General features: G+C 48.2%; 1 protein-coding gene across 1 annotated transcript; it reads right to left on the bottom strand.

The window, feature by feature from the left end:
• Nucleotides 1–31,697: 31,697 nt before the first annotated feature.
• LOC137353316 (probable G-protein coupled receptor 139) lies at nt 31,698–48,923 on the bottom strand. Its single transcript, XM_068019453.1, has 2 exons — nt 48,659–48,923; nt 31,698–32,587 (listed from the first exon to the last, which is right to left on the bottom strand). Exons 1-2 carry the CDS (start codon nt 48,921–48,923, stop codon nt 31,698–31,700), a joined length of 1,155 nt encoding a protein of 384 aa, XP_067875554.1.
• Nucleotides 48,924–72,089: the final 23,166 nt, after the last annotated feature.

Here is a 72,089-nt window from a genome sequence, read left to right as displayed (position 1 = left end):
TGTGTCTGTATCACTGACCCCGAGGAGAGCAGACTGACCCCACTGTGTCTGTATCTGTGACCCCGGGGAGTGCAGACTGACCCCAATGTGTCTGTATCACTGACCCCGGGGAGAGCAGCCTGATCTCACTGTGTCTGTATTACTGACCCTGGCGTAAAGCAGACTGACCCCAATGTGTCTGTATCACTGACCCTGGGGTAAATTAGACTGACGCCACTGTGTCTGTATCACTGAAACTGGCGTAAAGCAGGCTGACCCCACTGTGTCTGTGTCACTGACCCCGGGGAGAGCAGACTGACCCCACTGTGTCTATATCACTGATCCTGGCGTAAAGCAGACTGACCCCAATGTGTCTGTATCACTGACCCCGGGGTAAAGCAGACTGACCTCACTGTGTCTGTGTCACTGACCCTGGCGGAAAGCAGACTGACCCCACTGTGTCTATTTCACTGACTACGGGGTAAATCAGACTGACCCCAATGTGTCTGTATCTCTGACCCCGGGGAGAGCAGACTGACCCCAATGAGTCTGTATCACTGACCCCGGGGAGAGCAGCCTGATCGCACTGTGTCTGTATTACTGACCCTGGCGTAAAGCAGACTGACCCCAATGTGTCTGTTTCACTGACCCTGGGGTAAAGTAGACTGACGCCACTGTGTCTGTATCACTGAAACTGGCGTAAAGCAGGCTGACCCCACAGTGTCTGTATCACTGACCCCGGGGAGAGCAGACTGACCCCACTGTGTCTATATCACTGACCCTGGCGTAAAGCAGACTGACCCCACTGTGTCTGAATCACTGACCCCGGGGTAAAGCAGACTGACCTCACTGTGTCTGTATCACTGACCCTGGCGTAAAGCAGACTGACCGCACTGTGTCTATTTCACTGACTACGGGGTAAAGCAGACTGACCCCAATGTGTCTGTATCACTGACTATGGGGTAAAGCAGACTGACCCCACTGTGTCTGTATCACTGACCCCGGGGAGAGTAGACTGACCCCAATGTGTCTGTAGCAGTGACCCCGGGGAGAGCAGACTGACCCCACTGTGTCTGTATCACTGTATCACTGACCACGGGGAAAAGCAGACTGACCCCAATGTGTCTGTCTCACTGACCCCGGGGAGAGTAGACTGACCCCAATGTGTCTGTATCAGTGACCCCGGGGAGAGCAGACTGACCCCACTGTGTCTGTATCGCTGTATCACTGACCCTGGGGAGAGCAGACTGACCCCAGTGTGTCTGTATCTCTGTATCACTGACCCTGGGGAGAGCAGACTGACCCCAATGTGTCTGTATCACTGACCCCGGGGTAAAGCAGACTGACCTGACTGTGTCTGTATCACTGACCCCGGTGAGAGCAGACTGACCCCAATGTGTCTGTATCACTGACCCCGGGGAGAGTAGACTGACCCCAATGTGTCTGTATCACTGACCCCGGGGAGAGCAGACAGACCCCAATGTGTCTGTATCACTGACCCCGGGGAGAGTAGAATCACCCCAATTTGTCTGTATCACTGACCCCGGGGTAAAGCAGACTCTCCTCACTGTGTCTGTATCACTGACCCCGGGGAGAGCAGACTGACCCCAATGTGTCTGTATCACTGACCCCGGGGAGAGTAGACTGACCCCACTGTGTCTGGTTCACTGACCCTGGGGAGAGCAGAGAGACCCCACTGTGTCTGTATCACTGACCCTGGCGTAAAGCAGACTGATCCCAATGTGTCTGTATCACTGACCCCGGGGAGAGCAGACTGACCTCACTGTGTCTGTATCACTGACCCCGAGGAGAGCAGACTGACCCCACTGTGTCTGTATCTCTGACCCCGGGGAGTGCAGACTGACCCCAATGTGTCTGTATCACTGACCCCGGGGAGAGCAGCCTGATCTCACTGTGTCTGTATTACTGACCCTGGGATAAATTAGACTGACGCCACTGTGTCTGTATCACTGAAACTGGCGTAAAGCAGGCTGACCCCACTGTGTCTGTGTCACTGACCCCGGGGAGAGCAGACTGACCCCACTGTGTCTATATCACTGATCCTGGCGTAAAGCAGACTGACCCCACTGTGTCTGAATCACTGACCACGGGGTAAAGCAGACTGACCCCAATGTGTCTGTATCACTGACCTCGGGGTAAAGCAGACTGACCTCACTGTGTCTGTGTCACTGACCCTGGCGTAAAGCAGACTGACCCCACTGTGTCTATTTCACTGACTACGGGGTAAAGCAGACTGACCCCAATGTGTCTGTATCACTGACTACGGGGTAAAGCAGACTGACCCCACTGTGTCTGTATCACTGACCCCGGGGAGAGTAGACTGACCCCAATGTGTCTGTGTCAGTGACCCCGGGGAGAGCAGACTGACCCCACTGTGTCTGTATCACTGTATCACTGACCACGGGGTAAAGCAGACTGACCCCAATGTGTCTGTCTCACTGACCCCGGGGAGAGTAGACTGACACCAATGTGTCTGTATCAGTGACCCCGGGGAGAGCAGACTGACCCCACTGTGTCTGTATCACTGTATCACTGACCCTGGGGAGAGCAGACTGACCCCAATGTGTCTGTATCTCTGTATCACTGACCCTGGGGAGAGCAGACTGACCCCAATGTGTCTGTATCAGTGACCCCGGGGAGAGCAGACTGACCCCACTGTGTCTGTATCACTGACCCCGGGGAGAGTAGACTGACCCCAATGTGTCTGTATCACTGACCCCGGGGTAAAGCAGACTGACCTCACTGTCTGTATCACTGACCCCGGTGAGAGCAGACTGACCCCAATGTGTCTGTATCACTGACCCCGGGGAGAGTAGACAGACCCCAATGTGTCTGTATCACTGACCCCGGGGTAAAGCAGACTGACCTCACTGTGTCTGTATCACTGACCCCGGGTGAGAGCAGACTGACCACAATGTGTCTGTATCACTGACCCCGGGGAGAGTAGACTGACCTCACTGTGTCTGGTTCACTGACCCTGGGGAGAGCAGACTGACCCTACTGTGTCTGTATCACTGACCCCGGGGAGAGCAGACTGACCTCACTGTGTCTGTATCACTGACCCCGGGGAGAGTAGACTGACACCAATGTGTCTGTATCACTGACCCCGGGAGAGTAGACTGTCCCCAATGTGTCCTTAACTCTGTATCACTGACCCTGGGGATGGCAGACTGACCCCAATGTGTCTGTCTCACAGACCCCGGGGAGAGTAGACTGACCCCAATGTGTCTGTATCATTGACCCCGGGGAGAGCAGACTGACCTCACTGTGTCTGTATCACTGACCCCGGGGAGAGTAGACTGACCCCAATGTGTCTGTATCAGTGACCCCGGGGAGAGTAGACTGACACCAATGTGTCTGTATCACTGACCCCGGGAGAGTAGACTGTCCCCAATGTGTCCTTAACTCTGTATCACTGACCCTGGGGATGGCAGACTGACCCCAATGTGTCTGTCTCACAGACCCCGGGGAGAGTAGACTGACCCCAATGTGTCTGTATCATTGACCCCGGGGAGAGCAGACTGACCTCACTGTGTCTGTATCACTGACCCCGGGGAGAGTAGACTGACCCCAATGTGTCTGTATCAGTGACCCCGGGGTGAGCAGACTGACCCCACTGTGTCTGTATCAGTGACACCGGGGAGAGTAGACTGACCCCACTGTGTCTGTATCACTGACCCCGGGGAGAGTAGACTGACCCCAATGTGTCTGTATCACTGACCCCGGGGTAAAGCAGACTGACCTCACTGTGTCTGTATCACTGACCCCGGGGAGAGTAGACTGACCCCAATGTGTCTGTATCACTGACCCCGGGGAGAGCAGACAGACCCCAATGTGTCTGTATCACTGACCCCGGGGAGAGTAGACTGACCCCAATGTGTCTGGTTCACTGACCCCGGGGAGAGCAGACTGACCCCACAGTGTCTGTATCACTGACCCCGGGGTAAAGCAGACTGACCACACTGTGTCTGTATCACTGACTACGAGGTAAAGCAGACTGACCCCAATGCGTCTGTATCACTGACCCCGGGTTAAGCAGACTAACCCCACTGTGTCTGTATCACTGACCCTGGCGTAAAGCAGACTGACCCCACTGTGTCTGTATCACTGACCTCGAGCAGAGCAGACTGACCCCACTGAGTCTGTAGCACTGACCCTGGCGGAAAGCAGACTGACCCCAATGTCTCTGTATCATTGACCCTGGGGAGAGCAGACTGACCCGAATGTGTCTGTATCACTGACCCCGGGGAGAGCAGACTGACCCCAATGTGTCTGTATCATTGACCCCGGGGAGAGCAGAATGACCTCACTGTGTCTGTATCACTGACTACGGGGAAAAGCAGACTGACCCCAATGAGTCTGTATCACTGACCCCGGGGTAAATCAGACTGACCCCACTGTGTCTGTATCACTGACCCTGGCGTAAAGCAGACTGACCTCACTGTGTCTGCATCACTGAACCTGGGGAGTGCAGACTGACCCCACTGTGTCTGTATCACTGACCCTGGGGAGTGCAGACTGACACCACTGTGTCTGTATCACAGACCCTGGGGAGTGCAGACTGACCCCAATATGTCTGTATCACTGACCCCGGGGTAAAGCAGACTGACCTCACTGTGTCTGTATCACTGACCCCAGGGAGAGCAGACTGACCCCACTGTGTCTGTATCACTGACCCTGGGGAGAGCAGACTGACCCCACTGTGTCTGTATCACTGACCCTGGCGTAAAGCAGACTGACCTCACTGTGTCTGTATCACTGACCCTGGGGAGAGCAGACGGACCCCAATGTGTCTGTATCACTGACCCTGGGGACAGCAGAATGACCCCAATGTGTCTGTAGCAGTGACCCCGGGGAGAGCAGACTGACCCCACTGTGTCTGTATCACTGACCCCGGGGAGAGCAGACTGACCTCACTGTGTCTGTATCACTGACCCCGGGGAGAGTAGACTGACCTCACTGTGTCTGTATCACTGACCCCGGGGAGAGTAGACTGACCCCAATGTGTCTGTATCACTGACCCCGGGGAGAGTAGACTGACCCCAATGTGTCTGTATCTCTGTAACACTGACACTGGGGATGGCAGACTGACCCCAATGTGTCTGTATCACTGACCCCGGGGAGAGTAGACTGACCCCAATGTGTCTGTATCTCTGTATCACTCACCCTGGGGAGAGCATACTGACCCCAATGTGTCTGTATCAGTGACCCCGGGGAGAGCAGACAGACCCCAATGTGTCTGTATCACTGACCCCGGGGAGAGTAGACTGACCCCAATGTGTCTGTATCACTGACCACGGGGGAAAGCAGACTGACCTCACTGTGTCTGTATCACTGACCCCGGGGAGAGCAGACTGACCCCAATGTGTCTGTATCACTGACCCCGGGGAGAGCAGACTGACCCCAATGTGTCTGGTTCACTGACCCTGGGGAGAGCAGACTGACCCCACTGTGTCTGTATCACTGACCCTGGCGGAAAGCAGACTGACCCCAATGTGTCTGTATCACTGACCCCGGGGTAAAGCAGACTGACCTCACTGTGTCTGTTTCACTGACCCTGGCGGAAAGCAGACTGACCCCACTGTGTCTATTTCACTGACTATGGGGTAAAGCAGACTGACCCCACTGTGTCTGTATCACTGACCCTGGCGTAAAGCAGACTGACCCCAATGTGACTGTATCACTGACCACGGGGTAAAGCAGACTGACCCCAATGTGTCTGTATCACTGACGCCGCGGAGAGCAGACTGACCCCACTGTGTCTGTATCACTGACCCCGGGGAGAGTAGACTGACCTCACTGTGTCTGTATCACTGACCCCGGGGAGAGTACAGTGACCCCAATGTGTCTGTATCACTGACCCCGGGGAGAGCAGACTGACCCCACTGTGTCTGTATCACTGTATCACTGACCCTGGGGAGAGCAGACTGACCCCAATGTGTCTGTATCTCTGTATCACTGACCCTGGGGAGAGCAGACTGACCCCAATGTGTCTGTATCACTGACCCCGGGGTAAAGCAGACTGACCTCACTGTGTCAAAGATAAGAACAAAGAACAAAGATAATTACAGCACAGGAACAGGCCCTTCGGCCCTCCAAGCCTGCGCCGATCCAGATCCTCTCTCTAAACATGTCGCCTATTTTCTAAGCTTCTGTATCTCTTTTCTTCCTGCCCATTCATGTATCTGTCCAGATACATCTTAAAAGACTCCATCGTGCCCGCATCTACCACCTCCGCTGGCAATGCGTTCCAGGTGCCCACCACCCTCTGCGTAAAGAACTTTCCACGCATATCCCCCCTAAACTTTTCCCCTTTCACTTTGAACTCGTGTCCTTTAGTAATTGAAACCCCCACTCTGGGAAAAAGCTCCTTGCTATCCACCCTGTCTATACCTCTCATGATTTTGTACACCTCAATCAGGTCCCCCCTCAACCTCCGTCTTTCTAATGAAAATAATCCTAATCTGCTCAACCTCTCTTCATAGCTAGCGCCCTCCATACCAGGCAACATCCTGGTGAACCTCCTCTGCACCCTCTCCAAAGCATCCACATCCTTTTGATAATGTGGCGACCAGAACTGTACGCAGTATTCCAAATGTGGCCGAACCAAAGTCCTATACAACTGTAACATGACCTGCCAACTCTTGTACTCAATGCCCCGTCCGATGAAGGAAAGCATGCCGTATGCCTTCTTGACCACTCTATTTACCTGCGTTGCCACCTTCAGGGAACAGTGGACCTGAACACCCAAATCTCTCTGGACATCAATTTTCCCCAGGACTTTTCCATTTACTGTATACTTCACTCTTGAATTGGATCTTCCAAAATGCATCACCTCGCATTTGCCCTGATTGAACTCCATCTGCCATTTCTCTGCCCAACTCTCCAATCTATCTATATTCTGCTGTATTCTCTGACAGTCCCCTTCACTATCTGCTACTCCACCAATCTTAGTGTCGTCTGCAAATTTGCTAATCAGTCCACCTATACTTTCCTCCAAATCATTAATGTATATCACAAACAACAGTGGTCCCAGCACGGATCCCTGTGGAACACCACTGGTCACACGTCTCCATTTTGAGAAACTCCCTTCCACTGCTACTCTCTGTCTCCTGTTGCCCAGCCAGTTCTTTATCCATCTAGCTAGTACACCTTGGACCCCAAGCGCCTTCACTTTCTCCATCAGCCTGCCATGGGGAACCTTATCAAACGCCTTACTGAAGTCCATGTATATGACATCGACAGCCCTTCCGTCATCAATCAACTTTGTCACTTCCTCAAAGAATTCTATTAAGTTGGTAAGACATGACCTTCCCTGCACAAAACCATGTTGCCTATCACTGATGAGCCCATTTTCTTCCAAATGGGAATAGATCCTATCCCTCAGTATCTTCTCCAGCAGCTTCCCTACCACTGACGTCAGGCTCACCGGTCTATAATTACCTGGATTATCCCTGCTACCCTTCTTAAACAAGGGGACAACATTAACAATTCTCCAGTCCTCCGGGACCTCACCCGTGTTTAAGGATGCTGCAAAGATATCTGTTAAGGCCCCAGCTATTTCCTCTCTCGCTTCCTTCAGTAACCTGGGATAGATCCCATCCGGACCTGGGGACTTGTCCACCTTAATGCCCTTTAGAATACCCAACACTTCCTCCCTCCTTATGCCGACTTGACCTAGAGTAATCAAACATCTGTTCCTAACCTCAACATCCGTCATGTCCCTCTCCTCGGTGAATACCGATGCAAAGTACTCGTTTAGAATCTCACCCATTTTCTCTGAGTCCAAGCATAACATTCCTCCTTTGTCCTTTAGTGGGCCAATCCTTTCTCTAGATACCCTCTTTCTCCTTATATATGAATAAAAGGCTTTGGGATTTTCCTTAACCCTGTTTGCTAAAGATATTTCATGACCCCTTTTAGCCCTCTTAATTCCTCGTTTCAGATTGGTCCTACATTCCCGATATTCTTTCAAAGCTTCGTCTTTCATCAGCCGCCTAGACCTTATGTATGCTTCCTTTTTCCTCTTAGCTAGTCTCACAATTTCACCTGTCATCCATGGTTCCCTAATCTTGCCATTTCTATCCCTCATTTTCACAGGAACATGTCTCTCCTGCACGCTAATCAACCTCTCTTTAAAAGCCTCCCACATATCACATGTGGATTTACCTTCAAACAGCTGCTCCCAATCTACATTTCCCAGCTCCTGCCGAATTTTGGTATAGTTGGCCTTCCCCCAATTTAGCACTCTTCCTTTTGGACCACTCTCGTCTTTGTCCATGAGTATTTTAAAGCTTACGGAATTGTGATCACTATTCCCAAAGTAGTCCCCTACTGAAACTTCAACAACCTGGCCGGGCTCATTCCCCAACACCAGGTCCAGTATGGCCCCTTCCCGAGTTGGACTATTTACATACTGCTCTAGAAAACCCTCCTGGATGCTCCTTACAAATTCTGCTCCATCTGGACCTCTAACATTAAGCGAATCCCAGTCAATGTTGGGAAAATTAAAATCTCCTATCACCACCACCCTGTTGCTCCTACATCTTTCCATAATCTGTTTACATATTTGTACCTCTATCTCACGCTCGCTGTTGGGAGGCCTGTAGTACAGCCCCAACATTGTTACCGCACCCTTCCTATTTCTGAGTTCTGTCCATATTGCCTCACTGCTCGAGTCCTCCATAGTGCCCTCCTTCAGCACAGCTGTGATATCCTCTTTGACCAGTAATGCAACTCCTCCACCCCTTTTACCTCCCTCTCTATCCTGCCTGAAGCATCGATATCCTGGGATATTTAGTTGCCAATCATGCCCTTCCCTCAACCAAGTCTCAGTAATAGCAATAACATCATACTCCCAGGTACTAATCCAAGCCCTAAATTCATCTGCCTTACCAACTACACTTCTTGCATTAAAACAAATGCACCTCAGACCACCAGTCCCTTTATATTCATCATCTGCTCCCTGCCTGCTCTTCCCCTTAGTCACACTGACTTCATTATCTAGTTTCTTACAGGCTTTTGTTACTACCTCCTCACTGTCAACTGACCTCAATTGGTTCCCATCCCCCTGCCACATTAGTTTAAACCCTCCCCAACAGCGTTAGCAAAAGCACCTCCAAGGACATTGGTTCCAGTCCGGCCCAGGTGTAGACCGTCCAATTTGTAATAGTCCCACCTCCCCCAGAACCGGTCCCAATGTCCCAAAAACCTGAACCCCTCCTTCCTGCACCATCTCTCAAGCCACGCATTCATCCTGACTATTCTTTCATTTTTACTCTAACTATCACGTGGCACTGGTAGTAATCCTGAGATTACTACCTCGGAAGTCCTACTTTTTAACTTGGCTCCTAACTCCCTAAACTCTGCTTGTCGGACCTCATCCTGTTTTTTACCTATATCATTCGTGCCTATGTGCACAATGACAACTGGCTGTTCACCCTCCCCCTTTAGAATGTTCTGTAGCCGATCTGAGACGTCCCTGACCCGTGCACCTGGGAGGCAACATACCATTCGGGAGTCTCGTTTTCGACCACAGAACCGCCTATCTGTGGTCCTTACAATCGAATCCCCTACGACTATAGCCCTTCCACTCTTTTTCCCGCCCTTCTGAGCAGCAGAGCCAGCCACGGTGCCATGGACCTGGCTACTGCTGCCTTCCCCTGGTGAGCCATCTCCCTCAACAGTATCCAAAACGGTATACTTGTTTTGGAGGGAGATGACCGCAGGGGACTCCTGCGCTGCCTTCCTGCTCTTTCTCTGCCTTTTGGTCACCCATTCCCTTTCTCCCTCAGCAATCCTAATCTGCGGTGTGACCAATTCACTAAACGTGCTATCCACGACCTCCTCAGCATCGCGCATGCTCCAAAGTGAGTCCATCCGCAGCTCGAGAGCCGTCATGCGGTCTAACAAGAGCTGCAGCTGGACACACTTCCCGCACGTGAAGGAGTCAGGGTCATCAGCCGTGTCCCTGAGCTCCCACATTGAGCAAGAGGAGCATGATACGGGTCTGAGATCTCCTGCCATTTTTAATCTTAAGTTTAAACTTAGTTAAATGAAAAAGGAACGAAAAGTTTTTACCAATCACAATAAAACCAGAGAAATCGAAAAAGCCTTAACTTATAAACACCCCACCGAGTCCTTTTTTTTTTTGGTTAGAGGAGGAGGGCGGGTGGGAGACAGTACAAGTGTGGTGTCTCGGGTTCAGAAACCGCCCAAATATATAGTGTTTTACTTACCCAGCAGCCCCCTGGCCTCCGCCGAAAAACAAAAGGAAATTAAATTTACTTTCAAACTAACTTTCCCAGCTGCTCACTCGCTCACACTCTGCTCCCGAAAAAGCTGCTGCACTGAAAGGAAAGTTATTTTAAACCGCCCAAATATATAGTGTTTTACATACCCAGCAGCCCCCTGGCCTCCGCCGAAAAACAAAAGGAAATTAAATTTACTTTCAAACTAACTTTCACAGCTGCTCACTCGCTCACACGCTGCTCCCGAAAAAGCTGCTGCACTGAAAGGAAAGTTATTTTAAACCGCCCAAATATATTTTCTTTCTTTTTTTTCTTTTGGGCCTCCTTATCTCGAGAGACAATGGATACGCGCCTGGAGGTGGTCAGTGGTTTGTGAAGCAGCGCCTGGAGTGGCTAGAAAGGCCAATTCTGGAGTGACAGGCTCTTCCACAGGTGCTGCAGAGAAATTTGTTTGTTGGGGCTGTTGCACAGTTGGCTCTCCCCTTGCGCCTCTGTCTTTTTTCCTGCCAACTACTAAGTCTCTTCGACTCGCCACAATTTAGCCCTGTCTTTATGGCTGCCCGCCAGCTCTGGCGAATGCTGGCAACTGACTCCCACGACTTGTGATCAATGTCACACGATTTCATGTCGCGTTTGCAGACGTCTTTATAACGGAGACATGGACGGCCGGTGGGTCTGATACCAGTGGCAAGCTCGCTGTACAATGTGTCTTTGGGGATCCTGCCATCTTCCATGCGGCTCACATGGCCAAGCCATCTCAAGCGCCGCTGACTCAGTAGTGTGTATAAGCTGGGGGTGTTGGCCGCTTCAAGGACTTCTGTGTTGGAGATATAGTCCTGCCACCTGATGCCAAGTATTCTCCGAAGGCAGCGAAGATGGAATGAATTGAGACGTCGCTCTTGGCTGGCATACGTTGTCCAGGCCTCGCTGCCGCAGAGCAAGGTACTGAGGACACAGGCCTGATACACTCGGACTTTTGTGTTATTTTAAACCGCCCAAATATATAGTGTTTTACTTACCCAGCAGCCCCCTGGCCTCCGCCGAAAAACAAAAGGAAATTAAATTTACTTCCAAACTAACTTTCCCAGCTGCTCACTCGCTCACACGCTGCTCCCGAAAAAGCTGCTGCACTGAAAGGCAGACTGACCTCACTGTGTCTGTATCACTGACCCCGGTGAGAGCAGACTGACCCCAATGTGTCTGTATCACTGACCCCGGGGAGAGTAGACTGACCCCAATGTGTCTGTATCATTGACCCCGGGGAGAGCAGACAGACCCCAATGTGTCTGTATCACTGACCCCGGGGAGAGTAGAATGACCCCAATGTGTCTGTATCACTGACCCCGGGGTAAAGCAGACTGACCTCACTGTGACTGTATCACTGACCCCGGGGAGAGCAGACTGACCCCAATGTGTCTGTATCACTGACCCCGGGGAGAGTAGACTGACCCCACTGTGTCTGGTTCACTGACCCTGGGGAGAGCAGACTGACCCCACTGTGTCTGTATCACTGACCCTGGCGTAAAGCAGACTGACCCCAATGTGTCTGTATCACTGACCCCGGGGAGAGCAGATTGACCTCACTGTGTCTGTATCACTGACCCCGGGGAGAGCAGATTGACCTCACTGTGTCTGTATCACTGACCCCGAGGAGAGCAGACTGACCCCAATGTCTGTATCACTGACCCCGGGGAGAGCAGCCTGATCTCACTGTGTCTGTATTACTGACCCTGGCATAAAGCAGACTGACCCCAATGTGTCTGTATCACTGACCCTGGGGTAAATTAGTCTGACGCCACTGTGTCTGTATCACTGAAACTGGCGTAAAGCAGGCTGACCCCACTGTGTCTGTGTCACTGACCCCGGGGAGAGCAGACTGACCCCACTGTGTCTATATCACTGATCCTGGCGTAAAGCAGACTGACCCCTCTGTGTCTGTATCACTGACCCTGGCATAAAGCAGACTGACCCCAATGTGTCTGTATCACTGACCCCGGGGTAAAGCAGACTGACCTCACTGTGTCTGTGTCACTGACCCTGGCGTAAAGCAGACTGACCCCACTGTGTCTATTTCACTGACTACGGGGTAAAGCAGACTGACCCCAATGTGTCTGTATCACTGACTACGGGGTAAAGCAGACTGACCCCACTGTGTCTGTATCACTGACCCCGGGGAGAGTAGACTGACCCCAATGTGTCTGTGTCAGTGACCCCGGGGAGAGCAGACTGACCCCACTGTGTCTGTATCACTGTGTCACTGACCACGGGGTAAAGCAGACTGACCACAATGTGTCTGTCTCACTGACCCCGGGGAGAGTAGACTGACCCCAATGTGGCTGTATCAGTGACCCCGGGGAGAGCAGACTGACCCCACTGAGTCTGTATCACTGTATCACTGACCCTGGGGAGAGCAGACTGACCCCAATGTGTCTGTATCTCTGTATCACTGACCCTGGGGAGAACAGACTGACCCCAATGTGTCTGTATCAGTGACCCCGGGGAGAGCAGACTGACCCCACTGTGTCTGTATCACTGACCCCGGGGAGAGTAGACTGACCCCAATGTGACTGTATCACTGACCCCGGGGTAAAGCAGACTGACCTCACTGTCTGTATCACTGACCCCGGTGAGAGCAGACTGACCCCAATGTGTCTGTATCACTGACCCCGGGGAGAGTAGACTGACCCCAATGTGTCTGTATCACTGACCCCGGGGAGAGCAGACAGACCCCAATGTGTCTGTATCACTGACCCCGGGGTAAAGCAGACTGACCTCACTGTGTCTGTATCACTGACCCCGGGTGAGAGCAGACTGACCACAATGTGTCTGTATCACTGACCCCGGGGAGAGTAGACTGACCACACTGTGTCTGGTTCACTGACCCTGGGGAGAGCAGACTGACCCCACTGTGTCTGTATCACTGACCCTGGCGTAAAGCAGACTGACCTCACTGTGTCTGTATCACTGACCCTGACGTAAAGCAGACTGACCCCACTGTGTCTATTTTACTGACTACGGGGTAAAGCAGACTGACCTCCATGTGTCTGTATCACTGACTACGGGGTAAAGCAGACTGACCCCACTGTGCCTGTATCACTGACCCTGGCGTAAAGCAGACTGACCCCAATGTGACTGTATCACTGACCACGGGGTAAAGCAGACTGACCCCACTGTGTCTGTATCACTGACCCTGGCGTAAAGCAGACTGACCCCAATGTGACTGTATCACTGACCACGGGGTAAAGCAGACTGACCCCAATGTGTCTGTATCACTGACCCCGGGGAGAGCAGACTGACCCCACTGTGTCTGTATCACTGACCCTGGCGTAAAGCAGACTGACCTCACTGTGTCTGTATCACTGACCCTGGGGAGAGGAGACTGACCTCACTGTGTCTGTATCACTGACCCCAGGGAGAGTAGACTGACCTCACTGTGTCTGTATCACTGACCCCGGGGACAGCAGAATGACACGAATGTGTCTGTATCAGTGACCCCGGGGAGAGCAGACTGACCCCACTGTGTCTGTATCACTGACCCCGGGGAGAGCAGACTGACCTCACTGTGTCTGTATCACTGACCCCGGGGAGAGTAGACTGACCTCACTGTGTCTGTATCACTGACCCCGGGGAGAGTAGACTGACACCAATGTGTCTGTATCACTGACCCCGGGGAGAGTAGACTGTCCCCAATGTGTCCTTAACTCTGTATCACTGACCCTGGGGATGGCAGACTGACCCCAATGTGTCTGTCTCACAGACCCCGGGGAGAGTAGACTGACCCCAATGTGTCTGTATCATTGACCCCGGGGAGAGCAGACTGACCTCACTGTGTCTGTATCACTGACCCCGGGGAGAGTAGACTGACCCCAATGTGTCTGCATCAGTGACCCCGGGGTGAGCAGACTGACCCCACTGTGTCTGTATCAGTGACACCGGGGAGAGTAGACTCACCCCACTGTGTCTGTATCACTGACCCCGGGGAGAGTAGACTGACCCCAATGTGTCTGTATCACTGACCCCGGGGTAAAGCAGACTGACCTCACTGTGTCTGTATCACTGACCCCGGGGAGAGTAGACTGACCCCAATGTGTCTGTATCACTGACCCCGGGGAGAGCAGACAGACCCCAATGTGTCTGTATCACTGACCCCGGGGTTAGTAGACTGACCCCAATGTGTCTGTTTCACTGACCCCGGGGTAAAGCAGACTGACCTCACTGTGTCTGTATCACTGACCCCGGGGAGAGTAGACTGACCCCACTGTGTCTGGTTCACTGACCCCGGGTAAAGCAGACTGACCACACTGTGTCTGTATCACAGACTACGAGGTAAAGCAGACTGACCCCAATGCGTCTGTATCACTGACCCCGGGTTAAGCAGACTAACCCCACTGTGTCTGTATCACTGACCCTGGCGTAAAGCAGACTGACCCCACTGTGTCTGCATCACTGACCTCGAGCAGAGCAGACTGACCCCACTGAGTCTGTAGCACTGACCCTGGCGGAAAGCAGACTGACCCCAATGTCTCTGTATTATTGACCCAGGGGAGAGCAGACTGACCCGAATGTGTCTGTATCACTGACCCCGGGGAGAGCAGACTGACCCCAATGTGTCTGTATCACTGACCCCGGGGAGAGCAGAATGACCTCACTGTGTCTGTATCACTGACTACGGGGTAAAGCAGACTGACCCCAATGAGTCTGTATCACTGACCCCGGGGTAAATCAGACTGACCCCACTGTGTCTGTATCACTGACCCTGGCGTAAAGCAGACTGACCCCACTGTGTCTGTATCACTGACCTCGAGCAGAGCAGACTGACCCCACTGAGTCTGTATCACTGACCCTGGCGAAAAGCAGACTGACCCCAATGAGTCTCTTTCACTGACCCCGGGGTAAAGCAGACTGACCCCACTGTGTCTGTATTACTGACCCTGGCGTAAAGCAGACTGACCCCAATGTTTCTGTATCACAGACCCCGGGGAGAGCAGACTGACCCCAAGGTGTCTGTATCACTGACACAGAGGAGAGCAGACTGACCCCACTGTGTCTGTATCTCTGACCCCGGGGAGAGCAGACTGACCCCAATGTGTCTGTATCGCTGTATCACTGACCCTGGGGAGAGCAGACTGTCCCCACTGTGTCTGTATCACTGACCCTGGCGTAAAGGAGACTGACCTCACTGTGTCTGCATCACTGAACCTGGGGAGTGCAGACTGACCCCACTGTGTCTGTATCACTGACCCTGGGGAGTGCAGACTGACACCACTGTGTCTGTATCACAGACCCTGGGGAGTGCAGACTGACCCCAATATGTCTGTATCACTGACCCCGGGGTAAAGCAGACTGACCTCACTGTGTCTGTATCACTGACCCCAGGGAGAGCAGACTGACCCCACTGTGTCTGTATCACTGACCCTGGGGAGAGCAGACTGACCCCACTGTGTCTGTATCACTGACCCTGGCGTAAAGCAGACTGACCTCACTGTGTCTGTATCACTGACCCTGGGGAGAGCAGACGGACCCCAATGTGTCTGTATCACTGACACTGGGGACAGCAGAATGACCCCAATGTGTCTGTAGCAGTGACCCCGGGGAGAGCAGACTGACCCCACAGTGTCTGTATCACTGACCCCGGGAGAGCAGACTGACCTCACTGTGTCTGTATCACTGACCCCGGGGAGAGTAGACTGACCTCACTGTGTCTGTATCACTGACCCCGGGGAGAGTAGACTGACCCCAATGTGTCTGTATCACTGACCCCGGGGAGAGTAGACTGACCCCAATGTGTCTGTATCTCTGTATCACTCACCCTGGGGAGAGCAGACTGACCCCAATGTGTCTGTATCTCTGTAACACTGACACTGGGGATGGCAGACTGACCCCAATGTGTCTGTATCACTGACCCCGGGGAGAGTAGACTGACCCCAATGTGTCTGTATCTCTGTATCACTCACCCTGGGGAGAGCAGACTGACCCCAATGTGTCTGTATCAGTGACCCCGGGGAGAGCAGACTGACCCCACTGTGTCTGTATCACTGACCCCGGGAGAGCAGACTGACCTCACTGTGTCTGTATCACTGACCCCGGGGAGAGTGGACTGACCTCACTGTGTCTGTATCACTGACCCCGGGGAGAGTAGACTGACCCCAATGTGTCTGTATCACTGACCCCGGGGAGAGTAGACTGACCCCAATGTGTCTGGTTCACTGACCCTGGGGAGAGCAGACTGACCCCACTGTGTCTGTATCACTGACCCTGGCGTAAAGCAGACTGACCCCAATGTGTCTGTATCACTGACCCCGGGGTAAAGCAGACTGACCTCACTGTGTCTGTATCACTGACCCTGGCGGAAAGCAGACTGACCCCACTGTGTCTATTTCACTGACTATGGGGTAAAGCAGACTGACCCCACTGTGTCTGTATCACTGACCCTGGCGTAAAGCAGACTGACCCCAATGTGACTGTATCACTGACCACGGGGTAAAGCAGACTGACCCCAATGTGTCTGTATCACTGACGCCGTGGAGAGCTGACTGACCCCACTGTGTCTGTATCACTGACCCCGGGGAGAGTAGACTGACCTCACTGTGTCTGTATCACTGACCCCGGGGAGAGTACACTGACCCCAATGTGTCTGTATCACTGACCCCGGGGAGAGTAGACTGACCCCAATGTGTCTGTAACTCTGTATCACTGACCCTGGGGATGGCAGACTGACCCCAATGCGTCTGTCTCACTGACCCCGGGGAGATTAGACTGACCCCAATGTGTCTGTATCACTGACCCCGGGGAGAGCAGACTGACCTCACTGTGTCTGTATCACTGACCCCGGGGAGAGTAGACTGACCCCAATGTGTCTGTATCAGTGACCCCGGGGTGAGCAGACTGACCCCACTGTGTCTGTATCAGTGACACGGGGAGAGTAGACTGACCCCACTGTGTCTGTATCACTGACGCCGGGGAGAGCAGACTGACCCCAATGTGTCTGTATCACTGACCCCGGGGTAAAGCAGACTGACCTCACTGTGTCTGTATCACTGACTACAGGGTAAAGCAGACTGACCCCAATAAGTCTGTATCACTGACCCCGGGGTAAAGCAGACTGACCACTCTGAGTCTGTATCACTGACCCTGGCGTAAAGCAGACTGACCCCACTGTGTCTGTATCACTGACCTCGAGCAGAGCAGACTGACCCCACTGAGTCTGTATCACTGACCCTGGCGAAAAGCAGACTGACCCCAATGAGTCTCTATCACTGACCCCGGGGTAAAGCAGACTGACCCCACTGTGTCTGTATTGCTGACCCTGGCGTAAAGCAGACTGACCCCAATGTTTCTGTATCACTGACCCCGGGGAGAGCAGACTGACCCCAATGTGTCTGTATCACTGACAAAGAGGAGAGCAGACTGACCCCACTTTGTCTGTATCTCTGACCCCGGGGAGAGCAGACTGACCCCAATGTGTCTGTATCTCTGTATCACTGACCCTGGGGAGAGCAGACTGACCCCACTGTGTCTGTATCACTGACCCTGGCGTAAAGCAGACTGACCTCACTGTGTCTGCATCACTGAACCTGGGGAGTGCAGACTGACCCCACTGTGTCTGTATCACTGACCCCGGGGAGAGCAGACTGACCTCACTGTGTCTGTATCACTGACCCCGGGGAGAGTAGACTGACCCCAATGTATCTGTATCACTAACCCCGGGGAGAGTAGACTGACCCCAATGTGTCTGTATCTCTGTAACACTGACAATGGGGATGGCAGACTGACCCCAATGTGTCTGTATCACTGACCCCGGGGAGCGTAGACTGACCCCAATGTGTCTGTATCTCTGTATCACTGACCCTGGGGAGAGCAGACTGACCCCAATGTGTCTGTATCAGTGACCCCGGGGAGAGCAGACTGGCCCCACTGTGTCTGTATCACTGACCCCGGGGAGAGTAGACTGACCCCAATGTGTCTGTATCACTGACCCCGGGGTAAAGCAGACTGACCTCACTGTGTCTGGTTCACTGACCCCGGGGAGAGTAGACTGACCCCAATGTGTCTGTATCACTGACCTCGGGGAGAGTAGACTGACCCCAATGTGTCTGGTTCACTGACCCTGGGGAGAGCCGACTGACCCCACTGTGTCTGTATCACTGACCCCGGGGTAAAGCAGACTGACCACACTGTGTCTGTATCACTGACGACGGGGTAAAGCAGACTGACCCCAATGAGTCTGTATCACTGACCCTGGGATAAAGCAGACTGACCCCACTGTGTCTGTATCACTGACCCTGGCGTAAAGCAGACTGACCCCACTGTGTCTGTATCACTGACCCTTGGGAGAGCAGACTGACCCCAATGTGTCTGTATCACTGACCCTGGGGAGTGCACACTGACCCCACTGAGTCTGTATCACTGACCCTGGCGTAAAGCAGACTGACCCCAATGCGTCTGGATCACTGACCCCGGGGAGAGCAGACTGACCCCAATGTGTCTGTATCACTGACCCTGAGGAGAGCAGACTGACCCCAATGTGTCTGTATCACTGACCCCGGGGAGAGCAGACTGACCCCAATGTGTCTGTATCACTGACCCCGAGGAGAGCAGCCTGACCCCAATGTGTCTGTATCACTGATCCCGGGGAGAGCAGACTGACCTCACTGTGTCTGTATCACTGACTACAGGGTCAAGCAGACTGAGCCCAATGAGTCTGTATCACTGACCCCGGGGTAAAGCAGACTGACCCCACTGTGTCTGTATCACTGACCCTGGCGTAAAGCAGACAGACCCCACTGTGTCTGCATCACTGACCTCGAGCAGAGCAGACTGACCCCACTGAGTCTGTATCACTGACCCTGGCGTAAAGCAGACTGACCCCAATGAATCTGTATCACTGACCCCGGGGTAAAGCAGACTGACCCCACTGTGTCTGTTTTTCTGACCCTGGCGTAAAGCAGACTGACCCCAATGTGTCTGTATCTCTGACCCCGGGGAGAGCAGACTGACCCCAATGTGTCTGTATCACTGACCCGGGGGAGAGCAGACTGACCTCACTGTGTCTGTATTACTGACCCTGGCATAAAGCAGACTGACCGCAATGTGTCTGTATCACTGACCCTGGGGTAAAGTAGACTGACGCCACTGTGTCTGTATCACTGAAACTGGCGTAAAGCAGGCTGACCCCAATGTGTCTGTATGACTGACCCCGGGGAGAGCAGACTGACCCCACTGTGTCTATATCACTGACCACGGGGTAAAGCAGACTGACCCCACTGTGTCTGTATCACTGACCCCGGGGAGAGCAGACTGACCCCACTGTGTCTGTATCACTGACCCTGGCATAAAGCAGACTGACCCCAATGTGTCTGTATCACTGACCCCGGGGTAAAGCAGACTGACCCCAATGTGTCTGTATCACTGACCCCGGGGTAAAGCAGACTGACCTCACTGTGTCTGTATCACTGACCCTGGCGTAAAGCAGATTGACCCCACTGTGTCTATATCACTGACTACGGGGTAAAGCAGACTGACCCCAATGTGTCTGTATCACTGACGACGGGGTAAAGCAGACTGACCCCACTGTGTCTGTATCACTGACCCTGGCGTAAAGCAGACTGACCCCAATGTGTCTGTATCACTGACCACGGGGTAAAGCAGACTGACCCCAATGTGTCTGTATCACTGACCCCGGGGAGAGCAGACTGACCCCACAGTGTCTGTATCACTGACCCCGGGGAGAGTAGACTGACCTCACTGTGTCTGTATCACTGACCCCGGGGAGAGTAGACTGACCCCAATGTGTCTGTATCACTGACCACGGGGTAAAGCAGACTGACCCCAATGTGTCTGTATCACTGACCCCGGGGAGAGCAGACTGACCTCACTGTGTCTGTATCACTGACCCCGGGGAGAGCAGACTGACCGCAATGTGTCTGTATCACTGACCCCGGGGAGAGTAGACTGACCCCAATGTGTCTGTATCTCTGTCACACTGACACTGTGGATGGCAGACTGACCCCAATGTGTCTGTATCACTGACCCCGGGGAGAATAGACTGACCCCAATGTGTCTGTATCTCTGTAACACTGACACTGTGGATGGCAGACTGACCCCAATGTGTCTGTATCAGTGACCCTGGGGAGAGCAGACTGGCCCCACTGTGTCTGTATCACTGACCCCGGGGAGAGTAGACTGACCTCACTGTGTCTTGTTCACTGACCCCGGGGAGAGCAGACTGACCCCAATGTGTCTGTATCACTGACCTCGGGGAGAGTAGACTGACCCCAATGTGTCTGTATCACTGACCCCGGGGTAAAGCAGACTGACCTCACTGTGTCTGTATCACTGACCCTGGCGTAAAGCAGATTGACCCCACTGTGTCTATATCACTGACTACGGGGTAAAGCAGACTGACCCCAATGAGTCTGTATCACTGACTACGGGGTAAAGCAGACTGACCCCACTGTGTCTGTATCACTGACCCTGGCGTAAAGCAGACTGACCCCAATGTGTCTGTATCACTGACCACGGGGTAAAGCAGACTGACCCCAATGTGTCTGTATCACTGACCCCGGGGAGAGCAGACTGACCCCACAGTGTCTGTATTACTGACCCCGGGGAGAGTAGACTGACCTTACTGTGTCTGTATCACTGACCCCGGGGAGAGTAGACTGACCCCAATGTGTCTGTATCACTGACCACGGGGTAAAGCAGACTGACCCCAATGTGTCTGTATCACTGACCCCGGGGAGAGCAGACTGACCTCACTGTGTCTGTATCACTGACCCCGGGGAGAGTAGACTGACCGCAATGTGTCTGTATTACTGACCCCGGGGAGAGTAGACTGACCCCAATGTGTCTGTATCTCTGTAACACTGACACTGTGGATGGGAGACTGACCCCAATGTGTCTGCATCACTGACCCCGGGGAGAATAGACTGACCCCAATGTGTCTGTATCTCTGTAACACTGACACTGTGGATGGCAGACTGACCCCAATGTGTCTGTATCAGTGACCCTGGGGAGAGCAGACTGGCCCCACTGTGTCTGTATCACTGACCCCGGGGAGAGTAGACTGACCTCACTGTGTCTTGTTCACTGACCCCGGGGAGAGCAGACTGACCCCAATGTGTCTGTATCACTGACCTCGGGGAGAGTAGACTGACCCCAATGTGTCTGGTTCACTGACCTCGGGGTAAAGCAGACTGACCACACTGTGTCTGTATCACTGACTACGGGGTAAAGCAGACTGACCCCAATGAGTCTGCATCACTGACCCCGGGGTAAAGCAGACTGACCCCACTGTGTCTGTATCACTGACCCAGGCGTAAAGCAGACTGACCCCACTGTGTCTGTATCACTGACCCTTGGGAGAGCAGACTGACCCCAATGTGTCTGTATCACTGACCCTGGGGAGTGCAGACTGACGCCACTGAGTCTGTATCACTGACCCTGGCGTAAAGCAGACTGACCCCAATGTGTCTGTATCACTGACCCTGGGGAGAGCAGACTGACCCCAATGTGTCTGTATCACTGACCCTGGGGAGTGCAGACTGACCCCACTGTGTCTGTTTCACAGATCCTGGGGAGTGCAGACTGACCCCACTGTGTCTATATCACTGACCCTGGGGTAAAGTAGACTGATGCCACTGTGTCTGTATCACTGAAACTGGCGTAAAGCAGGCTGACCCCACTGTGTCTGTATCACTGACCCCGGGGAGAGCAGACTGACCCCACTGTGTCTATATCACTGACCACGGGGTAAAGCAGACTGACCTCACTGTGTCTGCATCACTGAACCTGGGGAGTGCAGACTGACCCCACTGTGTCTGTATCACTGACCCTGGGGAGTGCAGACTGACACCACTGTGTCTGTATCACAGACCCTGGGGAGTGCAGACTGACACCACTGTGTCTGTATCACAGACCACGGGGTAAAGCAGACTGACCCCACTGTGTCTGTATCACTGACCCTGGTGTAAAGCAGACTGACCTCACTGTGTCTGTATCACTGACCCTGGGGAGAGCAGACGGACCCCAATGTGTCTGTATCACCGACCCTGGGGACAGCAGAATGACCCCAATGTGTCTGGAGCAGTGACCCCGGGGAGAGCAGACTGACCCCACTGTGTCTGTATCACTGACCCCGGGGAGAGCAGACTGACCTCACTCTGTCTGTATCACTGACCCCGGGGAGAGTAGACTGACCTCACTGTGTCTGTATCACTGACCCCGGGGAGAGTAGACTGACCCCAATGTATCTGTATCACTAACCCCGGGGAGAGTAGACTGACCCCAATGTGTCTGTATCTCTGTAACACTGACACTGGGGATGGCAGACTGACCCCAATGTGTCTGTATCACTGACCCCGGGGAGCGTAGACTGACCCCAATGTGTCTGTATCTCTGTATCACTGACCCTGTGGAGAGCAGACTGACCCCAATGTGTCTGTATCAGTGACCCCGGGGAGAGCAGACTGGCCCCACTGTGTCTGTTTCACTGACCCCGGGGAGAGTAGACTGACCCCAATGTGTCTGTATCACTGACCCCGGGGTAAAGCAGACTGACCTCACTGTGTCTGGTTCACTGACCCCGGGGAGAGCAGACTGACCCCAATGTGTCTGTATCACTGACCTCGGGGAGAGTAGACTGACCCCAATGTGTCTGGTTCACTGACCCCGGGGAGAGCAGACTGACCCCACTGTGTCTGTATCACTGACCCCGGGGTAAAGCAGACTGACCACACTGTGTCTGTATCACTGACTACGGGGTAAAGCAGACTGACCCCAATGAGTCTGTATCACTGACCCCGGGATAAAGCAGACTGACCCCACTGTGTCTGTATCACTGACCCTGGCGTAAAGCAGACTGACCCCACTGTGTCTGTATCACTGACCCTGGCGGAAAGCAGACTGACCCCAATGTGTCTGGATCACTGACCCCGGGGAGAGCAGACTGACCCCAATGTGTCTGTATCACTGACCCTGAGGAGAGCAGACTGACCCCAATGTGTCTGTATCACTGACCCCGAGGAGAGCAGCCTGACCCCAATGTGTCTGTATCACTGACTACAGGGTAAAGCAGACTGACCCCAATGAGTCTGTATGACTGACCCCGGGAAAAGCAGACTGACCCCACTGTGTCTGTATCACTGACCCTGGCGTAAAGCAGACTGACCCCACTGTGTCTGCATCACTGACCTCGAGCAGAGCAGACTGACCCCACTGTGTCTGTTTTTCTGACCCTGGCGTAAAGCAGACTGACCCCAATGTGTCTGTATCTCTGACCCCGGGGAGAGCAGACTGACCCCAATGTGTCTGTATCACTGACCCGGGGGAGAGCAGACTGACCTCACTGTGTCTGTATTACTGACCCTGGCATAAAGCAGACTGACCGCAATGTGTCTGTATCACTGACCCTGGGGTAAAGTAGACTGACGCCACTGTGTCTGTATCACTGAAACTGGCGTAAAGCAGGCTGACCCCACTGTGTCTGTATGACTGACCCCGGGGAGAGCAGACTGACCCCACTGTGTCTATATCACTGACCACGGGGTAAAGCAGACTGACCCCACTGTGTCTGTATCACTGACCCCGGGGAGAGCAGACTGACCCCACTGTGTCTGTATCACTGACCCTGGCATAAAGCAGACTGACCCCAATGTGTCTGTATCACTGACCCCGGGGTAAAGCAGACTGACCTCACTGTGTCTGTATCACTGACCCTGGCGTAAAGCAGATTGACCCCACTGTGTCTATATCACTGACTACGGGGTAAAGCAGACTGACCCCAATGTGTCTGTATCACTGACTACGGGGTAAAGCAGACAGACCCCACTGTGTCTGTATCACTGACCCTGGCGTAAAGCAGACTGACCCCAATGTGTCTGTATCACTGACCACGGGGTAAAGCAGACTGACCCCAATGTGTCTGTATCACTGACCCCGGGGAGAGCAGACTGACCCCACAGTGTCTGTATCACTGACCCCGGGGAGAGTAGACTGACCTCACTGTGTCTGTATCACTGACCCCGGGGAGAGTAGACTGACCCCAATGTGTCTGTATCACTGACCACGGGGTAAAGCAGACTGACCCCAATGTGTCTGTATCACTGACCCCGGGGAGAGCAGACTGACCTCACTGTGTCTGTATCACTGACCCCGGGGAGAGTAGACTGACCGCAATGTGTCTGTATCACTGACCCCGGGGAGAGCAGACTGACCTCACTGTGTCTGTATCACTGACCCCGGGGAGAGTAGACTGACCGCAATGTGTCTGTATCACTGACCCCGGGGAGAGTAGACTGCCCCCAATGTGTCTGTATCAGTGACCCTGGGGAGAGCAGACTGGCCCCACTGTGTCTGTATCACTGACCCCGGGGAGAGTAGACTGACCTCACTGTGTCTTGTTCACTGACCCCGGGGAGAGCAGACTGACCCCAATGTGTCTGTATCACTGACCTCGGGGAGAGTAGACTGACCCCAATGTGTCTGGTTCACTGACCCCGGGGAGAGCAGACTGACCCCACTGTGTCTGTATCACTGACCCCGGAGTAAAGCAGACTGACCACACTGTGTCTGTATCACTGACTACGGGGTAAAGCAGACTGACCCCGATGAGTCTGTATCACTGACCCCGGGGTAAAGCAGACTGACCCCACTGTGTCTGTATCACTGACCCTGGCGTAAAGCAGACTGACCCCACTGTGTCTGTATCACTGACCCTTGGGAGAGCAGACTGACCCCAATGTGTCTGTATCACTAACCCTGGGGAGTGCAGACTGACCCCACTGAGTCTGTATCACTGACCCTGGCGTAAAGCAGACTGACCCCAATGTGTCTGTATCACTGACCCCGGGGAGAGCAGACTGACCCCAATGTGTCTGTATCACTGACCCTGGGGAGTGCAGACTGACCCCACTGTGTCTGTTTCACAGATCCTGGGGAGTGCAGACTGACCCCACTGTGTCTATATCACTGACCCTGGGGTAAAGTAGACTGACGCCACTGTGTCTGTATCACTGAAACTGGCGTAAAGCAGGCTGACCCCACTGTGTCTGTATCACTGACCCCGGGGAGAGCAGACTGACCCCACTGTGTCTATATCACTGACCACGGGGTAAAGCAGACTGACCCCACTGTGTCTGTGTCACTGACCACGGGGAGAGCAGACTGACCCCACTGTGTCTGTATCACTGACCCTGGCATAAAGCAGACTGACCCCAATGTGTCTGTATCACTGACCCCGGGGTAAAGCAGACTGACCTCACTGTGTCTGTATCACTGACCCTGGCGTGAAGCAGACTGACCCCACTGTGTCTGTATCACTGACTACGGGGTAAAGCAGACTGACCCCACTGTGTCTGTATCACTGACCCTGGCGTAAAGCAGACTGACCCCAATGTGTCTGTGTCACTGACCACGGGGTAAAGCAGACTGACCCCAATGTGTCTGTATCACCGACCCCAGGGTGAGCAGACTGACCCTACAGTGTCTGTATCACTGACTACAGCGTAAAGCAGACTGACCTCACTGTGTCTGTATCACTGACCCCGGGGAGAGCAGACTGACCCCACTGTGTCTGTATCACTGACCCCGGGGAGAGCAGACTGACCCCAATGTGTCTGCATCACTGACCCTGGGGAGTGCAGACTGACCCCACTGTGTCTGTTTCACAGATCCTGGGGAGTGCAGACTTACCCCACTGTGTCTGTATCACTGACACCGGGGAGAGCAGACTGACCTCACTGTGTCTGTTTCACTGACCCTGGGGAGTGCAGACTGACCCCACTGTGTCTTTTTCACAGATCCTGGGGAGTGCAGACTGACCCCACTGTGTCTGTTTCACAGATCCTGGGGAGTGCAGACTGACCCCACTGTGTCTGTTTCACAGATCCTGGGGAGTGCAGACTGACCCCAATGTGTCTGTATCACTGACCACGGGGTAAAGCAGACTGACCCCAATGTGTCTGTATCACTGACCCCGGGGAGAGCAGACTGACCCCAATGTGTCTATATCACTGACCCTGGGGAGTGCAGACTGACCCCACTGTGTCTGTTTCACAGATCCTGGGGAGTGCAGACTGACCCCACTGTGTCTATATCACTGACCACGGGGTAAAGCAGACTGACCCCACTGTGTCTGTGTCACTGACCCTGGCATAAAGCAGACTGACCCCAATGTGTCTGTATCACTGACCCCGGGGTAAAGCAGACTGACCTCACTGTGTCTGTATCACTGACCCCGGGGAGAGCAGACTGACCCCACTGTGTCTATATCACTGACCACGGGGAGAGCAGACTGACCCCACTGTGTCTGTATCACTGACCCTGGCATAAAGCAGACTGACCCCAATGTGTCTGTATCACTGATCCCGGGGTAAAGCAGACTGACCTCACTGTGTCTGTATCACTGACCCTGGCGTAAAGCAGACTGACCCCACTGTGTCTGTATCACTGACTACGGGGTAAAGCAGACTGACCCCAATGTGTCTGTATCACTGACTTCGGGGTAAAGCAGACTGACCCCACTGTGTCTGTATCACTGACCCTGGCGTAAAGCAGACTGACCCCAATGTGTCTGTGTCACTGACCACGGGGTAAAGCAGACTGACCCCAATGTGTCTGTATCACCGACCCCGGGGTGAGCAGACTGACCCCACAGTGTCTGTATCACTGACTACAGCGTAAAGCAGACTGACCTCACTGTGTCTGTATCACTGACCCCGGGGAGAGCAGACTGACCTCACTGTGTCTGTATCACTGACCCCGGGGTAAAGCAGACTGACCCCAATGTGTCTGTATCACTGACCCCGGGGAGAGCAGACTGACCTCACTGTGTCTGTATCACTGACCCCGGGGAGAGTAGACTGACCCCACTGTGTCTGTTTCACAGATCCTGGGGAGTGCAGACTTACCCCACTGTGTCTGTATCACTGACACCGGGGAGAGCAGACTGACCTCACTGTGTCTGTTTCACTGACCCTGGGGAGTGCAGACTGACCCCACTGTGTCTTTTTCACAGATCCTGGGGAGTGCAGACTGACCCCACTGTGTCTGTTTCACAGATCCTGGGGAGTGCAGACTGACCCCACTGTGTCTGTTTCACAGATCCTGGGGAGTGCAGACTGACCCCAATGTGTCTGTATCACTGACCACGGGGTAAAGCAGACTGACCTCAATGTGTCTGTATCACTGACCCCGGGGAGAGCAGACTGACCCCAATGTGTCTGTATCACTGACCCTGGGGAGTGCAGACTGACCCCACTGTGTCTGTTTCACAGATCCTGGGGAGTGCAGACTGACCCCACTGTGTCTATATCACTGACCACGGGGTAAAGCAGACTGACCCCACTGTGTCTGTGTCACTGACCCTGGCATAAAGCAGACTGACCCCAATGTGTCTGTATCACTGACCCCGGGGTAAAGCAGACTGACCTCACTGTGTCTGTATCACTGACCCCGGGGAGAGCAGACTGACCCCACTGTGTCTATATCACTGACCACGGGGAGAGCAGACTGACCCCACTGTGTCTGTATCACTGACCCTGGCATAAAGCAGACTGACCCCAATGTGTCTGTATCACTGACCCCGGGGTAAAGCAGACTGACCTCACTGTGTCTGTATCACTGACCCTGGCGTAAAGCAGACTGACCCCACTGTGTCTGTATCACTGACTACGGGGTAAAGCAGACTGACCCCAATGTGTCTGTATCACTGACTTCGGGGTAAAGCAGACTGACCCCACTGTGTCTGTATCACTGACCCTGGCGTAAAGCAGACTGACCCCAATGTGTCTGTGTCACTGACCACGGGGTAAAGCAGACTGACCCCAATGTGTCTGTATCACCGACCCCGGGGTGAGCAGACTGACCCCACAGTGTCTGTATCACTGACTACAGCGTAAAGCAGACTGACCTCACTGTGTCTGTATCACTGACCCCGGGGAGAGCAGACTGACCCCTCTGTGTCTGTATCACTGACCCTGGGGAGAGCAGACTGACCCCAATGTGTCTGCATCACTGACCCTGGGGAGTGCAGACTGACCCCACTGTGTCTGTTTCACAGATCCTGGGGAGTGCAGACTGACCCCACTGTGTCTGCATCACTGACCCTGGGGAGTGCAGACTGACCTCACTGTGTCTGTTTCACTGACCCTGGGGAGTGCAGACTGACCCCACTGTGTCTGTTTCACAGATCCTGGGGAGTGCAGACTGACCCCAATGTGTCTTTATCACTGACCAAGGGGTAAAGCAGACTGACCCCAATGTGTCTGTATCACTGACCCCGGGGAGAGCAGACTGACCTCACTGTGTCTGTATCACTGACCCCGGGGAGAGTAGACTGACCCCAATGTGTCTGATTCACTGACCCCGGGGAGAGCAGACTGACCCCAATGTGTCTGTATCACTGACCCTGGGGAGTGCAGACTGACCCCACTGTGTCTGTTTCACAGATCCTGGGGAGTGCAGACTGACCCCACTGTGTCTATATCACTGACCCTGGGGTAAAGTAGACTGACGCCACTGTGTCTGTATCACTGAAACTGGCGTAAAGCAGGCTGACCCCACTGTGTCTGTATCACTGACCCCGGGGAGAGCAGACTGACCCCACTGTGTCTATATCACTGACCACGGGGTAAAGCAGACTGACCCCACTGTGTCTGTGTCACTGACCACGGGGAGAGCAGACTGACCCCACTGTGTCTGTATCACTGACCCTGGCATAAAGCAGACTGACCCCAATGTGTCTGTATCACTGACCCCGGGGTAAAGCAGACTGACCTCACTGTGTCTGTATCACTGACCCTGGCGTAAAGCAGACTGACCCCACTGTGTCTGTATCACTGACTACGGGGTAAAGCAGACTGACCCCAATGTGTCTGTATCACTGACTTCGGGGTAAAGCAGACTGACCCCACTGTGTCTGTATCACTGACCCTGGCGTAAAGCAGACTGACCCCAATGTGTCTGTGTCACTGACCACGGGGTAAAGCTGACTGACCCCAATGTGTCTGTATCACCGACCCCGGGGTGAGCAGACTGACCCCACAGTGTCTGTATCACTGACTACAGCGTAAAGCAGACTGACCTCACTGTGTCTGTATCACTGACCCCGGGGAGAGCAGACTGACCCCACTGTGTCTGTATCACTGACCCCGGGGAGAGCAGACTGACCCCAATGTGTCTGCATCACTGACCCTGGGGAGTGCAGACTGACCCCACTGTGTCTGTTTCACAGATCCTGGGGAGTGCAGACTGACCCCACTGTGTCTGTTTCACAGATCCTGGGGAGTGCAGACTTACCCCACTGTGTCTGTATCACTGACACCGGGGAGAGCAGACTGACCCCACTGTGTCTGCATCACTGACCCTGAGGAGTGCAGACTGACCTCACTGTGTCTGTTTCACTGACCCTGGGGAGTGCAGACTGACCCCACTGTGTCTTTTTCACAGATCCTGGGGAGTGCAGACTGACCCCACTGTGTCTGTTTCACAGATCCTGGGGAGTGCAGACTGACCCCACTGTGTCTGTTTCACAGATCCTGGGGAGTGCAGACTGACCCCAATGTGTCTGTATCACTGACCACGGGGTAAAGCAGACTGACCCCAATGTGTCTGTATCACTGACCCCGGGGAGAGCAGACTGACCTCACTGTGACTGTATCACTGACCCCGGGGAGAGTAGACTGACCGCAATGTGTCTGTATCACTGACCCCGGGGAGAGTAGACTGACCCCAATGTGTCTGTATCTCTGTAACACTGACACTGTGGATGGCAGACTGACCCCAATGTGTCTGTATCAGTGACCCTGGGGAGAGCAGACTGGCCCCACTGTGTCTGTATCACTGACCCCGGGGAGAGTAGACTGACCTCACTGTGTCTTGTTCACTGACCCCGGGGAGAGCAGACTGACCCCAATGTGTCTGTATCACTGACCTCGGGGAGAGTAGACTGACCCCAATGTGTCTGGTTCACTGACCCCGGGGAGAGCAGACTGACCCCACTGTGTCTGTATCACTGACCCCGGGGTAAAGCAGACTGACCACACTGTGTCTGTATCACTGACTACGGGCGAAATCAGACTGACCCCAATGAGTCTGTATCACTGACCCCGGGGTAAAGCAGACTGACCCCACTGTGTCTGTATCACTGACCCTGGTGTAAAGCAGACTGACCCCACTGTGTCTGTATCACTGACCCTTGGGAGAGCAGACTGACCCCAATGTGTCTGTATCACTGACCCTGGGGAGTGCAGACTGACCCCACTGAGTCTGTATCACTGACCCTGGCGTAAAGCAGACTGACCCCAATGTGTCTGTATCACTGACCCTGGGGAGTGCAGACTGACCCCACTGTGTCTGTTTCACAGATCCTGGGGAGTGCAGACTGACCCCACTGTGTCTATATCTCTGATCCTGTGGTAAAGTGGACTGACGCCACTGTGTCTGTATCACTGAAACTGGCGTAAAGCAGGCTGACCCCACTGTGTCTGTATCACTGACCCCGGGGAGAGCAGACTGACCCCACTGTGTCTCTATCACTGACCACGGGGTAAAGCAGACTGACCCCACTGTGTCTGTGTCACTGACCACGGGTGAGCAGACTGACCCCACTGTGTCTGTATCACTGACCCTGGCATAAAGCAGACTGACCCCAATGTGTCTGTATCACTGACCCCTGGGTAAAGCAGACTGACCTCACTGTGTCTGTATCACTGACCCTGGCGTAAAGCAAACTGACCCCACTGTGTCTGTATCACTGACTACGGGGTAAAGCAGACTGACCCCAATGTGTCTGTATCACTGACTCCGGGGTAAAGCAGACTGACCCCACTGTGTCTGTATCACTGACCCTGGCGTAAAGCAGACTGACCCCAATGTGTCTGTATCACTGACCACGGGGTAAAGCAGACTGACCCCAATGTGTCTGTATCACCGACCCCGGGGTGAGCAGACTGACCCCACAGTGTCTGTATCACTGACCCCGGGGAGAGCAGACTGACCCCAATGTGTCTGCATCACTGACCCTGGGGAGTGCAGACTGACCCCACTGTGTCTGCATCACTGACCCTGGGGAGTGCAGACTGACCTCACTGTGTCTGTTTCACTGACCCTGGGGAGTGCAGACTGACCCCACTGTGTCTTTTTCACAGATCCTGGGGAGTGCAGACTGACCCCACTGTGTCTGTTTCACAGATCCTGGGGAGTGCAGACTGACCCCACTGTGTCTGTTTCACAGATCCTGGGGAGTGCAGACTGACCCCACTGTGTCTGTTTCACAGATCCTGGGGAGTGCAGACTGACCTCACTGTGTCTGCATCACTGATCCTGGGGAATGCAGACTGACCCCACTGTGTCTGTTTCACAGATCCTGGGGAAAGCAGATCAACATTGCTGTATCGTTGGTTTGAACAATATTCTGATTGAGATCTGAAGCAAGTTGTTCTTCACTTCTCATCGTTTCATTAATTTAACTATTCGTGTAAAGGGATATTTAAGCTGCTCTCTGAACTTAGTCTGGGTCACAGCATAAATACAAGTGTTTGTGCAGCAACTCAGGAGTTGCAGCATGAATGCCATCTCTTGGACAAAACGATGTAGAAATACAGAATCATAGCCAAAATTCCACATTCGTTTCCATATAGAATACACCAAAAACACTGCCCATAATAGAATGAAGTTTCCTGAGATTAGGAGCAGTAAAATCATGGATTTCCTTCGACTGTCCATCTCTGGGTCTCTCAGACTCTCTCCACGACTGTGAGATCGGAATCTTCTGCGGTTTCTGTTGCTAACTACAATGTGTCTGATGGTGACAGCATTGAGCAGCAAAATCAGAACAAATGGGACCGCTGGTGTTACAATGTGATGAAGAAACTCGATTGTTGTCCAGACCTGAGATTCCAGAGCATCCATTGTTACAAAACAAAACCAGGGGACGTTCTCCAGCAGATACAAACTTGTTGACATAAAATACCAGAAGGTGTTCTTTAAACAGCTCAGCACCGTCACTGTTCCCAGAACCACAGCTGCAGTTTTCTTGGTGCAATATTTACTTTTCAACTTCTGGCAACAAATGGCCACAAATCGATCAAAGGTGAAAGTGACGGTGAACCAGACAGAACAGTCTATTGCTGCATAAAGCATGACGGCGTGGATGTTACACACAGGGACGTAATACAGGAAAAAAAACTGTTCCCAATAAACAATCACAATCTGCCTTAGTATCAAGTCGAGGATAATGACCATTAGATCTGCCGCTGCCATGGCCACTAGATAACGAGTGACACATTTGGAGAGACCACACTTTCCCCGAGACAGGATCACAATTGTCAGCAAGTTAACTGTGAGGAAGGGAAATAAAAAGGGAAATTATACATCAGGCTTGAGCAAAGTTACCAGTTTAATTGAAGACTTATTGAGATTTATGGGATGTGTTCCTGCATCCGGTGATGGAGCTGAAAGTACAAATGGGAAGGTCTGTGATACGATGGAGGGCAGGAGAGATTAAATGACATAAGGATGATATTAAAATTGTTGAACTCAATGATGATCATAATCCTCCCCTTCTTCCTTTCCCTGTCTGGCTTCAAATCTGTTCCATCTTTAAGCCCTCACAGTTCTGATGAGGTGTCAGCAATCTGAAACATTAACTCTCATTCTCTTTCTACCAACCCTGACAGACCTGCAGAATATTTTTAGCATTTTCTGTTTTTCTTTTAGGCTTGCAGCATCCACAGCACTTTGCTGTTGTATAGAAAGTTAAATGTTGGACTGACTGAAAGTCTCACCTGTGACAAGCAGCACACAATTCAATCATTCCAAAATAATAATTGGAAATGAGTCGACTGAAAAATCAATGAAACAAAGAACAAAGAACAGTACAGCACAGGAACAGGCCATTCGGTCCTCCAAGCCTGCGCTGATCATGATGCCTGTCTAAACGAAAACCTTCTGTGCTTCCGGGGTCTGTATCCCTCTATTCCCATTCTATTCATGTATTTGTCAAGATGCCTCTTAAACGTCGCTATCGTACCTGCTTCCACCACCTCCCCTGGCAGCAAGTTCCAGGCACTCACCACCCTCTGTGTAAAAAACTTGCCTCGCACATCCCGCACAGTGGCGCAGTGGTTAGCACCGCAGCCTCACAGCTCCAGGGACCCGGGTTCGATTCTGGGTACTGCCTGTGCGGAGTTTGCAAGTTCTCCCTGTGTCTGCGTGGGTTTCCTCCGGGTGCTCCGGTTTCCTCCCACATGCCAAAGACTTGCAGGTTGCTAGGTTAATTGGCCATTATAAATTGCCCCTAGTATAGGTAGGTGGTAGGGAAATATATAGGGACAGGTGGGGATGTGATAGGAATATGGGATTAGTGTAGGATTAGTATAAATGGGTGGTTGATGGTCGGCACAGACTCGGTGGGCTGAAGGGCCTGTTTCAGTGCTGTATCTCTAAACTAAACTAAACTTTGCCCCTCGCACCTTAAACCTATGTCCCCCAGTAACTGACTCTTCCACCCTGGGAAAAAGCTTCTGACTATCCACTCTGTCCATGCCACTCATAACTTTGTAAACCTCCACCTCCGTCGTTCCACTGAAAAAAATCCGAGTTTATCCAACCTCTCCTCATAGCTAATACCCTCCAGACCAGGCAACATCCTGGCAAACATCTTCTGTACTCTCTCCAAAGCCTCCACATCCTTCTGGTAGTGTGGTAACCAGAAATGTACACAATATTTCAAGTGTGGCCGAACTAAGGTTCTGCACAGCTGCAGAATGACTTGCCAATTTTTATACTCTAAGCCCCGACCGATGAAGGCAAGCATGCCGTATGCCTTCTTGACGACCTTATCCACCTGTGTTGCCACTTTCAGTGATCTGTGGACCTGTACGCCCAGATCTCTCTGCCTGTCAACCCTCCTAAGGATTCTGCCATTTACTGTATACTTCCCACCTGTATTAGACCTTCCAAAATGCATTACCTCGCATTTGTCCGGATTAAACTCCATCTGCCATTTCTCCGCCCAAGTCTTCAACGGATCTATATCCTTTGATAATCCTCATCACTATCCGCAACCCCACCAACCTTTGTGTCGTCCGCAAACTTACTAATCAGACCAGCTACATTTTCCTCCAAATCATTTATATATACTACAAACAGCAAAGGTCCCAGCACTGATCCCTGCGGAACACCACTAGTCACATCCCTCCATTCAGAAAAGCACCCTTCCACTGATACCCTCTGTCTTCTATGATCAAGCTAGTTCTGTATCCATCTTGCCAGCTCATCTCTGATCCTGTGTGACTTCGCCTTTTGTACCAGTCTGCCATGAGACAAATAATCCCAAGTGTCACTATGTTAACTGTTAACAAGGTGAATTATCAAGGAAATTGCACATCAGGTTGGGAGTAAAAAGAACAGTTTGAAGAAGTTCAGGGTGACATTTGTCCAACTATTCCCACATTCAGCGATGGATCTAATCATTGTACCTTTGACAAGGCTTCTGGCTGGATTCAGAGTTTAAAGTAAACAAAGAACAAAGAACAGTCCAGCACAGGAACAGGCCATTCGGCCCACCAAGCCTGCACCGATCTTGATGCCTGTCTAAACAAAACCCTTCTGCACTTCCGGGGTCCATATCCCTCTATTCCCATCCTATTCATGTATTTGTCAAGATGCCTCTTAAACATCGCTATCGTACCTGCTTCCACCACCTCCCCCGGCAGCTAGTTCCAGGCACTTACCACCCTCTGTGTAAAAAACTTGCCTCGCACATCCCCTCTAAACTTTGTCCCTCGCACCTTAAACCTATGTCCCCTAGTAACTGACTTTTCCAACCTGGGAAAAAGCTTCTGACTATCCACTCTGTCCATGTCGCTCATAACTTTGTAAACCTCTATCAAGTCGCCCCTCCAGCTCTGTCGTTCCAGTGAAAACAATCCGAGTTTATTCAACCTGTCCTCATAGCTAATGCCCTCCAGACCAGGCAACATCCTGGTAAACCTCCTCTGTACCCTTTCCAAAGCCTCCACGTCCTTCTGGTAGTGTGGCAACCAGAATTGCACGCAATATTCTAAGTGTGGCCTAACTAAGGTTCTGTATTTAGTTCTAAACAATCATGATTCGATTGGAAATTAGATTTTAAAGGCGAATGTTAGCTGGAATTAGGAGTGGATTGAGAAGTTAAGAAAATAAGAGAATTAAATTAAACATGAGTACTAACAGGCTTAGAATAAAACAAAATCCGAGTAAATATTGATGAGGATAGTAAAAGTTCAGGAGGTCTTTTATCAACAATGTGATTAACGGTTGTTTTTCAGACTGGAGGGAGGTTGCTGTTCTTCAGGGTTCAGTACTAGGACCACTGCAGTGTTTCAGACTGGAGGGAGGTTGCTTTTCCTCAGGGTTCCTTTCACCTTTCAAACTGGAGGAATATATACAATGGGATCCCTCAGGGTTTGTGTTGGGACCACTGCTGTTCAATGAATGTTAATCCCCAGGGCCAGTGTTGGGACCACTGCTCTTTCATTAAATGTTAATGCCATGGATTTGTGGGCACAAGGGATAATTTTGAAGTGTGAAGTGATTCTTTTGGGAGAAAGTATGAGAAAAGGCATTCTAAACTAAACTTGCTTGCCATTTCAACACTCCCCCCTGCTCTCATGCTCACATCTCTGTCCTGGGATTGCTGCAGTGTTCCAGTGAACATCAACGCAAGCTCGAGGAACAGCATCTCATCTACCGATTAGGCACACGACAGCCTGCTGGACTGAACATTGAGTTCAATAATTTCAGAGCATGACAGCCCCCCACTTTACTTTCATTTTTAGTCATTTTTAGTTATTTTTTTCTTCCTTTTTTTTACATTCCTTTTTACATTTTTTACAATCTTTTTTTGCATTTATTTCATTTCATCTTAGTTTGTTCAGTTTGCTTACCCACTGTTTTTTTCAGGTTGTTTTTCTTCAGGTTTGCACTTGCTGCTGTTCAATATTCAGTATATTCACACCTAATCTGTACTAATGCTTTGTCTTTCAACACACCATTAACATATTGTTTGCCTTTGCTCCGTGACCTCTTGGTCAGCTATGTGGCCTGGTCCAATCTGCACCTTCTCCTTTGTTATCTCTTGCCCAACCCCCACCTCACTTGTTTATAATCTGTGACTTTTCTAATATTTGTCAGTTCCGAAGAAGGGTCAGTGACACGAAACGTTAACTCTGCTTCTCTTTCCACAGATGCTGCCAGACCTGCTGAGTGATTCCAGCATTTCTTGTTTTTGTTTCAGATTTCCAGCATCCGCAGTATTTTGCTTTTATAAACTAAACAGTACTATTTTAAAGTGGGTTGAGGAACAGAGAGACCTGGGGCACACACACACACAAATCATTGAAAGTGGCAGAAAAATTTGAGAAGGCTGTTAAAAAGAGCCTACGGTGTCCTTGATTTTACACAGAGGCATAGAGTAACAAAAGCCAGGGAGAAATATTAATTTTTATACATCATTCGTGAGGACCCAGCTGGGGTATTGTGTCCAATTATGAGCACCACATTTTGGCAAGGATGTCATTGTCTTTGTGAAGATGCAGAGATGAATTATTAGAATTATTCCAGGAGTCGGGGCCTTCAATTACGTGGAGAGATTGCTGCCGACAAGACCCCCCCCGATGTCACCCCAGCGGAACAAACCCTGCATGCAAAACCAGGAGGGGTTTCTGAGCCCAACCAACGTGAAACTGCTTGCGCACACGATGGGTATGCAGGAACATCCCGAAGGACTGGGACTAGCGAGGACAAATGGTATGGGAAGCAACAACTAACTTTAAAAAAATGGGTGCAAGGATTGCTTCCATTAATGTGCGTAGCATTAAATCTACTACGCGATGTGTTTCAACCTTGAATTACCTCGCCAAGGTCAAAGATGACCTACTGTTTCTGCAGGAGTGTGGAATACCACACCTCAGCACCTACAGGCAGTGGTCGCGATGGTGGTCCCACGGGCCATCGATCTGGTCTGGGGGTAATGATTGCCGTTCCTCCGGCCTGGGTATTCTGCTGCGGGGAGGTAACTTCACCATCTCCGAAGTTAAGGAGGTGGTGGGTAGTCGCCTCCTCGCAGCAGACGTGATGTACAACAACGCTCCGCTCCGGTTGATCAACGTGTACGCCCCGGTACAACGCAGCGAGCGGCTGACCGTCTTCCAGCAGCTCCCACTGCTGCTGGCGACGTCCAGGCGGTGACTTCAACTGCATCATCGATGCGGCTGGACGATCCGGCAGTGACGACAGCAAACTGGACGCTACGTCCAGATTCCTAATAGAAACAGTTAAAGATGCCAAACTGCACGACGTCTTCAGCAAACCTGCAGACGGAGCGCAGCGCAGATACACATGGTCAAGATCGGACGGGTCTGCCCGTTCCAGGATTGACTTCCTGTTTGTGTCCCGTGCTGTCACGGTCAGATCCACTGACGTCAAGCCGGTGTTCTTCTCTGACCACTGCCTCTTACTGGCCGACTGTCACTTACAGGACGACCAGCGGGTTGGCAGAGGGACGTGGAAGCTCAATGCTACACTGCTGACCCCAGAGAACGTTGAGGAACTCAAAAGGGATTACAAAGGTTGGAGGACCGTGAAACCCCTCTTTGAGTCTCCAGTTCACTGGTGGGAAGCGATTAAGGAGAACATCAAGAGGTTCTTCATCCACAAAGGTGTTCAGAGGGCGAGAGAGAGACAGAGGGAACTGTCCCGACTCCAGAAAATTATGCAAAATCTACTCCGGTTGCAGTCAATGGGGGTCGAGGTCAAGGAGGACCTCCAAAGAGGTGAAGAGCCAGCAGGCCTCGCTCTTTGCCAAGGAGGCCTCCAAGATCATCTTCCAGTCCAGAGTCCGCTCCATCGAGCAGGATGAGACGTGCTCGTGTTACTTCTTCCAAAAGGTACACAGAGAGAGCTCTGTTATCAGCAGCCTGAAGGAAGAAGATGGCTCGGTAACGTCTTCGCAGTCCAACATACTAAGGATCAACAAATCTTTTTATGCTGGGCTGTATGACGCGAAGCCCACAGACAGCAGAGCCTCCCAGTCCTTCCTGTCATTTATCACAGAGGTCCTAGATGACAGCAGGAGGGAGAGACTGGACAAGCCGCTAATTCTGGACGAGCTGACAAAGGCCGTCGAGTCCTTCGAGACGAGTAAAACTCCCGGGAGCGACGGCTTACCGGTCGAGTTGTACTCGGCTCTGTGGGACTGGGTCGGCCCGGACCTGCTGAAAGTTTATGAGAGTATGCTCCTGGCCGGCAGCATGTCAGAATCCATGAGGAAAGGCATCATCACCCTCATTTACAAGCAGAAGGGGGAGAGGGCAGAAATCAGAAATTGGCGGCCCATCTCACGACTTAATGTTGACTACATGATTCTGTCAAAAGTCATAGCCAGTCGAGTCAAGTCTGCTCTGGAGTTGGTGATTCACCCCGATCAGACCTGTACTGTACCCGGCAGGAAGATCTCTGATAGTCTCGTGCTACTCAGGGATACGATCGCCTATGTTCAGGACAGGAGGGTGGACACCAGCCTCATCAGCCTGGACCAGGAGAAGGCTTTTGACAGGATATCGCACACCTACATGATGGATGTGCTTTCCAAAATGGGGTTTGGGGAGGGAATCTGCAATTGGATCCAACTGCTCTACACAAACATCAGTAGCGCAGTCTCAATCAATGGGTGGGAATCGGAAAGTTTCCCGATCCAATCTGGAGTCAGACAGGGCTGTCCTCTCTCCCCGGTCTTGTTTGTTCGCTGTATTGAACCCTTTGCTGAGTCTATTAGGAAGGATGTGAGCATAAGAGAGGTGACAATCCCAGGCAGCGGAGGCACTCAGGTTAAAACCTCCCTGGACACGGATGACGTCGCCGTCTTCTGCTCAGATCCGCTGTCCGTGCATAGACTGATAAGCATCTGCGACCAGTTCGAACTGGCCTCGGGAGCCAAAGTTAACCACGGCAAGAGCGAGGCCATGTTCTTTGGGAACTGGGTTGACCGATCCTTTGTTCCCTTCACCGTCAGGTCAGATTACCTGAAGGTGCTGGGGATATGGTTCGGAAGGGCCGGGGCGTGCACCAAAACATGGGAGGAGCGAGTAGCCAAGGTACGACAAAAGTTGGGCATGTGGGGGCAGCGATCTCTCTCCATTGTGGGTAAGAACCTGGTCATCAGGTGCGAGGCACTCACGTTGTTGCTGTACGTGGCGCAGGTCTGGCCCATATCCCACTCCTGCGCTGTGTCGGTCACCCGAGCCATTTTCTGCTTCATCTGTGGATCTAAAATGGACCGGGTCCGGAGGGACACGATGTTCCAATGTCTGGATAAGGGCGGGAAACATGTACCCAACGTGGCCCTCATCCTGATGACCACCTTCGTGTGCGGCTGCATCAAGCTGTGTGTAGATCTCCAGTATGCAAACTCCAAGTGTCACTACGTGCTGAGGTTCTATCTGTCCCCGGTGTTGCGAAGGATGAGCCTGGTCACATTCGAACATAGAACATTACAGCGCAGTACAGGCCCTTCAGCCCTCGATGTTGCGCCGACCTGTGAAACCATCTGACCTACACTATTCCATTTTCATCCATATGTCTATCCAATGACCACTTAAATGCCCTTAAAGTTGGCGGGTCTACTACTGTTGCAGGCAGGGCGTTCCACGCCCCTACTACTCTCTGTGTAAAGAAACTACCTCTGACATCTGTCCTATATCTATCACCCCTCAACTTAAAGCTATGTCCCCTCGTGTTTGCCATCACCATCCGAGGAAAAAGGCTCTCACTATCCACCCTGTCCAACCCTCTGATTATCTTATATGTCTCTATTAAGTCACCTCTTCTCCTCCTTCTCTCTAACGAAAACAACCTCAAGTCCCTCAGCCTTTCCTCGTAAGACCTTCCCTCCATACCAGGCAACATCCGAGTAAATCTCCTCTGCACCTTTTCCAAAGCTTCCACATCCTTCCTATAATGCGGTGGCCAGAACTGCACGCAATACTCCAGGTGCGACCGCACCAGAGTTCTGTACAGCTGCAGCATGACCTCGTGGCTCCTAAACACGATCCCCCTACGAATAAAAGCTAACACACCATATGCCTTCTTAACAGCTCTATTAACCTGGGTGGCAACTTTCAGGGATTTATGTACCTGGACACCAAGATCTCTCTGCTCATCTACACTACCAAGAATCTTCCCATTAGCCCAGAATTCTGCAATCCTGTTACTCCTTCCGAAGTGAATCACCTCACACTTTTCCGCATTAAACTCCATTTGCCATCTCTCAGCCCAGCTCTGCAGCCTATCTATGTCCCTCTGTAACCTACAACATCCTTCGGCACTATCCACAACTCCACTGACCTTCGTGTCATCTGCAAATTTACTAACCCACCCTTCTACACCCTCATCCAGGTCATTTATAAAAATGACAAACAGCAGTGGCCCCAAAACAGATCCTTGCGGTACACCACTAGAAACTGTACTCCAGGATGAACATTTACCATCAACCACCACCCTCTGTCTTCTTTCAGCTAGCCAATTTCTGATCCAAAGCACTAATTCACCTTCAATCCCATACTTCTGTATTTTCTTCAATAGCCTACCGTGGGGAACTTTATCAAACGCCTTACTGAAATCCATATAGACCACATCCACGGCTTTACCCTCATCCACCTGTTTGGTCACCTTATCAAAAAACTCAATAAGGTTTGTGAGGCACGACCTACCCTTCACAAAACCGTGCTGACTATCTCTAATGAACTTATTGCCGCGGAACGCTCCACGCAGTTGGTCTGTGCTGTACCACCTATCCTTCGTGGAGCAGTTTCTGCGGGAAAACACCTTTGACCACCGATCCATCAGGCAGTGGTCTGCACGGAATGTCCTCAAGGCCCTACGGAAAAAGGAGACGGGGGATCCTGTCGGATGGTTCCCCGAGCAGACTGTCAAAGTCATTTGACGGAATGCCTCATCGCCGGAACTTTCTAACAAGCACCAAGATGTAGCTTGGCTGGTGGTGAGAAGGGCCCTTCCCGTCAGATCCTTCATGCACACCCGAAGTCTCGCCCCCTCCGCACAATGCCCCCGCGGTGGCTGTGGTGGGGAAGAGACGGTTGCCCACCTCCTCCTGGAATGTGTCTTTGCAAAGCAGGTGTGGAAAGAGATGCAGTGGTTTTTGTCGAGGTTCATCCCAAGCAGCTCTGTAACACAGGAGTCTGTGCTCGACGGGTTGTTCCCAGGGACACACACTGAGACAAACATTAACTGCTGCTGGAGGACTATCAATTCGGTGAAAGACGGCCTTTGGTCTGCCCGAAACTTGCTGGTCTTCCAGCGCAAAGAGTTGTCCACCACTGAATGTTGCAGACTGGCACATTCCAAGGTCCAGGACTACGTGCTGAGGGACGCACTAAAGCTTGGGGCAGCCGCAGCAAAGGCTCAATGGGGAAAGACCACAGCGTAAGGTCACCCCACCAAGCTGAACTGAGGGGCTGGATCCATGGGAAACCCCTTGAACTGTATCATTAATATTTTCATTTGCTGTCAATGTAAAACTGTAATTGGCATGACAAATGTGAAATGTCAGGGTTGCGAAGCAACTCATGATAGTATTGAAGGAAACTGATCTCCCTTGCAATGTTTGTATTTTTTGGTGCTGTTTGAAATTGTTTGGCAATGTATTTTTTGCAGATTTTTATGAACAAAATATATTTTGGAAAAAAAAAAGAGTATATGGTGTCCTTGATTTTACACAGAGGCATAGAGTAACTAAAGCCAGGGAGAAATATTAATTTTTATACATCATTCGTGAGGACCCAGCTGGGGTATTGTGTCCAATTATGAGCACCACATTTTGGCAAGGATGTCATTGTCTTAGTGAAGATGCAGAGGTGAATTATTAGAATTCAATTACGCGGAGTGACTGGAAATGCTGGGATTGATCTTTTTAGAGCAGCCAAAGGTAAGGGAAGTTTTAATATAAATGTTCAAAATCATGTCGTGTTTTAATAGGATAATTAATGTGAAACTGTTTCCAGTGTCCGAAAATTCCGTATTAAGAAGATACAGATTGAAGGTAATTGGCAAAGAGCCAGAGAGGAAATGAGGGGAATTTTCTTACACAACGAGTTGTTGGGATCTGGAATTCACTGCCTGAAAATCTGGTTGGAAGCAGATTCAATGATCGCTTTCAAAAGAGAATTTAACAAATAATTGAAAAGAGGAAAAAAAAGTAGGAATCTAGAAAAAGAGGAGGGGAATGTAACTAATTAGATAGCTCTTTCAAAGAGACAACACTGGCACAATGGGCCGAATAGCCTCCTTCTGTGCTCCATCAATCTGTGTTTCTATAAACATCAGGCAGGCAGCAAAACAACTTTGTCCTGCCTCCTTATTTTCATGAATCATACATGGCACCCAGCAAGTTCAACACAGCTCCTGACCGCTTGTGAGGTTAGCTAATGCTGCAGCCAGTCTCCAGCTCTTAAATTCCTTTCAAAATGAAGCTGCACTGAATCACAGGAAGCTGCTGCTACTGGCTGTGAATGCAGAAATTGGAGACAAGGCAAATGGAATACTGGGGCAGAGAGAGGGTTCTGCGGTTCATGGATGTAGCGCTGGAAGCCTTCGTCATGCAGTTTGCCAGGAGGAGAGAGACCATGTGAGAGACCCTCAGGAATGCCTTCCGAAGGAAATGACAGCAAGAGGCCAGGGAGGTCAATGCAAGAACAAAGAACAAAGAAAAAAGAAAATTACAGCACAGGAACAGGCCCTTCGGCCCTCCAAGCCTGCGCCGATCCAGATCCTATATCTAAACATGTCGCCTATTTTCTAAGGGTCTGTATTTCTTTGCTTCCTGCCCATTCATGTATCTGTCTAGATACATCTTAAAAGACGCTATCGTGCCCGCGTCTACCACCTCCGCTGGCAACGCGTTCCAGGCACCCACCACCCTCTGCGTAAAGAACTTTCCACGCATATCCCCCCTAAACTTTTCCCCTCTCACTTTGAGCTCGTGACCCCTAGTAATTGAATCCCCCACTCTGGGAAAAAGCTTCTTGCTATCCACTCTGTCTATACCTCTCATGATTTTGTACACCTCAATCAGGTCCCCCTTCAACCTCCGTCTTTCTAATGAAAATAATCCTAATCTGCACAACCTCTCTTCATAGCTAGCGCCCTCAATACCAGGCAACATCCTGGTGAACCTCCTCTGCACTCTCTCCAAAGCATCCACATCCTTTTGGTAATGTGGCGACCAGAACTGTACGCAGTATTCCAAATGTGGCCGAACCAAAGTCTTATACAACTGTAACATGACCTGCCAACCCTTGTACTCAATACCCCATCCGAAGAAGGAAAGCATGCCGTATGCCTTCTTGACCACTCTATTGACCTGCGTTGCCACCTTCAGGGAACAATGGACCTGAACACCCAAATCTCTCTGTACATCAATTTTCCCCAGGACTTTTCCATTTAATGTATAATTCACTCTTGAATTGGATCTTCCAAAATGCATCACCTCGCATTTTCCCTGATTGAACTCCATCTGCCATTTTTCTGCCCAACTCTCCAATCTATTTATATTCTGCTGTATTCTCTGACAGTCCCCTTCACTATCTGCTACTCCACCAATCTTAGTGTCGTCTGCAAACTTGCTAATCAGACCACCTATACTTTCCTCCAAATCATTAATGTATATCACAAACAACAGTGGTCCCAGCACGGATCCCTGTGGAACACCACTGGTAACACGTCTCCATTTTGAGAAACTCCCTTCCACTGCTACTCTCTGTCTCCTGTTGCCCAGCCAGTTCTTTATCCATCTAGCTAGTACACCCTGGACCCCATGCGACTTCACTTTCTCCATCAGCCTACCATGGGGAACCTTTTCGAACACCTTACTGAAGTCCATGTATATGACATCTACAGCCCTTCCCTCATCAATCAACTTTGTCACTTCCTCAAAGAATTCTATTAAGTTGGTAAGACATGACCTTCCCTGCACAAAACCATGTTGCCTATCACTGATAAGCCCATTTTCTTCCAAATGGGAATAGATCCTATCCCTCAGTATCTTCTCCAGCAGCTTCCCTACCACTGACGTCAGGCTCACCGGTCTATAATTACCTGGATTTTCCCTGCTACCCTTCTTAAACAAGGGGACAACATTAGCAATTCTCCAGTCCTCCGGGACCTCACCCGTGTTTAAGGATGCTGCAAAGATATCTGTTAAGGCCCCAGCTATTTCCTCTCTCGCTTCCCACATTAACCTGGGATAGATCCCATCCGGACCTGGGGACTTGTCCACCTTAATGCCTTTTAGAATACCCAACACTTCCTCCCTCCTTATGCCGACTTGACCTAGAGTAATCAAACATCTGTCTCGAACCTCAACATCCGTCATGTCCCTCTCCTCGGTGAATACCGATGCAAAGTACTCATTTAGAATCTCACCCATTTTCTCTGACTCCACGCATAACATTCCTCCTTTGTCCTTGAGTGGGCCAATCCTTTCTCTAGTTAGCCTCTTGCTCCTTATATATGAATAAAAGGCTTTGGGATTTTCCTTAACCCTGTTTGCTGAAGATATTTCATGACCTCTTTTAGCCCTCTTAATTCCTCGTTTCAGATTGGTCCTACATTCCCGATATTCTTTCAAAGCTTCGTCTTTCTTCAGCCGCCTAGACCTTATGTATGCTTCCTTTTTCCTCTTAGCTAGTCTCACAATTTCACCTGTCATCCATGGTTCCCTAATCTTGCCATTTCTATCCCTCATTTTCACAGGAACATGTCTCTCCTGCACGCTAATCAACCTCTCTTTAAAAGCCTCCCACATATCAAATGTGGATTTACCTTCAAACAGCTGCTCCCAATCTACATTCCCCAGCTCCTGCCGAATTTTGGTATAGTTGGCCTTCCCCCAATTTAGCACTCTTCCTTTGGGACCACTCTCGTCTTTGTCCATGAGTATTCTAAAACCTACGGAATTGTGATCACTATTCCCAAAGTAGTCCCCTACTGAAACTTCAACCACCTGGCCGGGCTCATTCCCCAACACCAGGTCCAGTATGGCCCCTTCCCGAGTTAGACTATTTACATACTGCTCTAGAAAACCCTCCTGGATGCTCCTTACAAATTCTGCTCCATCTGGACCTCTAACACTAAGTGAATCCCAGTCAATGTTGGGAAAATTAAAATCTCCTATCACCACCACCCTGTTGCTCCTACATCTTTCCACAATCTGTTTACATATTTGTACCTCTATCCCACGCTCGCTGTTGGGAGGCCTGTAGTACAGCCCCAACATTGTTACCGCACCCTTCCTATTTCTGAGTTCTGCCCATATTGCCTCACTGCTCGAGTCCTCCATAGTGCCCTCCTTCAGCACAGCTGTGATATCCTCCTTGACCAGTAATGCAACTCCTCCACCCCTTTTACCTCCCTCTCTATCCCGTCGGAAGCATCGATATCCTGGGATATTTAGTTGCAAATCATGCCCTTCCCTCAACCAAGTCTCAGTAATAGCAATAACATCATACTCCCAGGTACTAATCCAGGCCCTAAGTTCATCTGCCTTACCTACTACACTTCTTGCATTAAAACAAATGCACCTCAGACCACCAGTCCCTTTGCGTTCATCATCTGCTCCCTGTCTACTCTTTTCCTTAGTCACGCTGACTTCATTATCTAGTTCCTTACAGGCTTTAGTTACTACCTCATTACTGTCCACTGACCTCCTCATTTGGCTCCAAGGACCTGACAGCAGTGCCAGAAGAGTTCGGACGGGTGTTCAATGTCAAAGAATTCATCTCCACATGGCATCTTCTACCCCCAACACTACCAACCTCTCACACTGCTCAATGCACCACACTTCCATCACTCACCCATCAGCAGTTGCTGAGACTCAGAAGTCATGTCTGACATTCACATACTTCACCTCACCCTCGCACATCTTCCACTGTTGCCAGACTCATACCCACCTCAATGCCTCCACAAACCTCTAGTTATTCACCTATGGCAGGCAAAGCACCCAAATACCGTGCAACACAATCACTCACATCCTGCCCTCTCTCTTGCAGGACAAGGTGGCCCATAATCGCAGGAAGTGGCAGAGATTCAGGCAGAGGACACAGTTAAACCTACTTCCCTGGAGACTGATGGAGAAGATGGTTCTCCACATCATGGTGCCAGCTGCGATGGGGCCTGCAGCACCCGGCATCGCCAACAGCATTCAGGATGATACTATGTTCCTGCCTTATGCCCCTTCTGAACTCCCACCTCACCTTTATCCTGCTGTGTGGAATGATATGCAAGCTGCAAATGGTGGGACCATGGGCCTCCTGCTTTCCATCCCGCCCGCAATCTCTCCCCTTCTGATTTTATGCTTTCCAGTATCCCCAAACAATTGACAGGTTCCTAGCCACAGCAGCTCCGGGAGGCCGAGAGAACGAGAGGGAGAGAGAGAGAGAGAGAGAGAGAGAGAGCAACAGCATTGCACTGATGATGAATACCCATCACATGTTCTCACACTCACAGCCACCAGCTCAAGGTCACTCTGCGCACTGTTCCTGGGTTAGATTTAGGTAGAAAAAGTGCTCGTGAAAAGCCCCGGGGTAGGCAGGGAGAAAGACACAGCCCCTCCTCCTCCTTCCTCTTTGCAGAGCTTCCCCTCTCTACAGACTCTGTTTGTTATGTTGCAGACCCAGATGCACTGTAACTCCAGGGGCGGCACAGTGGCGCAGTGGTTAGCACTGCAGCCTCACAGCTCCAGCGACCCGGGTTCAATTCTGGGTACTGCCTGTGTGGAGTTTGCAAGTTCTTCCTTTGTCTGCGTGGCTTTCCTCCGGGTGCTCCGGTTTCCTCCCATATGCCAAAGACTTGCAGGTTGCTAGCTTAATTGGCCATTATAAATTGCCCCCAGTATAGGTAGGTGGTAGGGAAATATAGGGACAGGTGGGGGGATGTGCTAGGAGTGTAGGATTAGTATAGATGGGTGGTTGATGTTCGGCACAGACTCGGTGGGCCGAAGGGCCTGTTTCAGTGCTGTATCTCTAAACTAAACAGTCCCCATACCTCCTCTAGAGTTGGGTCATCAAATCCTCTGGCCTCCCTCAATGTATGCAGCAGCTCACAACACAACCTCCAGAAACCCATCCCCAGGACCTCCACTAACTTTTCAATTGCAGAGGTTAATCAAACGCCCCTCACCAGCAAGTTGGATGCCTCGTCCTTTAAAAAAAACATGAGAGGGTGTTTCTCCTGCTGCTGAACGTATGCTCAGCTGAGAGTGACCAACACAGGCTGTCAGTGAACATGCACAGACCAAGTTTCAAAGAAGTTAATCAAAGCTGCTGGAACATCCAATTGGCATCACCTTAAGATCTCCCCTCACGCTACAGGAGAAGGCATGGTACGCCCAAGCTAGCGCCATGCCCAGCATGGTACACTGTGCAGACCATGCCTGGAGTTGCCAGCAGTGTGGCTCGCACCATTTTCTGGATCTTGGCTTCTGTAAAACTGGTACCAGTGATGCCGTGGAGCTGCACATTGCTGCCAGGGAGAGATACAGAGGGAAAGAAATTAACTTCAAAAGTGAATTGGAAAAATAAACACTTGAAGAGAAAGGATATGCAGGAATATGGGAAATAGAGAGTTGCATAGGTCTAATTGGAGGGGTGAGGCCATGGAGGAATTCAAGCACTAGATTGAGAATATTAAAATTAAGGTGCTGCCAGACCGGGAGCCAACATATGTCAGTGAGCTCAGAGGTGATGGGCGATCAAGATTTGGTGTGAGTTAGGATATGGGCAGCTGAGTTCTACATGAGATCTGATTTATAAATATTTGTACCTGGGAGGCTGGCCAGAGAGTACTGCAATAGTCTAGTCTGGATTTAACAAAGGCAGGGATGAGAGTTTGTGAAGCAGATGGGTTGAGGCAGGGGTGGTGATGAGAAACATTACAGAGGTGCAAATAAGCATAATTGGTGATGGAGAGAATATGGGATCAGAACACAGGTCAGGGTCAAACAGAATGCAAAGGTTGCAAACTGTCTGATTCAGCATCAGACATTGGTCAGGGAAGGGTTTGCAGCTCATGGATAGGGAATGGGGACTGTTGATACTGGCTTCATTCTCTCCAAAATTTAAATGATATTAACTAATACAATGCAGCATGGTTTCTCGATCTAATAGCTGGAGATACAGACTTACTAGGATACCCGCATCAGCAAAGGTGAGAGTGTAATTTGCAAGCATAGTAATACAGGTAGCAATGGCTTATAGAGTTAATAGCTGGATGCAGAGACTCATTAGGATCAACACATCAGCAAGGAGGAGAATACAAACATGTTATAGAATTAATAGCTGGATAAAGAGACTTACCAGGGACACCAAAAATAGCGAGGATGGGATAGTAAATGTATTGAATAATAACAAGTGTGCGAAAGATCCGAGATTCTAATGCTAGCCGATCATAATTTGCAGTAAGAAAGTTAAGATCCCAGGAAAAACTCCTGTCCATTGTTGTAACATTCCAATCTATTGTTTTAAGACTCTGACCAATTGCAGTAACATTCCAATCTATTGTCCTCAGATTCGGACCCATTGTTGCAACATTCCAATCTTTTGCTCTCAGATTCAGATCCATTTCTCTCCCTTTCTTTGGAGCCACTGATCTCTGTTAGTTCCATAGGTGACAACACATTGAAAGGAGTCCCTTATTAATGGAAGAGGAAAACCCTCCAGTGACACAATTAGGGCCCACAGAGACTGTCATTAGTTACAGTCATTGAACAAACAGATTCAGTTAACCCCTTTCAATCTATCGCGTTTTGTACTACAATAACATAAAACATTTCCCTGGTCTGGATAAGTAGTTGGGGTTTGTGTAGTATGTAGCATGAAGTCCAGATTAACAGACTATTGCTGCAACACAATAAATAACTCGGGGACAAAAACAAGAAATGCTGGATTCACTCAGCAGGTCTGGCAGCATCTGTGGAAAGAGAAGCAGAGTTAACGTTTCGGATCAGTGACCCTTCTTCGGAACTCGGGGAATTTGGTCAGTGAGGGAATTCGCTGCAAGGAGGGAAGAGGTGCTGCTCACTTATTTTACTAAACAAGGAGTGGTCTGAATGAGTCATAGAGTCATACAGTTATACAGCACAGAAACAGGCCCTTCGGCCCATCGTGTCTGTGCCAGCCATCCAGCACCCAACTATTCTACTCTCATATTCCTGCACTTGGCCCCGTAGCCTTGTATGCTATGGCATTTCAAGTGCACATCTAATTACTTTTTAAATGTTATGAGGCTTCCTGCCTCTACCACCTCTTCAGGCAGTGCGTTACAGATTCCAACCACCCACTGGGTGAAAAGTTTAGGTTCAAATCACCCCTAAACCTTCTTCCCCTTACCCTAAATCTATGCCCCTGGTTATTGACCCCTCTGCTAAGGGAAAACGTTTCTTCCTATGTAACCTATCAATGCCCCTCATAATTTTGTAGACCTCAATCATGTCCCCCCTCAGCCTTCTCTGCTCCAAGGAAAACAACCCTAGCCTTTTCAGTCTCTCTTCATAGCTGAAATGCTCCAGCCCAGGCAACATCCTGGTGAATCTCCTCTGCACCCTCTCCAGTGTAATCACATCCTTCCTACAGTGATGTGCCCAGAACTGTACACAGTATTCCAGCTGAGGCCTAACTAGCATTTTATACAGCTCCATCATAACCTCCCTGCTATTTTATTCTATGCCTCAGATAATAAAGGCAAGTATCCCATATGTCTTCCTAACCACCTTATCTACCCATGCTGCTGCCTTCTGTGATCTATGGACATGTGCACCAAGGTCCCTCTGACCTTCTGTACTTCCTAGGGTCCTACCATCCATTGTATATTCCCTTGCCTTGTTAGTCCTCCCAAAATGCATCACCTCACACTTCTCAGGATTAAGTTCCATTTGCCACTGCTCTGCCCATCTTATCAGCCCATCTATATCTCCCTGTAATCTAAGGATTTCCTCCTCACTACTTACAACACCAAACATTTTCGTGTCATCTGCGAACTTACTTATGATACCTTCTATATTCATGTCTAAATCTTTAATGTACACTACAAACAGCAAGGGTCCCAGCACCGATCCCTGTGGTACACCACTGGTCACAGGCTTCCAATTGCAAAAACAGCCCTCGACCATCACCCTCTGCCTCCTGCCACGAAGCCAATTTTGGATCCACTTTGCCAAATTGCCCTGGATCCCATGGACTCTTATTTTCTTAACCAATCCCCCATGCGGGACCTTATCAAAAGCCTTACTGAAATCCATGTATACTACATCTACTGCTTTACCCTCATTGACACATCCAGACACCTCCTCGAAAAATTCAATCAAGTTACTTAGACACAATCTCCCCCTGACAAAGCCATGCTGACTATCCCTGATTACTCCCTGCCTCTCCAAGCAAAGGTTATTCCTGTCCCTCAGAGTTTTTTCCAATATTTTCCCAACCACTGATGATAGACTCTCTGGCCTGTAATTACCTGGTTTATTCCTGCTACCCTTCTTGAAAAATGGTACCACATTCGCTGTCCTCCAGTCCTCTGGTACCTCTCCTGTGGCCAGAGAGGATTTGAAAATTGTGTCAAAGCCCCTGCTATCACCTCCCTTGCCTCACATAACAGCCTGGGATACATCTCATTTGGGCCTGGGGATTTATCCACTTTTAAGCTTGCTAAAACAGATAGTACCTCCTCCCTTTCAATGCAAATATGTTCAAATATATTACAATCCCCCTCCTTGATCTCTATACCAATGTCGTCCTTCTCCATAGTGAACACCGATGAAAAGTAATCATTTAAAACCTCACCTATATCCTCCGGCTCCACACAAAGATTGCCACGTTGGTCCCTAATGGGCCCTACTCTTTCTCTGGTTATTCTCTTACCCTTAATATATTTATAAAACGCCTTAGGATTTTACTTCACCTTGCCCACTAGTGTTTTTTCATGTCCCCTCTTCAGTCTAATGAGGAAGCAGGAGACAGTAAGACTGAAAGCATCATCAGGGCAGAGAAACAATGGGCTTTCCACTGTGTTTTCCAGAAAAAGCAAGGACTGACATCAGAGGATAGCAGGTAGGCGATTGGTTGGTGAATTTTTCAGGGTTGTTTCTTTTTTTGTTTAGAGATACAGCACTGAAACAGGCCCTTTGGCCCACTGAGTCTGTGCCGACCAACAAACACCCATTTATACTAACCCTGCAGTAATCCCATAATCCTACCACCTACCTACACTAGGGGCAATTTACAATGACCAATTTACCTGTCAACCTGCAAGTCTTTGGCTGTGGGAGGAAACCAAAACACCCGGCGAAAACCACACGGTCACAGGGAGAACTTGCAAACTCTGCACCGGCAGTGCCCAGAATCGAACCCGGGCCCCTGGAGCTGTGAGGCTGCTAACCACTGCGCCACTGTGCTGCCCTCATTTCATTCTTTAATCTATGGAAGTCATTTAAAATAACATCTGTGAAACTATAAAGTACTTTATTTAACTTACGAATTAGATTAATAAATAGAATTCCAATCGGGATAAGGATAGCAGGATTAAAGGATTTAATAGAGTATTAGCACAGACCAGATCTAGAGACATTTTGACTAAAATTAACCGTTTATACAAGATACTAACCAAATTCCAAAAGTGCTAAGAGAGATGTTTTTCTTACATCACAGATCGGCAGCTGAGACTTGTTGCTTGCAATTCCTGTGCCATATGGAAACTTCAAGACACTTCATGTGGATTGGGGGACAACCTGTGTAAGAAGTGTTTGCAGTTGCTTGAGCTTGAGCTCAGGATTTCTGAGCTTGAGGGGCAGCTGCAGTCACTGCGGAACATTCGGGAGGATGAAATCTTTCTGAATCATACGTCCCAGGATGTGATCACCCCACAGGCAGTGAGAGTTAAGGATAGTAGATGGCTGACCATCCCGACGATCAGGAAGAAGCAGGAAATGCATATGTCTTCGAGGTGTGTGCCACTTTCAAAGACTGCTGGGAGTGACAGCACCTTGAAGGAGTGCAGTCCAGACCATAGCACCAAGGGACTGCATAGCAATGTCCAGTAAAGAGTAGAAGTGGTGGTTATAAGAGAGTCCATAATTAGGGGGATGGGCATGCATTTCTGTCGCCGTCAGCTTGAGTCCATCATGATGTGTTGCCTTGCTGGTGCCAGAGTAAAGGATATCATGGAGACGGTGCGTAATATTCTGCAGGAGGAAGGGAGTGAGCCAGAAGTTCTGGTACACATTAGAATAAATGACATAGAGAGGGCAGGTATTGAGCTACTATGATTACATTTTCAAGAGTTAGGAAGGAAGTTAAAAGTAGGACCTTGGACAGTCTTCTTTCCTTTCTTATGTCCCCTGACTCTTCTCCCCCCTGCGCTGCCACCCTCACCCCCCGTGTCCCCCGACTCTTCTTTCCCCCACTGTGTCCCACTACTCTTCTTTACCCCCGTGTCCCCAACTCTTCTTTACCCCCGTCTCCCCAACTCTTCTTTCCCCCGTCTCCCCAACTCTTCTTTCCCCCGTCTCCCCTGACTCTTCTTTCCCCCGTCTCCCCTGACTCTTCTTTCCCCGTCTCCCCAATTCTTCTTTCACCCCGTGTCCCCCGACTGCTCCTTCCTCCTCAGTGTTCCCCGACGCTCTTTCCCCCTGTGTCCCCTGATTCTTCCTTCCTCCCCACATCTCCCTCGACTCTTCTTTCCCCCGTGTCCCCTAATCTTCATTCCCCCCTTGTTCCCGACTCTTCCTCCCCCCATGTCCCCCGAATGTTCTTCCCCCCCACCCGTGTCTCCCGACCCTTCTCCCCCCGTGTCCCCCAACTTATCTTTACCACCCTGTTTCCCCCGACTTGTCTTCCCCCCATGTCCCCTGACTCCTCTTCTCCCCACCCTGTGTCCCCCGACCCTTCTTCCCGACCTTTCATTTCCCCGACCCATCACTCCCCATCTGAGTGCCCCGACATTTCATTACTCCTTTGAGTCCCCTGAACATTCTCCATCACAGTATTTTTATTTTTTTTGAAGTGAAAATTATTTTGCTTTTATAGCCAAGGCTACACATGCTAGCTCATAATACAGGTGTTGGGGGTGGGGAAGAAGGTGTGAGGGGGTGGAAATAAGGTGTGAGGGGTGGGGAAGAAGAGTGAGGGGGTGGGGAAGAAGGTGCGAGGGGGTGGGGAAGAAGGTGCGAGGGGGTGGGGAAGAAGGTGTGAAGGGTGGGGAAGAAGGTGTGAAGGGTGGAGAAGAAGATGATTGCGGTGCCCGAACGTCTGCTTGGGCTGCCCAAGAGTGTGCTAGCTGGTGAGCCCTATAGCAAACAGTCTATTTAACCAGTGTCCTACAGAAAACCGAGGCTCTTGAAACAGTATCCTACCTTAAACAGCGTCTATGTAATCAGTGCCCGACTGCAATCCGTGCATGCAAGAGTTCCTACAGTAAACTGTCTTTTTAACCTGTGTTCAACCTGTGTAAAACAACTATTTTAACAGTGTCCAAGAGTAAGCAGAGCCTCCTGATACAGATTCCGACAGCAAACAGAGTCCATTTTAACAGTGCCATGTAAACAGTGCCCTACAGTTAGCAGTCAATGTAACAGTGCCAAAATAGGGGCAATTTGGACATTGCATCAAAGAAAACATAGTCTATTTCAACAGAGCTCGACAGCAGTCTATTTAGACCTGCTGTAAACAGTTTATTTTAAGAGTGCCCAACAGTAAACAATCTGTTTAAACAGAGCCAGAAAGTTTACAGTGCCTATTTAAACAGTCCTACAATAAACAGTCTGTGTAACCAGTTTCCTACAATAAACAGAGGAGTTTTAAGTACTGGCCGAGAGCAACCAGGGGTTATTTAAACTGTGTCCTATAGCAAACTGTCGATTAAAACAGAGACCTACCTCTGTCTATTTAAACAATGCCCTACAAAAAAACAAAGGCTGTTTAAACAGTGCCTTACAGCAAAAAGAGTCTATTTAAACAGGGCCCTCCAGTAAACAGTCTAATTAAACAGAGCCCTGTAATAAACTGTCTATTTTAAGTGCCCTGCAGCAAACAGGGGCTCTTTAAACAGTATTCTACCGTAAAAGAGCCTATTTAAACAGTATTCTACCGTAAAAGAGCCTATTTAAACAGTATTCTACCGTAAAATGAGCCTATTCAAACAGTGCCCGGCAGCAAACAGAGGCTCCTTAAACACTGCCCAACAACAGAATCTATTTAAACAGAACTCGACAGTCGTCAATATAATAGTGCCCTACAGTAAACAGGGGCTATTTAAACAGAGCCCTGAAGCACTGTATGTGAACAGTGCTTGACCTAAGCTATTGTAATTAAACTTTGTCATACAGCAACCAGAGTTCATTTAAACGGTGCCCTACAGTAAACAATCTATTTAAACAGTACCCTGCAGCAAACAGAGACAATTAAAACAGCGCCCTACAGCAAACAGTCTATTTAAATAGTGCCCTACAGCAAACACTGTAATTAATCAGTGCCCTACAGCAAACCATCTATTTAAATAGAACCCGACAGCAACAGGGACTATTTAAACAGTGCCTTCCAGTAAACAATCTAATTAAACAGTGCCCTACAGAAAAATGAATCTATTTAAACAGCGCATTAACATCTCACACTGAAGAGTGTTTGCAGAGTCTCATCGACAGGTTTGCGGCTGCCTGCAATGAATTTGGCCTAACCATCAGCCTCATGAAAACAAACATCATGGGACAGGACGACAGAAATGCTCCATCCATCAATATCGGCGATCACACTCTGGAAGTGGTTCAAGAGTTCACCTACCTAGTCTCAAATATCACCAGTAACCTGTCTCTCGATGCAGACATCAACAAGCGCATGCGAAAGGCTTCCACTTCTATGTCCAGACTGGCCAAGAGAGTGTGGGAAAATGGCGCACTGACACGGAACACAAAAGTCCGAGTGTATCAAGCCTGTGTCCTCAGTACCTTGCTGTACGGAAGCGAGGCCTGGACAACGTATATCAGCCAAGAGCGACGTCTCAATTCATTCCATCTGCACTGCCTCCGGAGAGTCCTTGGCTTCAGGTGGCAGGACCGCATCGCCAACACAGAAGTCCTCGAGGCGGCCAACATCCCCAGCCGACAGAGTCAGCGGCGTTTAGATGGCTTGGACATGTGAGCCGCATGGAAGATGGCAGAATCCCCAAGGAAACATTGTACAGCGAGCTTGCCACTGGTATCAGACCGACCGGCCGTCCATATCTTCGCTTTAAAGACGTCTGCAAACGTGACATGAAGTCCTGTAACATTGATTACAAGTCGTGGGAGTGAGTTGCCAGTGATCGCCAGAACTGGCGGGCAACCATAAAGGCGGGGCTAAAGCGTGGAGAATCAAAGAGACTTAGCAGTTGGCAGGAAAAAAGACAGAAGCGCAAGGGGAGAACCAACAGTGTAACAGCCCTGACAACCAATTTTTTCCGCAACATTGCCCGACAGCAAACAATCTATTTTAAACATTGCCCTACAGCAAACAATCAATTTAAACATTGCCCGACGGTAAACAATCAATTTAAACATTGCCCGACAGCAAACAATCTATTTTAAACATTGCCCGACAGCAAACAATCAATTTAAACATTGCCCTCCAGCAAACAGTCTTTTTAAAAAGTGCCCGACAGCAAACAATCAATTTAAACATTGCCCTCCAGCAAACAGTCTTTTTAAAAAGTGCCCGACAGCAAACAATCAATTTAAACATTGCCCTCCAGCAAACAGTCTTTTTAAAAAGTGCCCGACAGCAAACAAACAATTTAAACATTGCCCTCCAGCAAACAGTCTTTTAAAAAAGTGCCCGACAGCAAACAATCAATTTAAACATTGCCCGACAGCAAACAGTCTTTTTAAAAAGTGCCCGACAGCAAACAATCAATTTAACCATTGCCCTACAGCAAAAAATCAATTAAAACATTGTCCGACAGTAAACAATCTATTTAAACATTGCCCGACAGTAAACAATCTATTTAAACACTGCCCTACGGAGGTCTATTTAAACAGTACCCGACAATGAACAGTCTATTTAAACAGTGCCCGACAGTAAACAATCTAATTAAACAGTGCCCGACAATAAACAGTCTATTTAAACAGTGCCTGACAGTAAACAATCTATTTAAACACTGCCCGACGGAGGTCTATTTAAACAGAACCCGACAATAAACAGTCTATTTAAACAGTGCCTGACAGTAAACAATCTATTTAAACAGTGCCCGACAATAAACAGTCTATTTAAACAGTGCCTGACAGTAAACAATCTATTTAAACACTGCCCTACGGAGGTCTATTTAAACAGTACCCGACAATAAACAGTCTATTTAAACAGTGCCTGACAGTAAACAATCTATTTAAACAGTACCCGACAATAAACAGTCTATTTAAACAGTGCCTGACAGTAAACAATCTATTTAAACAGTGCCCGACAATAAACAGTCTATTTAAACAGTGCCCAACAGGCAGCAATCTATTCAAACACTGCCCGACAGTAAACAATCTATTTAAACAGTGCCCTACAGTAAACAATCTATTTAAACACTGCCCTACAGTAAACAATCTATTTAAACAGTGCCCGACAGTAAACAATCTATTTAAAAACTGCCCTACAGTAAACAATCTATTTAAACACTGCCCTACAGTAAACAATCTATTTAAACGGTGCCCAACAGCCAACAATCTATTTAAACACTGCCCTACAGTAAACAATCTATTTAAACACTGCCCTACAGTAAACAATCTATTTTAAAACTGCCCTACAGTAAACAATCTATTTAAACAGTGCCCGACAGTAAACAATCTATTTAAACACTGCCCAACAGTAAACAATCTATTTAAAACCTGCCCGACAGTAAACAATCTATTTAAACACTGCCCTACAGTAAACAATCTATTTAAACACTGCCCTACAGTAAACAATCTATTTAAACACTGCCCAACAGTAAACAATCTATTTAAAACCTGCCCGACAGTAAACAATCTATTTAAACACTGCCCTACAGTAAACAATCTATTTAAACACTGCCCTACAGTAAACAACCTATTTAAAACCTGCCCGACAGTAAACAATCTATTTAAACACTGCCCTACAGGAAACAATCTATTTAAACACTGCCCAACAGTAAACAATCTATTTAAAACCTGCCCGACAGTAAACAATCTATTTAAACACTGCCCTACAGTAAACAATCTATTTAAACACTGCCCTACAGTAAACAATCTATTTAAACAGTGCCCTACAGTAAACAATCTATTTAAACACTGCCCTACAGTAAACAATCTATTTAAACACTGCCCTACAGTAAACAATCTATTTAAACACTGCCCTACAGTAAACAATCTATTTAAACAGTGCCCTACAGTAAACAATCTATTTAAACACTGCCCTACAGTAAACAATCTATTTAAAAACTGCCCTACAGTAAACAATCTATTTAAACACTGCCCTACAGTAAACAATCTATTTAAACACTGCCCTACAGTAAACAATCTATTTAAAAACTGCCCTACAATAAACAATCTATTTAAACACTGCCCTACAGTAAACAATCTATTTAAAAACTGCCCTACAGTAAACAATCTATTTAAACACTGCCCTACAGTAAACAATCTATTTAAACACTGCCCTACAGTAAACAATCTATTTAAAAACTGCCCTACAGTAAACAATCTATTTAAACACTGCCCAACAGTAAACAATCTATTTAAAACCTGCCCGACAGTAAACAATCTATTTAAACACTGCCCTACAGTAAACAATCTATTTAAACACTGCCCTACAGTAAACAATCTATTTAAACACTGCCCTACAGTAAACAATCTATTTAAAAACTGCCCTACAGTAAACAATCTATTTAAACACTGCCCTACAGTAAACAATCTATTTAAACACTGCCCTACAGTAAACAATTATTTAAACACTGCCCTACAGTAAACAATCAATTTAAACACTGCCCTACAGTAAACAATCTATTTAAACACTGCCCTACTGTAAACAATCTATTTAAACACTGCCCGACAGTAAACAATCTATTTAAACAGTGCCCTACAGCCAACAATCTATTTAAACACTGCCCTACAGTAAACAATCTATTTAAACAGTGCCCTACAGTAAACAATCTATTTAAACACTGCCCTACAGTAAACAATCTATTTAAAAACTGCCCGACAGTAAACAATCTATTTAAATGGTGCCCAACAGCCAACAATCTATTTAAACACTGCCCGACAGTAAACAATCTATTTAAACACTGCCCTACAGTAAACAATCTATTTAAACACTGCCCTACAGTAAACAATCAATTTAAACACTGCCCTACAGTAAACAATCTATTTAAACACTGCCCTACTGTAAACAATCTATTTAAACACTGCCCGACAGTAAACAATCTATTTAAACACTGCCCTACAGTAAACAATCAATTTAAACACTGCCCTACAGTAAACAATCTATTTAAACACTGCCCTACAGTAAACAATCAATTTAAACACTGCCCTACAGTAAACAATCTATTTAAACACTGCCCTACTGTAAACAATCTATTTAAACACTGCCCGACAGTAAACAATCTATTTAAACACTGCCCTACAGTAAACAATCTATTTAAACACTGCCCTACAGTAAACAATCAATTTAAACACTGCCCTACAGTAAACAATCTATTTAAACACTGCCCGACAGTAAACAATCTATTTAAACAGTGCCCTACAGCCAACAATCTATTTAAACACTGCCCTACAGTAAACAATCTATTTAAACAGTGCCCTACAGTAAACAATCTATTTAAACACTGCCCTACAGTAAACAATCTATTTAAAAACTGCCCGACAGTAAACAATCTATTTAAATGGTGCCCAACAGCCAACAATCTATTTAAACACTGCCCGACAGTAAACAATCTATTTAAACACTGCCCTACAGTAAACAATCTATTTAAACACTGCCCTACAGTAAACAATCTATTTAAACACTGCCCTACAGTAAACAATCAATTTAAACACTGCCCTACAGTAAACAATCTATTTAAACACTGCCCTACTGTAAACAATCTATTTAAACACTGCCCGACAGTAAACAATCTATTTAAACAGTGCCCTACAGCCAACAATCTATTTAAACACTGCCCTACAGTAAACAATCTATTTAAACAGTGCCCTACAGTAAACAATCTATTTAAACACTGCCCTACAGTAAACAATCTATTTAAAAACTGCCCGACAGTAAACAATCTATTTAAATGGTGCCCAACAGCCAACAATCTATTTAAACACTGCCCGACAGTAAACATTCTATTTAAACACTGCCCTACAGTAAACAATCTATTTAAACACTGCCCTACAGTAAACAATCTGTTTAAACAGTGCCCTACAGTAAACAATCTATTTAAACAGTGCCCTACAGCCAACAATCTATTTAAACACTGCCCTACAGTAAACAATCTATTTAAACAGTGCCCTACAGTAAACAATCTATTTAAACAGTGCCCTACAGCCAACAATCTATTTAAACACTGCCCTACAGTAAACAATCTATTTAAACACTGCCCTATAGTAAACAATCTATTTAAACACTGCCCTACAGTAAACAATCTATTTAAAAACTGCCCGAAAGTAAACAATCTATTTAAATGGTGCCCAACAGCCAACAATCTATTTAAACACTGCCCGACAGTAAACAATCTATTTAAACACTGCCCTACAGTAAACAATCTATTTAAACACTGCCCTACAGTAAACAATCTATTTAAACACTGCCCTACAGTAAACAATCTATTTAAAAACTGCCCTACAGTAAACAATCTATTTAAACACTGCCCTACAGTAAACAATCTATTTAAACACTGCCCTACAGGAAACAATCTATTTAAATGGTGCCCTTCAGTAAACAATCTATTTAAACACTGCCCTACAGTAAACAATCTATTTAAACACTGCCCTACAGCCAACAATCTATTTAAACACTGCCCTACAGTAAACAATCTATTTAAACACTGCCCTACAGTAAACAATCTATTTAAACACTGCCCTACAGTAAACAATCTATTTAAAAACTGCCCTACAGTAAACAATCTATTTAAACACTGCCCTACAGTAAACAATCTATTTAAACACTGCCCTACAGGAAACAATCTATTTAAATGGTGCCCTTTAGTAAACAATCTATTTAAACACTGCCCTACAGTAAACAATCTATTTAAACACTGCCCTACAGCCAACAATCTATTTAAACACTGCCCTACAGTAAACAATCGACTTAAACACTGCCCGACAGTAAACAATCTATTTAAACACTGCCCTACAGTAAACAATCTATTTAAACACTGCCCTACAGTAAACAATCTATTTAAACACTGCCCTACAGTAAACAATCTATTTAAACAGTGCCCGACAGTAAACAATCTATTTAAACACTGCCCTACAGTAAACAATCTATTTAAACACTGCCCTACAGTAAACAATCTATTTAAACAGTGCCCTGCAGTAAACAATCTATTTAAACACTGCCCTACAGTAAACAATCTATTTCAACACTGCCCTACAGTAAACAATCTATTTAAACAGTGCCCGACAGTAAACAATCTATTTAAACACTGCCCTCCAGTAAACAATCTATTTAAACACTGCCCTACAGTAAACAATCTATTTAAAAACTGCCCTGCAGTAAACAATCTATTTAAATGGAGCCCAACAGCCAACAATCTATTTAAACACTGCCCTACAGTAAACAATCTATTTAAACACTGCCCTGCAGCCAACAATCTATTTAAACACTGCCCTCCAGTAAACAATCTATTTAAACACTGCCCTACAGTAAACAATCTATTTAAACACTGCCCAACAGCCAGCAATCTATTTAAACACTGCCCTACAGTAAACAATCTATTTAAACACTGCCCTACAGTAAACAATCTATTTAAACACTGCCCTACAGTAAACAATCTATTTCAACACTGCCCGACAGTAAACAATCTATTTCAACACTGCCCTACAGTAAGCAATCTATTTAAACACTGCCCTACAGTAAACAATCTATTTAAAAACTGCCCTACAGTAAACAATCTATTTAAACACTGCCCTACTGTAAACAATCTATTTAAACACTGCCCTACAGTAAACAATCTATTTAAAAACTGCCCTACAGTAAACAATCTATTTAAACACTGCCCTACAGTAAACAATCTATTTAAACACTGCCCTACAGTAAACAATCTATTTAAGCAGTGCCCGACAGTAAACAATCTATTTAAACACTGCCCTACAGTAAACAATCTATTTAAACACTGCCCGACAGTAAACAATCTATTTAAACACTGCCCTACAGTAAACAATCTATTTAAACAGTGCCCTACAGTAAACAATCTATTTAAACACCGCCCTACAGTAAACAATCTATTTAAACACTGCCCTACAGTAAACAATCTATTTAAAAACTGCCCTACAGTAAACAATCTATTTAAACACCGCCCTACAGTAAACAATCTATTTAAACACTGCCCTACAGTAAACAATCTATTTAAACACTGCCCAACAGCCAGCAATCTATTTAAACACTGCCCGACAGTAAACAATCTATTTCAACACTGCCCTACAGTAAACAATCTATTTAAACACCGCCCTACAGTAAACAATCTATTTAAACACTGCCCTACAGTAAACAATCTATTTAAACACTGCCCTACAGTAAACAATCTATTTAAACACTGCCCGACAGTAAACAATCTATTTAAACACTGCCCTACAGTAAACAATCTATTTAAACAGTGCCCTACAGTAAACAATCTATTTAAACACCGCCCTACAGTAAACAATCTATTTAAACACCGCCCTACAGTAAACAATCTATTTAAACACTGCCCTACAGTAAACAATCTATTTAAAAACTGCCCTACAGTAAACAATCTATTTAAACACTGCCCTACAGTAAACAATCTATTTAAACACTGCCCTACAGTAAACAATCAATTTAAACACTGCCCTACAGTAAACAATCTATTTAAACACTGCCCTACTGTAAACAATCTATTTAAACACTGCCCGACAGTAAACAATCTATTTAAACAGTGCCCTACAGCCAACAATCTATTTAAACACTGCCCTACAGTAAACAATCTATTTAAACAGTGCCCTACAGTAAACAATCTATTTAAACACTGCCCTACAGTAAACAATCTATTTAAAAACTGCCCGACAGTAAACAATCTATTTAAATGGTGCCCAACAGCCAACAATCTATTTAAACACTGCCCGACAGTAAACAATCTATTTAAACACTGCCCTACAGTAAACAATCTATTTAAACACTGCCCTACAGTAAACAATCTGTTTAAACACTGCCCTACAGTAAACAATCTATTTAAACACTGCCCTACAGTAAACAATCTATTTAAACACTGCCCTACAGTAAACAATCTATTTAAAAACTGCCCTACAGTAAACAATCTATTTAAACACTGCCCTACAGGAAACAATCTATTTAAATGGTGCCCTTCAGTAAACAATCTATTTAAACACTGCCCTACAGTAAACAATCTATTTAAACACTGCCCTACAGTAAACAATCTATTTAAACACTGCCCTACAGTAAACAATCTATTTAAACCGTGCCCTACAGTAAACAATCTATTTAAACAGTGCCCGACAGTAAACAATCTATTTAAACACTGCCCTACAGTAAACAATCTATTTAAACACTGCCCTACAGTAAACAATCTATTTAAACAGTGCCCTGCAGTAAACAATCTATTTAAACACTGCCCTACAGTAAACAATCTATTTCAACACTGCCCTACAGTAAACAATCTATTTCAACACTGCCCTCCAGTAAACAATCTATTTAAACACTGCCCTCCAGTAAACAATCTATTTAAACACTGCCCTACAGTAAACAATCTATTTAAAAACTGCCCTACAGTAAACAATCTATTTAAGCACTGCCCTACAGTAAACAATCTATTTAAACAGTGCCCTACAGTAAACAATCTATTTAAACACTGCCCTACAGTAAACAATCTATTTAAACACTGCCCTACAGTAAACAATCTATTTCAACACTGCCCTACAGTAAACAATCTATTTAAACAGTGCCGTGCAGTAAACAATCTATTTACACACTGCCCTACAGTAAACAATCTATTTCAACACTGCCCTACAGTAAACAATCTATTTCAACACTGCCCTACAGTAAACAATCTATTTACACACTGCCCTACAGTAAACAATCTATTTACACACTGCCCTACAGTAAACAATCTATTTCAACACTGCCCTACAGTAAACAATCTATTTCAACACTGCCCTACAGTAAACAATCTATTTAAACAGTGCCCTGCAGTAAACAATCTATTTCAACACTGCCCTACAGTAAACAATCTATTTCAACACTGCCCTACAGTAAACAATCAATTTACACACTGCCCTACAGTAAACAATCTATTTACACACTGCCCTACAGTAAACAATCTATTTCAACACTGCCCTACAGTAAACAATCTATTTACACACTGCCCTACAGTAAACAATCTATTTACACACTGCCCTACAGTAAACAATCTATTTCAACACTGCCCTACAGTAAACAATCTATTTAAACAGTGCCCTGCAGTAAACAATCTATTTAAACACTGCCCTACAGTAAACAATCTATTTAAACACTGCCCTCCAGTAAACAATCTATTTAAACACTGCCCTACAGTAAACAATCTATTTAAAAACTGCCCTACAGTAAACAATCTATTTAAACACTGCCTTGCAGTAAACAATCTATTTAAACACTGCCCTACAGTAAACAATCTATTTAAACACTGCCCTGCAGTAAACAATCTATTTAAACACTGCCCTACAGTAAACAATCTATTTAAACACTGCCCAACAGCCAGCAATCTATTTAAACACTGCCCTACAGTAAACAATCTATTTAAAAACTGCCCTACAGTAAACAATCTATTTAAATGGTGCCCAACAGCCAACAATCTATTTAAACACTGCCCAACAGCCAACAATCTATTTAAACAGTGCCCAACAGCCAACCATCTATTAAACACTGCCCTGCAATAAACAATCTATTTAAACAGTGCCCAACAGCCAGCAATCTATTTAAACACTGCCCTGCAGTGAGCAATCGATTTAAATGGTGCCCAACAGCCAGCAATCTATTCAAACACTGCCCTACATAAACAATCTATTTAAACACTGCACGACCGCGGTCTATTTAAGCAGTACCCTGAAGTAAATAGTCTATTTAAACAGTGCCCTACAGCAAACAATCTATTCAAACAGTGCCCAACAGCCAACTATCTATTTAAGCGGTGCCCGACAGTAAACAGTCTATTTAAACAGTGCCCGACAGTAAACAGGAGCGATTTGAACAGTGCCCTACAATTTACACAGTCTATTTAAACAGAGACCTACCTGGCTATTTAACCAGTGCCCTCCAGTAAACAGTCCATTTAAACAGTGCCCTCCAGCAAACAATCTATTTAAACAGTCCCTCACAGTAAACAGGGACGATTTGAACATTGCCCTACAGTTTACACAGTCTATTTAAACAGAGAGCTACTCTGGCAGTATACAGGGGCTATCTAGATAGTGTCATACCAGAAACAGGGGCTATTGAGACAGTCCTGCAGGAATCAGGGGCTATTTAGACAGTGCCCGACAGTAAATAGGGGCTATTTAGACAGAGTCCTGCATTAAACAGGGCCTATTTAGACAGTGTCCTGCTGTAAACAGGGGCTATTTAGACAGTACACGGTGATTTAGAGCTTTGGATCAGAAATTGGCTAGCTGAAAGAAGACAGAGGGTGGTGGTTGATGGCAAATGTTCATCCTGGAGTTTAGTTACTAGTGGTGTACCGCAAGGTTCTGTTTTGGGGCCACTGCTGTTTGTCATTTTTATAAATGACCTGGATGAGGGTGTAGAAGGGTGGGTTAGTAAAATTGCGGATGACACGAAGGTCGGTGGAGTTGTGGATAGTGTCGAAGGGTGTTGTAGGGTACAGAGGGACATAGATAGGCTGCAGAGCTGGGCTGAGAGATGGCAAATGGAGTTTAATGCGGAGAAGTGTGAGGTGATTCACTTTGGAAGGAGTAACAGCAATGCAGAGTACTGGGCTAATGGGAAGATTCTTGGTAGTGTAGATGAGCAGAGAGATCTTGGTATCCAGGTACATAAATCCCTGAAAGTTGCTACCCAGGTTAATAGGGCTGTTAAGAAGGCATATGGTGTGTTAGCTTTTATTAGTAGGGGGATCGAGTTTCGGAGCCACGAGGTCATGATGCAGCTGTACAAAACTCTGGTGAGGCCGCACCTTGAGTATTGCGTGCAGTTCTGGTCACCGCATTATCGGAAGGATGTGGAAGCTTTGGAAAGGGTGCAGAGGAGACTTACTAGAATGTTGCCTGGTATGGAAGGAAGGTCTTACGAGGAAAGGCTGAGGGACTTGAGGTTGTTTTCGTTCGAGAGAAGGAGGAGGAGAGGTGACTTAATAGAGACATACAAGATAATCAGAGGGTTAGATAGGGTGGATAGTGAGAGTCTTTTTCCTCGGATGAGGATGGCAAACACCAGGGGACATAGCTTTAAGTTGAGGGGTGAAAGATATAGGACAGATGTCAGAGGTAGTTTCTTTACGCAGAGAGTAGTAGGGGCGTGGAACGCCCTGCCTGCAACAGTAGTAGACTCGCCAACTTTAAGGGCATTTAAGTGGTCATTGGATAGACATATGGATGTAAATGGAATAGTGTAGGTCAGATGATCGGCGCAACATCGAGGGCCGAAGGGCCTGTACTGCGCTGTAATATTCTAAATGCTAAAGTATCCTACAGAAAACTGGAGCCATTTAGACAGTGTCCTACATTAAACAGGCGTATTTATACAGTGCCCGACAGGAAACAGGGGCTATTTAGACAGTATCCTACAGGAAACTGGAGCTATTTAGACAGTGTGCTACATTAAACAGGGGTATTTATACAGTGTTCTACAGTAAACAGGGGCTATTTAGACAGTGCCCTAGAGGAAACACGGGCTATTTCGACAGTGTCCTGCAGGAAACAGGGGCTATTTGGACAGTCTCACTGTAAACAGGGGCTATTTAGACAGTGTCCTGCAGTAAACAGGGGCTATTTAGACAGTGTCCGACAGTAAACAGGGGCTGCTTATATAGTGTCATACAGTAAACAGGGGCTATTTAGACAGTGTCCTACAGAAAACAGGGGCTATTTAGACAGTGTCCTACAGTAAACAGGGGCTATTTAGACAGAGTCCGTAGTAAACAGGGGCTATTTAGAGAGTGTCCGACAGAAAACAGGGGCTATTTAGACAGTCCCCCACAGTAAACAGGGGCGATTTAGACAGTCTTACAGTAAACAGGGGCTATTTAGACAGTCCCCTACAGTAAACAGGGGCTATTTAGACAGTCTTACAGTAAACAGGGGCTATTTAGACAGTCCCCTACAGTAAACAGGGGCTATTTAGACAGTCTTACAGGAAACAGGGGCTATTTAGACAGTCCCCTACAGTAAACAGAGGCTGTTTCGACAGTCTTACAGTAAACAGGGGCTATTTAGAAAGTCCCCTACAGTAAACAGGGGCTATTTAGACAGTCTAACAGTAAACAGGGGCTATTTAGACAGTCCCCTACAGTAAACAGGGGCTATTTAGACACTTACAGGAAACAGGGGCTATTTAGACAGTCCCAACAGTAAACAGGGGCTATTTAGACAGTCTTACAGTAAACAGGGGCTATTTAGACAGTCCCCTACAGCAAACAGGGGCTATTTAGACTGTCCCCAACAGTAAACCGGGGCTTTTTAGACAGTCCTCTCCAGTAAACAGGGGCTATTTAGACAGTCCCCTACAGTAAACAGAGGCTATTCAGACAGTCTTACAGTAAGGGGCTATTTAGACAGTCCCCTACAGTAAACAGAGGCTATTTGGACAGTCTTACAGTAAACAGGGGCGATTTAGAGTCCCCTACAGTAAACAGGGCCTATTTAGACAGTCTTACAGTAAACAGGGGCTATTTAGACAGTCCCCGACAGTAAGCAGGGGCTATTTAGACAGTCTTACAGTAAACAGGGGCTATTTAGACAGTCCCCTACAGTAAACAGGGGCTATTTAGACAGTCTTACAGTAAACAAGGGCTATTTCGACAGTCCCCGACAGTAAACAGGGTCAATTTAGACAGTCTTACAGTAAACAGGGGCTATTTAGACAGTCCCCTACAGTAAACAGAGGCTATTTAGACAGTCTTACAGTAAACAGGGGCAATTTAGACAGTCCCCTACAGTAAACAGAGGCTATTTAGACAGTCTTACAGTAAACAGGGGCGATTTAGAGTCCCCTACAGTAAACAGGGCCTATTTAGACAGTCTTACAGTAAACAGGGGCTATTTAGACAGTCCCCTACAGTAAACAGGGGCTATTTAGACAGTCTTACAGTAAACAGGGGCTATTTAGACAGTCCCCTACTGTAAACAGAGGCTATTTAGACAGTCTTACAGTAAACAGGGGCTATTTAGACAGTCTCCTACAGTAAACAGGGGCTATTTAGACAGTCCCCGACAGTAAACAGGGGCCATTTAGACAGTCCACTACAGTAAACAGGGTCTATTTAGACAGTCCCCTACAGTAAACAGAGGCTATTTAGACAGTCTAACAATAAACAGGGGCTAATTAGAAAGTCCACTACAGTAAAGAGGGGCTATTTAGACAGTCCCCTACAGTAAACAGGGGCTATTTAGACAGTGCCCTCCAGTAAACAGGGGATATTTAGACAGTCCCCGACAGAAAACAGGGGCTATTTGGACAGTAACCTCCAGTAAACAGGGGCTATTTAGACAGTCCCCGACAGTAAACAGGGGCTATTTAGACAGTCCTCTACAGTAAACAGGGGCTATTTGGACAGTGCCCTCCAGGAAACAGGGGCTATTTAGACAGTCCCCTGCAGTAAACAGGGGCTATTTAGACAGTCTTACAGTAAACAGGGGCAATTTCGACAGTCCCCTACAGTAAACAGGGGCTATTTAGACAGTTCCCTGCATTAAACAGGGGCTATTTCGACAGTCTTACAGTAAACAGGGGCTATTTAGACAGTCCCCTACAGTAAACAGAGGCTATTTAGACAGTCTTACAGTTAACAGGGGCTATTTAGACAGTCCCCTACAGCAAACAGGGGCTATTTCGACTGTCCCCTACAGTAAACAGGGGCTATTTAGATTGTCCCCTACAGTAAACAGGGGCTATTTAGACAGTCTTACAGTAAACAAGGGCTATTTCGACAGTCCACTACAGTAAACAGGGTCTATTTAGACAGTCTTACAGTAAACAGGGGCTATTTAGACAGTCCCCTACAGCAAACAGGGGCTATTTAGACTGTCCACAACAGTAAACAGGGGCTTTTTAGACAGTCCTCTACAGTAAACAGGGGCTATTTAGACAGTCCCCTACAGTAAACAGAGGCTATTTAGACAGTCTAACAGTAAACAGGGGCTAGTTAGACAGTCCCCTACAGTAAACAGAGGCTATTTAGACAGTCTTACAGTAAACAGGGGCGATTTAGAGTCCCCTACAGTAAACAGGGCCTATTTAGACAGTCTTTCAGTAAACAGGGGCTATTTAGACAGTCCCCTACAGTAAACAGGGGCTATTTAGACAGTCTTACAGTAAACAAGGGCTATTTCGACAGTCCCCGACAGTAAACAGGGTCAATTTAGACAGTCTTACAGTAAACAGGGGCTATTTAGACAGTCCCCTACAGTAAACAGAGGCTATTTAGGCAGTCTTACAGTAAACAGGGGCTATTTAGACAGTCTTACAGTAAACAGGGCGATTTAGAGTCCCCTACAGTAAACAGGGCCTATTTAGACAGTCTTACAGTAAACAGGGGCTATTTAGACAGTCCCCTACTGTAAACAGTGGCTATTTAGACAGTCTTACAGTAAACAGGGGCTATTTAGACAGCCTCCTCCAGTAAACAGGGGCTATTTAGACAGTCCCCTACAGTAAACAGGGGCCATTTAGACAGTCCACTACAGTAAACAGGGTCTATTTAGACAGTCCCCTACAGTAAACAGAGGCTATTTAGACAGTCTAACAATAAACAGGGGCTAATTAGACAGTCCCCTACAGTAAAGAGGGGCTATTTAGACAGTCCCCTACAGTAAACAGGGGCTATTTAGACAGTGCCCTCCAGTAAACAGGGGATATTTAGACAGTCCCCGACAGTAAACAGGGGCTATTTGGACAGTACCCTCCAGTAAACAGGGGCTATTTAGACAGTCCCCGACAGTAAACAGGGGCTATTTAGACAGTCCTCTACAGTAAACAGGGGCTATTTGGACAGTGCCCTCCAGTAAACAGGGGCTATTTAGACAGTCCCCTGCAGTAAACAAGGGCTATTTAGACAGTCTTACAGTAAACAGGGGCTATTTTGACAGTCCCCTACAGTAAACAGGGGCAATTTAGACAGTCCCCTACAGTAAACAGGGGCTATTTAGACAGTTCCCTGCATTAAACAGGGGCTATTTAGACAGTCTTACAGTAAACAGAGGCTATTTAGACAGTCTTACAGTTAACAGGGGCTATTTAGACAGTCCCCTACAGTAAACAGAGGCTATTTAGACAGTCTTACAGTTAACAGGGGCTATTTAGACAGTCCCCTACAGCAAACAGGGGCTATTTAGACTGTCCCCTACAGTAAACAGGGGCTATTTAGACTCCCCTACAGTAAACAGGGGCTATTTAGACAGTCTTACAGTAAACAAGGGCTATTTCGACAGTCCACTACAGTAAACAGGGTCTATTTAGACAGTCTTACAGTAAACAGGGGCTATTTAGACAGTCCCCTACAGTAAACAGAGTCTATTTACAGTCTTACAGTAAACAGGGGCTATTTAGACAGTCCCCTGCAGTGAACAGAGGCTATTTAGACAGTCTTACAGTAAACAGGGGCGATTTAGACTCCCCTACAGTAAACAGGGCCTATTTAGACAGTCTTACAGTAAACAGGGGCGTTTTATACAGTCCCCTACAGTAAACAGAGGGTATTTAGACAGTGCCCCACAGTAAACAGGGGCTATTTAGACAGTGTCCGACAGTAAACAGGGGCTATTCAGACAGTGCCCTGCAGTAAACAGGGGCTATTTGGACAGTGTCCTCCAATCTACAGGGGCTATTTAGACAGTATCCTACAGAAAACTGGAGCTATTTAGACAGTGTCCTACATTAAACAGGCGTATTTATACAGTGCCCGACAGGAAACAGGGGCTATTTTGACTGTATCCTACAGGAAACTGGAGCTATTTAGACAGTGTGCTACATTAAACAGGGGTATTTATACAGTGTCCTACAGTAAACAGGGGCTATTTAGACAGTGCCCTAGAGGAAACACGGGCTATTTCGACAGTGTCCTGCAGGAAACAGGGGCTATTTGGACAGTCTCACTGTAAACAGGGGCTATTTAGACAGTGTCCTGCAGTAAACAGGGGCTATTTAGACAGTGTCCGACAGTAAACAGGGGCTGCTTATATAGTGTCATACAGTAAACAGGGGCTATTTAGACAGTGTCCTACAGATAACAGGGGCTATTTAGACAGTGTCCTACAGAAAACAGGGGCTATTTAGACAGTGTCCTACAGAAAACAGGGGCTATTTAGACAGTCCCCGACAGTAAACAGGGGCGATTCAGACAGTCTTACAGTAAACAGGGGCTATTTAGACAGTCCCCTACAGTAAACAGGGGCTATTTAGACAGTCTTACAGTAAACAGGGGCTATTTAGACAGTCCCCTACAGTAAACAGGGGCTATTTAGACAGTCTTACAGGAAACAGGGGCTATTTAGACAGTCCCCGACAGTAAACAGAGGCTATTTAGACAGTCTTACAGTAAACAGGGTCTATTTAGACAGTCCCCTACAGTAAACAGGGGCTATTTAGACACTTACAGTAAACAGGGGCTATTTAGACAGTCCCCTGCATAAAACAGGGGCTATTTAGACAGTCTTACAGTAAACAGGGGCTATTTAGACAGTCCCCTAAAGTAAACAGAGGCTATTTAGACAGTCTTACTGTAAACAGGGGCTATTTAGACAGTCCCCTACAGCAAACAGGGGCTATTTAGACTGTCCCCGACAGTAAACAGGGGCTATTTAGACAGTCTTACAGTAAACAAGGGCTATTTCGACAGTCCCCTACAGTAAACAGGGTCTATTTCGACAGTCTTACAGGAAACAGGGGCTATTTAGACAGTCCCCTACAGTAAACAGAGGCTATTTAGACAGTCTTACAGTAAACAGGGGCTATTTAGACAGTCTTTTTTTTGGGCCTCCTTATCTCGAGAGACAATGGATACGCGCCTGGAGGTGGTCAGTGGTGTGTGAAGCAGCGCCTGGAGTGGCTATAAAGGCCAATTCTGGAGTGACAGGCTCTTCCACAGGTGCTGCAGAGAAATTTGTTTGTTGGGGCTGTTGCACAGTTGGCTCTCCCCTTGCGCCTCTGTCTTTTTTCCTGCCAACTACTAAGTCTCTTCGACTCGCCACAATTTAGCCCTGTCTTTATGGCTGCCCGCCAGCTCTGGCGAATGCTGGCAACTGACTCCCACGACTTGTGATCAATGTCACACGATTTCATGTCGCGTTTGCAGACGTCTTTATAATGGAGACATGGACGGCCGGTGGGTCTGATACCAGTGGCGAGCTCGCTGTACAATGTGTCTTTGGGGATCCTGCCATCTTCCATGCGG

This window comes from Heterodontus francisci, chromosome 41 (genome assembly GCF_036365525.1).
Source record: "Heterodontus francisci isolate sHetFra1 chromosome 41, sHetFra1.hap1, whole genome shotgun sequence".
NCBI lineage: Eukaryota > Metazoa > Chordata > Chondrichthyes > Heterodontiformes > Heterodontidae > Heterodontus > Heterodontus francisci.
Note: the sequence above shows the minus strand (reverse complement) of the source record. Positions and strands in the feature narration are given on the sequence as shown.

Coding starts and splice junctions, on each gene's coding strand:
- LOC137353316 (XM_068019453.1), bottom strand. CDS start 48,923: ATGGATCTGAATCTGAGAGCAAAAGATTGGAATGTTGCAACAATGGGT. Junction 32,588..48,658: donor CGCTATTTTTGGTGTCCCTG/GTAAGTCTCTTT, acceptor CCTTCCTCACAG/TTAACTTGCTGACAATTGTG.